The sequence below is a fragment of the Epinephelus fuscoguttatus genome, linkage group LG6 (assembly GCF_011397635.1).
Source record: "Epinephelus fuscoguttatus linkage group LG6, E.fuscoguttatus.final_Chr_v1".
Classification (NCBI taxonomy): Eukaryota; Metazoa; Chordata; class Actinopteri; order Perciformes; family Serranidae; genus Epinephelus; species Epinephelus fuscoguttatus.
In genome coordinates this window covers 38,496,141-38,565,638 of record NC_064757.1, presented here as the reverse complement: position 1 = coordinate 38,565,638, position 69,498 = coordinate 38,496,141, and the positions used below count along the sequence as shown (strand labels likewise).

The 69,498-nt window shown below is 41.8% G+C and overlaps 8 protein-coding genes and 2 pseudogenes across 11 annotated transcripts; 7 read left to right on the top strand and 3 right to left on the bottom strand.

Annotated features, from left to right (window-relative positions):
* Positions 1–2,529: 2,529 nt before the first annotated feature.
* Positions 2,530–5,187, top strand: LOC125890111 (zinc-binding protein A33-like). The gene has a single exon (XM_049578588.1). The coding sequence runs from the start codon at positions 2,647–2,649 to the stop codon at positions 4,045–4,047; it is 1,401 nt and encodes a 466-aa protein (XP_049434545.1). The 5' UTR covers positions 2,530–2,646; the 3' UTR covers positions 4,048–5,187.
* A 1,137-nt stretch (positions 5,188–6,324) lies between these two features.
* On the top strand, positions 6,325–9,937 carry LOC125890101 (zinc-binding protein A33-like; annotated as a pseudogene).
* A 2,021-nt stretch (positions 9,938–11,958) lies between these two features.
* On the top strand, positions 11,959–19,192 carry LOC125890103 (zinc-binding protein A33-like). The gene is made up of 2 exons (XM_049578579.1): positions 11,959–13,834; positions 18,445–19,192. Exon 1 carries the CDS (start codon positions 12,119–12,121, stop codon positions 13,541–13,543), a length of 1,425 nt encoding a protein of 474 aa, XP_049434536.1. The 5' UTR covers positions 11,959–12,118; the 3' UTR covers positions 13,544–13,834; positions 18,445–19,192.
* On the bottom strand, positions 14,806–16,114 carry LOC125889681 (UDP-glucuronosyltransferase 2B15-like; annotated as a pseudogene).
* On the top strand, positions 16,626–18,534 carry LOC125890106 (E3 ubiquitin-protein ligase TRIM35-like). The gene has a single exon (XM_049578583.1). It carries the CDS (start codon positions 16,732–16,734, stop codon positions 18,151–18,153), a length of 1,422 nt encoding a protein of 473 aa, XP_049434540.1. The 5' UTR covers positions 16,626–16,731; the 3' UTR covers positions 18,154–18,534.
* A 2,923-nt stretch (positions 19,193–22,115) lies between the features above and the next one.
* On the top strand, positions 22,116–23,955 carry LOC125890102 (nuclear factor 7, brain-like). Its single transcript, XM_049578577.1, has one exon. The coding sequence runs from the start codon at positions 22,224–22,226 to the stop codon at positions 23,649–23,651; it is 1,428 nt and encodes a 475-aa protein (XP_049434534.1). The 5' UTR covers positions 22,116–22,223; the 3' UTR covers positions 23,652–23,955.
* Positions 23,956–24,913: 958 nt separating this feature from the next.
* On the bottom strand, positions 24,914–27,684 carry LOC125889680 (UDP-glucuronosyltransferase 2B15-like). The gene is made up of 3 exons (XM_049577724.1): positions 27,656–27,684; positions 27,452–27,539; positions 24,914–25,532 (listed from the first exon to the last, which is right to left on the bottom strand). Exons 1-3 carry the CDS (start codon positions 27,682–27,684, stop codon positions 24,936–24,938), a joined length of 714 nt encoding a protein of 237 aa, XP_049433681.1. The 3' UTR covers positions 24,914–24,935.
* Positions 27,685–28,913: 1,229 nt separating this feature from the next.
* On the bottom strand, positions 28,914–33,692 carry LOC125890088 (UDP-glucuronosyltransferase 2A2-like). 2 transcript variants are annotated; one of them, XM_049578544.1, is made up of 4 exons: positions 33,602–33,692; positions 31,741–31,854; positions 30,777–30,816; positions 28,914–30,597 (listed from the first exon to the last, which is right to left on the bottom strand). In XM_049578544.1, exon 4 carries the CDS (start codon positions 30,582–30,584, stop codon positions 29,001–29,003), a length of 1,584 nt encoding a protein of 527 aa, XP_049434501.1. In that variant the 5' UTR covers positions 30,585–30,597; positions 30,777–30,816; positions 31,741–31,854; positions 33,602–33,692; the 3' UTR covers positions 28,914–29,000. The 2 variants fall into 2 exon arrangements, with proteins under 2 accessions (XP_049434501.1, XP_049434500.1); XM_049578543.1 differs by lacking the exon at positions 30,777–30,816.
* Positions 33,693–33,920: 228 nt separating this feature from the next.
* On the top strand, positions 33,921–45,088 carry LOC125890066 (uncharacterized). 2 transcript variants are annotated; one of them, XM_049578476.1, is made up of 11 exons: positions 33,921–34,232; positions 36,880–37,509; positions 37,603–37,639; positions 38,546–38,619; positions 38,924–39,004; positions 39,183–39,242; positions 39,335–39,424; positions 39,583–39,681; positions 40,699–42,586; positions 43,974–44,096; positions 44,319–45,088. In XM_049578476.1, exons 2-11 carry the CDS (start codon positions 36,940–36,942, stop codon positions 44,615–44,617), a joined length of 3,321 nt encoding a protein of 1,106 aa, XP_049434433.1. In that variant the 5' UTR covers positions 33,921–34,232; positions 36,880–36,939; the 3' UTR covers positions 44,618–45,088. The 2 variants fall into 2 exon arrangements, with proteins under 2 accessions (XP_049434433.1, XP_049434432.1); XM_049578475.1 differs by having other exon boundaries at positions 36,880–37,639.
* Positions 45,089–46,685: 1,597 nt separating this feature from the next.
* si:dkey-13n15.2 (protein transport protein Sec24C) lies at positions 46,686–64,350 on the top strand. 2 transcript variants are annotated; one of them, XR_007449500.1, is made up of 21 exons: positions 46,686–46,933; positions 47,317–47,970; positions 48,222–48,280; positions 48,404–48,457; positions 48,835–48,946; positions 49,441–49,568; positions 49,756–49,891; positions 50,031–50,140; positions 51,439–51,551; positions 51,716–51,907; positions 52,160–52,256; positions 54,052–54,156; positions 54,281–54,448; positions 54,970–55,066; positions 55,154–55,302; positions 55,457–55,595; positions 57,231–57,352; positions 57,661–57,840; positions 59,297–59,494; positions 60,155–60,315; positions 60,489–60,578. XR_007449500.1 is itself a non-coding variant. In XM_049578481.1 (21 exons), the coding sequence occupies exons 2-21, from the start codon at positions 47,364–47,366 to the stop codon at positions 61,576–61,578; spliced, it is 2,997 nt and encodes a 998-aa protein (XP_049434438.1). In that variant the 5' UTR covers positions 46,686–46,933; positions 47,317–47,363; the 3' UTR covers positions 61,579–64,350. The 2 variants fall into 2 exon arrangements, 1 of the variants encoding a protein (XP_049434438.1); XM_049578481.1 differs by lacking the exon at positions 60,155–60,315 and adding an exon at positions 61,438–64,350.
* The last annotated feature ends 5,148 nt before the right edge of the window (positions 64,351–69,498 follow it).

The window sequence follows — 69,498 nt, the reverse complement described above, 5'->3', positions numbered from 1 at the left end:
ATGTAAATGTGTGCAGGAATCTTTTCTACCAGTTTGGACTCACTGTAATTACAGCACCTTGCCAGGATTAAGCCGGGCAGAGCAATGATTGCGCTGTAACACAATGTTAAAAAGAAACTTCAAAGCAGATAAGAATCTTGTTGTTGTTGACCTTTAGTGATTAACGTTGATGCTCAGTTTCTGCTGAAGCAAATTGATTATTTGGACTAAAAACTGTGTGTATGGATAAAGTACTCATCTAATTATTGATTCAGTAAAAATGATTTCCAGTATGTACGTGTTGTAGATGTAGGTGTTGCAGGAAAATGCAGGCAATCCAGGAAAATGTGACATTAAACAGTCTTTTTTTTAATGTTGAGTTCATTTATGGAGACGTTTCTGCAGTTAAAACACTAAAATTGTGACTCACTTAGAACTCTGTTAACATTAATGAATGAATGAATGAATCATTTGGTTCAATAACAACTGACTGATTTAATAAATGAGCTTATCAGCTCAGTAATGATCTGCAAATGTTATTACCTCCAAGGAGGTTATGTTTTCGCTGGCGTTGGTCTGTTTGTTTGTCTGCAAAATAACTCAAAAAGTTATGAACGGATTTTGATGATATTTTCAGGAAAGGTGGATAATGGGACAAGGAACAGATGATACAATTTTGGTGGTGATCAGTTGAAGCAAAGTGGATAAAATAATAAAATAGCGCTAAATAGCACTGTGTATTCACCGAGTTTTACAATAGACTAATTCCATGACCAGACGTGCGCCACCGGTTGGCAGTGGCGAGTCGGCCTACTTGGGCTCTTTCTAAAGTTGAAATAAATGTTCTGTGTTGGAAAAAAATAAAGTGAAAGCACTGTGCAGCACATGTTTAGATATATACACAACATAGATGTACCAATGATGCAATCAATTAATAGCTGAGTGCATATAGTCACTAAGCACCTGGAGGAATCAGAGGCCAGTGCTAGACAATTTTTTGTTGATTTTATCTCTCAATTTAATACCTTGCAGTTACACATATTATTCAACACGTAAAATCAGCCCAGTGTCAATCCATGCATCATTACTTGGAATTAAGTGGTACTAGCTCACAACCATTAGTACTGAAGCGGCCCAGGGGTGTGTTAGCTCAAATGAAGCTCTAGTGAAAGTTCAGTCAGGAAGACAGAACATTTCACACTCAGTCTGTAACTTTCTTCCTCACCCCGTTATTCACCACCTTAACCTTGGGGGACACCCTGGGGGAGGGGAGCAGTGGGGGTTTCGCAGTTATTGATGAAGATGAACTGAAGTCTGTCAGAGAGTTATGATTTGAGTGCATTTTTCATGATGATACAGATCGGCATGTGCAATTTATAGATGCATGTATTTGTTGTATTTTACTGTCTTTGGATGTATGTATTGTTGTTTCTACTGTTGTTATACTTCAGACACTGTGAAGTCGAAGGCAAATTTTCTACTGGGACAATAATGTCTATCCTGTCCCATATACACACTCCATTTGTGTGTGGACATAAGCTCCATTTCTTTACCTCCACTAGGGGTAATAAAGCCCGTCCTTTTCTTGGAGGCTGTCCGTGTGTTCAACAGAAGTGAGTTTAACTCCACTGACCGCCTGTTCCTTCATTCACATATAAGAAGTATATCTTAATGTACTTGTCCCACACACACAAACACACATTTAAGGTTCTGGGGATTGAATCAACTGTAATGCTGTTGGTTACTCCTTAGAGCACCATTGATACATGATTTTCCCTGACAATAAATACTGACATTATGTAATACATTATTATGATCTTGCACAGTCTTTGGTACTTCTTACATGATTTCAGTAACAGCAGATACAGTATTTAGTTTTCTGTATTTTTCATAATTGTGAGGGGTTTTGCAATAAAAAATAAAGAAAGTGAAAAAAGGTACATCACTACATTTTTCTAATTATTTAGTACCACAAAGATTTGTGTGAGCCTTTTCCTTTGGAAAAAACAAAAGACCTTAAATTACAAGGGAGCACATATACCAATAAAACTTTGAATCCAAAGGTCAGTTAATAAAAAACCTGTCACACAAGGTGCTGCTGTAAACAGCAGATATCACGGGGCACTGAAGTAATAAAAGCTACGAAAATGTCTTTTCATGTACTCTGTATGAAAATGTTTAATGCACACACAGGCACATTCACATTAAATCATGAATAAGATTAACTTTCCAACAGTTTTTTTCTTCATTGTAAAATACATTTAAATTGTTATATATGAAACATCAGCTGCAAAATTGGTATAGAAGGTATAAAAGTATTCACCTTCTTGTCAGAGTGTCCAACTCTTTTTTTCTTGACACTGCTCAGATCATCACACAGATGAAGAGAGAGGGGTTAAAAAATTCTGAAGGTGCAGTTAAGTATCCTGCTCTACCTGCTACTCATAAAAACAGATAGCTGTGTTTATTACTGTCAATGATAAACTAATAAAAACAGGTTGGTGAAATGAAGTCAAAGTCTGACATTGCTGAACAGAACCACGCCGGCATTACACTCTGGGAGATCTCTATCAAACAGTGGACATTTGGGGGACATTAAGACACAAACTTAAGGGACATAAAATTTGGTGAGTCTTTCATTTAAAAACAATTTTGAAAAAAGAGAAAATGGCGGAGAAGTTTGCTCTTGTTGAAAGTTTCCTGAGCTGCCATGTGTGTTCAGAGACTTTCAGAGATCCTGTGTCTCTGAGCTGCAACCACAGCTTCTGTTCAAGCTGCCTGCAAAAATTCTGGGAACAAGCTAAAAACAAAAACTGTCCCATTTGTAAAAGAAAATCCTCAAAAGATGATCCAAATGTGAACTTTGCTGGGAGACAGAAAGCTGGATCATCTGAGACAGAAAAAGGAGAGAAGGAGGAGGAGGTGGTGTGTAGTAAACATCAAGAGGAGCCTAAATTATTCTGTAAGGATGAAGATAGAGCTGTGTGTCCTGTCTGTGAGTTTTCTCTCCACCAGAGTCACAAGGTGGTTCCTATAGAACAAGCAGTCAGTGAGCTGAAGAACCAGCTGAAATGTGACTTAAAGTCTCTGCAGGACAAGAGGGACAAATACAAACAAGTGGAGGAAACATACAATGAAGTGATTGAACACTCCAAGAAGCAGCTGTTGTCCACAGAGAGGCAGATCAGAGCAGAGTTCAACAAGCTCCAGCAGTTCCTGAAAGAGGAAGAGGAGTCCAGACTGGCAGCTCTGAGGGAGGAAGAGGAGCAGAAGAGGAAGACTATCAGCAGAGAGATGAAGATGATTGAGGAGCAGATCTCCTCTCTGTCACACAGTATCTGTGCTGTTGAAGAAGAGCTGCAGAAACACAAGGTGCCATTCCTCAGCAGTTATAAAGCCACTCAGAGCAGAGCCAGAGTCCAGTGCTCACTGTCAGATCCACAGCTGGTCTCAGGAGCGCTGATAGATGTGGCCAAACACCTGGGCAACCTGTCCTTCAGAGTCTGGGAGAAGATGAAGGACAAGGTCCACTTCAGTCCTGTCATTCTGGACCCAAACACTGCAAGTCCCCGTCTCTATCTGTCTGATGATCTGACCAGTGTGAGACGTGGAGACACAAACCAGCAGCTTCCTGACAATCCAGAGAGACACACTAAGTATGTCACTGTTCTGGGCTCTGAGGGCTTCAGCTCAGGGAAACACAGCTGGGAGGTGGAAGTGGGAGACCATCCTGACTGGAATGTGGGTTTGGTTAAAGAATCAGCTGACAGGAAGGGAGAGAGATATGCTACACCAAAATATGGAATCTGGTGTTTAAAGCATCGCAGTGGAAAATACTTTGATGGAGCTGGTAAGTCTGTCACAGTGAAGAAGAGTCTCCAGAGGATCAGAGTCCAGCTGGACTATGACAGGGGGGAGGTGTCCTTCTACATCCCTGAAGACATGACTCACATCTGCACTCACAGAGACACTTTCACTGAGAAACTCTTCCCATTTTTTGAAATTGGTCCGACTGGTGATGCTAAAACTGCTGATATCAAAATGTGTCACAGTGAGATTTCTCTGTGATGTTCAGACATGTTGGTGTTAGTGAAGACTTTACTCTGACTTCACTGTTTGTCTCCATGTCATTGGGATAATTAAGACAATACACAGTTAATCCAGAAAGATGTGTTTCTAATACCCAAACTGCATTACATTATCAGGTGATGAACTTTCATGCAGGTACAAATCAAGGCTGATTTTTGAATGATATATTCTTTAACATGGTCATCAGCATCTTGTTTTGAGTCAGACAACACTGTATAGTAGTATCAGTCATCAGCTTTAGTTTGAGATATTATTGGAGTCTTTTATGAGGTAAATCAGTTTTGGATCTGTTGTTTTATTCTGAGGAAACAAGTGGTTTCATTTCCTTTTATTTTAAGTCAGTCTTGAATTCTTCATACTGTATGTGATATTTTTGTAGTGTATACATGGTCAGAAACATGAATGATGAATGACAATGTCCAGTTTGTGATCAACATTAATGAAACACCAGCAGTACAATTCAGTTTAATATGTTTTCTGTATTGAATCAACTGTATCTTTATAAAATGTTCATCAGATGGATGCTGCTTCACATGATGTGTAATTAAATCACCAGCAGCTTTTATTCTGAATGATGTGTCTGAGGTTGTTTCCACTTACTTTACATACATCTGTCAAATAGTCATGTGACTAATTACAAGGAACAATAATCACAACCAGCTCACATGGACACATTTTACTTCCTGTAAACGTCACAAGATGGAGACAAAGTCCACATGTTGTTCACAGCCTGCTCATTTTGAACACTGAATGTTTGATTTCTGTCACTTATTTACATGCATATTATTGTTTGCTGCACAGGTTGATCAATAGTAGCAGCTCTTAGCAGTTTCTGATCAATATTTAAATACATACTCTTCACAAAAACCTCATTCTGTCTGTCAGACATACTGTATGTCCAGAGTATCTAAGAAATCCATCACTGCTGTGGCTCCTGATGTTGTTGTTGCTTCATCAGGCACCAGTTTAGTCAAATCACCTCAAAGACATTATTCAGAGTGTTTTTCTTTTGAGAGACCTGGCTGGTCATTTAGAGTCTAATTTGTTCAAACTTTCATGCAACTTGAGAATTGTGAACTTATTACATTCAGCCTTATCTTTGGACTATTTGACCGTAAAGGAAATAGGCAGCAGATTATGTTGAGTGCATTTATGGAGACGTTTTTGCAGTTAAACTACTATAATTGTGACTCAAAAATTGTCATTCAACACTGTCAAGAGTTCATTTAATTTAGTAATAATGACTGACTTTATGAATAAACTTCAACACAGTAATGATCTGTAAAATCGTCCTATGTCTGTCTTTTTAGCTCACTGATTTCTTGTCAGTCATGTTTCAGATGGATACGTGATGCCTGGTGGCTTCCATAATTTAACACATTTATATTTAAACTCCTCCTTTTCCAAGATGATCCATCCACCTGACAGGTGTGGCTCATCAAGATGCTGATTAAACAGCATCATTACCACACAGGTGAGACTTGGGATGGTGGTCACAGTAAAAGGCCAATCTAAAAGTTGCTGCAGGATTTCACATTGCTGCAAAAATGCATTTGCACAAGGACCTGTGTTTATCGATCCTTGCAACATGGGGCAGTGCATTATCATGCTGCAACATGAGGTGATGGCAGCGGATGAATGGAACAACAGTAGATCTCAGGGTCTTGTCATGGTATCTCTGTGCATTCAAACTGCCATCAATAAAATGCACCTGTGTTCATTGTCCTTACAGTCCATGGGCCAGGCCAGAATTTGGTTCCACCTGAGGCGGCAAAATGTCTTTGGTACCAGTTTGTTTGTAGGGTCCATATAAATACTTTGAAAAATAATAACTATTTCATATGAGCAGCTTTTATATTTGGTTTTGGGCAGTCATTGTTTTTACTCTTATTTCTTCACAGTATCCACAAATGAGGTTTGTGTGCAGTCTATTGTGAGATTTTAGGCACCAATATATGCAATAATTAAGTCTGAATCACACATAAAATTACAATTCTTTTATTTATTTAGAGAAACAAAAGATAAGAATTCAGAATTTTAAATTTATTTTATTTTGTTTTGTCTTGTCTTGGGGAAAAATGCTTAAACAAGAAAATTGTGTTGCTCCTATTAAACAGGAAAATATTGGACTCTGAAAACATCCTGACACCACCTGCTGGTGACTGAATGACATGGCCGCATTTCCTGCCGTTTATGATCCACCTCGTGTCAAAGGTGGGTGAAACTGAAAGTAGATTTTGACATTGCTGATCAGAGCTGAGACGCCATTACAGGGAGTGAGATCTCTGCTGGAAAACACACGGTTGGAGTTTATTAAGTGAAGAGACTAAAAGCTGGTGAGTTCTGCTGCTGAAAAATAAATTTACAAATGGCTGAGAAAACTGCTCTTGTTGAAAGTTTCCTGAGCTGCCATGTGTGTTCAGAGACTTTGAGAGATCCTGTGTCTCTGAGCCGCAACCACAGCTTCTGTTCAAGCTGCCTGCAGAAATTCTGGCAACAAGCTAAAAACAAAAACTCTCCCATTTGTAAAAGAAAATCCTCAAAAGAATTTTCAAATGTGAACCTTGCACTGAAGGAACTGGCTGACTCCTTTACTGGGAGACAGAAAGCTGGATCATCTGAGACAGAAAAAGGAGAGAAGAAGGAGGAGGTGGTGTGTAGTAAACATCAAGATGAGCCTAAATCATTCTGTAAGGATGAAGATAGAGCTGTGTGTCCTGTCTGTGAGTTTTCTCTCCACCAGAGTCACAAGGTGGTTCCTATAGAACAAGCAGTCAGTGAGCTGAAGGACCAGCTGAAATGTGACTTAAAGTCTCTGCAGGACAAGAGGGACAAATACAAACAAGTGGAGGAAACATACAATGAAGTGATTGAACACTCCAAGAAGCAGCTGTTGTCCACAGAGAGGCAGATCAGAGCAGAGTTCAACAAGCTCCAGCAGTTCCTGAAAGAGGAAGAGGAGTCCAGACTGGCAGCTCTGAGGAGGAAGAGGAGCAGAAGAGGAAGACTATCAGCAGAGAGATGAAGATGATTGAGGAGCAGATCTCCTCTCTGTCACACAGTATCTGTGCTGTTGAAGAAGAGCTGCAGAAACACAAGGTGCCATTCCTCAGCAGTTATAAAGCCACTCAGAGCAGAGCCAGAGTCCAGTGCTCACTGTCAGATCCACAGCTGGTCTCAGGAGCGCTGATAGATGTGGCCAAACACCTGGGCAACCTGTCCTTCAGAGTCTGGGAGAAGATGAAGGACAAGGTCCACTTCAGTCCTGTCATTCTGGACCCAAACACTGCATGCCCCTGTCTCTATCTGTCTGATGATCTGACCAGTGTGAGATGTGGAGACACAGAGCAGCAGCTTCCTGACAATCCAGAGAGACACACTAAGTATGTCACTGTTCTGGGCTCTGAGGGCTTCAGCTCAGGGAAACACAGCTGGGAGGTGGAGGTGGGAGACCACCCCAGCTGGGATGTTGGTTTGGCCAAAGAATCAGTTGACAGGAAGGGAGAGACATATGCTACACCAGAATATGGAATCTGGTGTTTTATGAATCGCAGTGGAGAATACACTGATGGAGCTGGTAAGACTGTCACAGTGAAGAAGAGTCTCCAGAGGATCAGAGTCCAGCTGGACTATGACAGGGGGGAGGTGTCCTTCTACGACCCTGAAGACATGACTCACATCTGCACTCACAGAGACACTTTCACTGAGAAACTCTTCCCATATTTCTGTGTCATACATGCTGGTGATGCTAAAACTGCTGATATCAAAATGTGTCACAGTGAGATTTCTCTGTGATGTTCAGACATGTTGGTGTTAGTGAAGATTTTACTTTACTCTCTGTCTCGATGTCATTGGGATAATTAAGAAAATACACAGTTAATCCAGAAAGATGTGTTTCTAATACCCAAACTGCATCACATACTACAGAGCAGGGCATACTCTGGACTTCGTTTTCTCACGTGGTTTAACTAACAAGAATGTTCGTCTGGAGGATTACCTTGTCAGTGACAATAAGTGTGTTCTTTTTGATGTTTCCTGTTACATGGATCTGCTACTCCCAAATCATGTCTCGTAGGCACATCATCAACCAAAATGCAGCTGAAAATTTCATAGTTTTATTTGACCCTGATGTGCTGTCAAACTGTCATGATTGGAGACCTTGGTCCAGCTTTTTAATAAACAGTGCTCCTCTATGTTGGATTCAGTGGCTCCTTTTAAATCTGAAACAATTTCCTCTGTTAAATCCTCGCCTTGGATTAATGAGTCTATCTGCAGTTTTAGGCGAAACTGTTTATGGAAAGCCACCAAACAAGAGGTCCATCAGTTGCATCTTATGGAACTTTTAATCAGTTTGAATGAAATGATAAGGGTTGCTCGGACTGCTTATTTTGCCAACATTATTTCATCTTACAAAGGAAATTCAAAAGTTTTGTTGGAGACTATAAACTCGATTGTCTCCCCTACCGCTTCAAAGGTGCCTGTTTTATCAGACACTGACTGCAATAATCTTCTTGACTGCTTTGTGGACGAAGTCAGTGATATCAGAGCAAACATTCCCCCTCATCAAACAGCCCTTCCATTGGTGTTCCCTGTGACACAACTCTGCGCTCTTTTTCTCCTGTTTCTTTAGAGGACGTCACTAAATTATTGCACAAAATTAAGCCCTCATCTGGCCCACTTGACATCCCTTTAATTCAATTGGTTCCACTATTGTAGACATGATTAATCTCTCCCTTTCAACTGGCTCTGTCCTTAGCCAGTTTAAACATGTGATAGTTCAGCCTTTGTTGGAAAAAAACAAATCTTGACTCCACCCACCCCATAAACTACTGGGCAATCTCAAAGCTGCCCTTTATATCTAAATTGCTGGAAAAAGTTATTGCCACTCATCTTACAGCTGTTTTAGAAACACATGATCTGTATGATTCTTTGCAATCAGGATTTCATAAACTGCATTCAACCGAAACGGCTCTTCTTAAAATAACTAATGATATTATGATGGCGGCAGATGATGGGAAATGCTCGCTGTTGGTGTTACTTGACCTCAGCTCTGCTTTTGATACCGTTGATCACAGTATTTTATTAAACAGGCTCAACCACTTAGTGGGTATATCTGGAACTGCCCTGGATTGGTTTTCTTCTTCCCTCACTGAAAGTTTTTCCTGTCTCTGTGGGTCAGTTCATGTCAGACACAGCTCCTCTGTCATGCGGTGTCCCACAGGGTTCTATTTTGGATCCCATGTTGTTTTCCTTGTACATACTGCCTCTTGATCAGATCCTCAGCCGTTATAGTGGTATTTCTTATCACTTTTATGCTGACGATATTCAGTTGTATTACTCTTTCAAACCTGAAGAGAGTGGCCAACTGTCCATTTTAAATGAATGTTTGGACGCTATCAAGATTTGGATGGCTGACAGTTGCCTCCAGTTAAACTCAAATAAGACGGAAGCTCCAATAATTGCTCCTGAAATTTCGATTCCGTCCACTAAACAGAAGTTAGGGTCTTTAAGTGTCTGTGTTCAACACAACCTTCATAACTTAGGTGTCATCCTTGACCAGTCTCTGTCTCTTGACAACCATGTCAGCCAGCTTGTTCGTTCATGTTTTCTCCAACTGAGGAACATTGCTAAATTAAGATCTGTTGTCATCAAGGGCGAGATGGAGATGATTATTCACGCTTTTATTTCTTCTCGTTTAGATTGTTGTAATGCTCTTTTTATCTGTTTGAATCAAACCTCGGTCAACCAGTTTGTGATCAACATTAATGAAACACCAGCAGTACAATTCAGTTTAATATGTTTTCTGTATTGAATCAACTGTATCTTTATAAAATGTTCATCAGATGGTTGCTGCTTCACATGATGTGTAATTAAATCACCAGCAGGTTTTATTCTGAATGATGTGTCTGAGGTTGTTTCCACTTACTTTACATACATCTGTCAAATAGTCATGTGACTAATTACAAGGAACAATAATCACAACCAGCTCACATGGACACATTTTACTTCCTGTAAACGTCACAAGATGGAGACAAAGTCCACATGTTTTTCACAGCCTGCTCATTTTGAACACTGAACATTTGATTTCTGTCACTTATTTACATGCATATTATTGTTTGCTGCACAGGTTGATCAATAGTAGCACCTCTTAGCAGTTTATGATCAATATTTAAATACAGACTCTTCACAAAAACCTCATTCTGTCTGTCAGACATACTGTATGTCTGGTAATTTAGAGTTTAGTTTGTTTAAACTTTCATTGACCTTGAGAAAGAAGAACAAAATAATGACAACAAAATTATTATTATAGCTTTATCTTTGGACTTCAGGACTCAGACTCAGAGATACTTTTGTCATCTTTGAAGCACCAACTAGCCACTTCACAGCCAACTTGGTATTTTAAAGGGACAATTCATATTGTACGTCTTACCTGCTGCTAGCTCATCTACCACCACTGAGCGACCAAATGTTACAGCTCAGCAGAGGAGGACGCTATTAATGTTTACGTCTCAGGCTGCATTAGCACAAGGGTCTCGTCAGTGAGTAGATGCACACTCTCTCCTGCGCAGTGATACAGTTGGCGGGTGTAGTTCGGTAGAAAGAAAATAGTTCCTCCATGAAACTGCTCACAACAAGGTCGTTGGATTATCTTGAGTAACTGGATCATGATTTCTGGAAAGAGACATTGCTGTTGAGTTTTTCAGATGGTGTTTTTTAGCACCACAAGTGGAGTGCTATCCAGTCCCATTATATTAGACAGAAGGTAGACATCTCTACGGCTGATAACAACACTCTGCAACTCACACCAAAACAATCTAGACTGATAAATAGCACTACAGGTAAGAGGGAAAATATGTAGTCTTGATTTTTTGGGTGAACTGTCCCTTTAAAATAAAAATGAGGAAACACAGATCAGCTTAATCAATAAAAATCTGTTTGGAAATGAAACGATGAGCAGATTACGCTGAGTGCATTTTCTCAGCTGCAGTTAAATCCCTAAAATTGTCACTCAATTTTTATTCCGTTAACATTAAAAACTAACACGTGTTAATTTAGCTTGATAATAATAATGATTGATTTTATGAATAAACTTGTTACAGCTCAGTAAAGATCTGCACAACTGTTTTTTGTAGCCATAAACTAAACTGATTACTTGTGTCAGACAGATGTGTGATCAGTGCAGTCCACTTACTGCCTGTTAAATGTTTGTGCGTAAATGTTTAAAGGTAAAAATGTATTTTTCCAGAAATATAACTGAATATACTTCCTGGTGAATTTTACATGCTTTGCGTAGTTTTCAGTATTTACAGTAGTTTTAAGGTGTTTCCTCATGAAAATAAAGTGAAAAAGTTGTCGGTCTTCAGGACAGTTACTGGAATAGATGTGTGTGACCCCCATACAGAGACACAAACAACTGAAATCACAAGAAAGTACATGTACCCCAAGACTTTGATGTCAAAGTTCAGGCAGTGAGAAAAAGCCTTTTGATATTTAGTCCAGCTGCATGAAATGAACACAGTCATGCAGACATATGAGCAAAAAATATTTCCTGTCACAGTGGCTGAAAAATAAAAATGTTGTAAAAATGATTTAGTGTCAGCTTTGAAATATTTAGTCCTCCTCAGACTGACATACTGTCATCATATTTTGTGAACATTTCTGTTCAGTTTATAGTGAAACAAAACATGTGAAGTCTTTTCAAACATATTTTCTCTTTTATTTCATTTTTTAATTTGCCATAAAAACAACTGCCTATACAGGGAAATTGTGTTGTTCATTCTTAATCAGGAGGAAAATGCTTCACTCTGAAAACATCCTGAGACCATCTGCTTGTGACTGATGACATGGCAGCATTTCCTGCTGTTAAGAAATTGACTCTGCGTCAGATGTGAGTGAAAATGAAAGCAGATATTGTCGTTGTTGAACAGAGCTGAGACGCCATTACAGGGAGTGAGATCTCTGCTGGAAAACACACAGTTGGAGTTTATTAAGTGGAGAAGTGAAGAGACTAAAAGCTGGTGAGTCCTGCTATTACAATATTAATTTACAAATGGCTGAGAGAGCTGTTCTTGAAAGTTACCTGAGCTGCCATGTGTGTTCAGAGACTTTCAGAGATCCTGTGTCTCTGAGCTGCAACCACAGCTTCTGTTCAAGCTGCCTGCAGAAATTCTGGGAACAAGCTAAAAACAAAAACTGTCCCATTTGTAAAACAAAGTCCTTGACAGATGAGCCAGCATTAAATTTTACACTGAAGGAACTGGCTGACTCCTTTGCTGGGAGACAGAAGAATGATTCACCTGAGACAGAAAAAGAAAAGGAGAAAGAGGAGGTGGTGTGTGATAAACATCCTGACGTCTCTTATTGGTTTTGTGAGGATGAAGATAGAGCTGTGTGTCCTGTCTGTGAGTTTCCTCTCCACCAGAGTCACAAGGTGGTTCCTATAGAACAAGCAGTCAGTGAGCTGAAGGACCAGCTGAAATGTGACTTAAAGTCTCTGCAGGACAAGAGGGACAAATACAAACAAGTGGAGGAAACATACAATGAAGTGATTGAACACTCCAAGAAGCAGCTGTTGTCCACAGAGAGGCAGATCAGAGCAGAGTTCAACAAGCTCCAGCAGTTCCTGAAAGAGGAAGAGGAGTCCAGGCTGGCAGCTCTGAGGAGGGAAGAGGAGCAGAAGAGGAAGACTATCAGAAGAGAGATGAAGATGATTGAGGAGCAGATCTCCTCTCTGTCACACAGTATCTGTGCTGTTGAAGAAGAGCTGCAGAAACACGAGGTGCCATTCCTCAGCAGTTATAAAGCCACTCAGAGCAGAGCCAGAGTCCAGTGCTCACTGTCAGATCCACAGCTGGTCTCAGGAGCGCTGATAGATGTGGCCAAACACCTGGGCAACCTGTCCTTCAGAGTCTGGGAGAAGATGAAGGACAAGGTCCACTTCAGTCCTGTCATTCTGGACCCAAACACTGCAAACCCCTGGTTCTATCTGTCTGATGATCTGACCAGTGTGAGACGTGGAGACACAGAGCAGCAGCTTCCTGACAATCCAGAGAGAAACACTTACTATGTAAATGTTCTGGGCTCTGAGGGCTTCAGCTCAGGGAAACACAGCTGGGAGGTGGAGGTGGGAGACCATCCTCACTGGATTGTGGGTTTTGCCAAAGAGTCAGTTGACAGGAAGGGAGAGAACGATAGTACACCAGAGGATGGTATCTGGTGTTTAGTCTACTACAGTGGAAAATACTTTGATGGAGCTGGTGAGTCTGTCACAGTGAAGAAGAGTCTTCAGAGGATCAGAGTCCAGCTGGACTATGACAGGGGGGAGGTGTCCTTCTACGACCCTGAAGACATGACTCACATCTGCACTCACAGAGACACTTTCACTGAGAAACTCTTCCCATGGTTCAGTCTTGGATCAGCTGGTGATGCTAAAACTGCTGATATCAAAATGTGTCACAGTGAGATTTCTCTGTGATGTTCAGACATGTTGGTGTTAGTGAAGACTTTACTCTGACTTCACTGTTTGTCTCCATGTCATTGGGATAATTAAGACAATACACAGTTAATCCAGAAAGATGTGTTTCTAATACCCAAACTGCATTACATTATCAGGTGATGAACTTTCATGCAGGTACAAATCAAGGCTGATTTTTGAATGATATATTCTTTAACATGGTCATCAGCATCTTGTTTTGAGTCAGACAACACTGTATAGTAGTATCAGTCATCAGCTTTAGTTTGAGATATTATTGGAGTCTTTTATGAGGTAAATCAGTTTTGGATCTGTTATTTTATTCTGAGGAAACAAGTGGTTTCATTTCATTTTATTTTAAGTCAGTCTTGAATTCTTCATACTGTATGTGATATTTTTGTAGTGTATACATGGTCAGAAACATGAATGATGAATGACAATGTCCAGTTTGTGATCAACATTAATGAAACACCAGCAGTACAATTCACTTTAATATGTTTTCTGTATTGAATCAACTGTATCTTTATAAAATGTTCATCAGATGGATGCTGCTTCACATGATGTGTAATTAAATCACCAGCAGCTTTTATTCTGAATGATGTGTCTGAGGTTGTTTCCACTTACTTTACATACATCTGTCAAATAGTCATGTGACTAATTACAAGGAACAATAACCACAACCAGCTCACATGGACACATTTTACTTCCTGTAAACGTCACAAGATGGAGACAAAGTCCACATGTTGTTCACAGCCTGCTCATTTTGAACACTGAATGTTTGATTTCAGTCACTTATTTACATGCATATTATTGTTTGCTGCACAGGTTGATCAGTAGTAGCACCTCTTAGCAGTTTATGATCAATATTTAAATACATACTCTTCACAAAAACCTCATTCTGTCTGTCAGACATACTGTATGTCCAGAGTATCTAAGAAATCCATCACTGCTGTGGCTCCTGATGTTGTTGTTGCTTCATCAGGCACCAGTTTAGTCAAATCACCTCAAAGACATTATTCAGACTGAATTATATCTCAGACATGAGTCTTTTCAGCTCCACAGAGGTGACATTTATTTTGTGCTGCTGTACCATCATCATTAAAACTCTGTTGTACAAGATACAGATTTACACTGAATTTAAACACGTTTCATTTTATACAACTTTCTTTTTCATTCTTCCTTCTCTGCTTCTCTGACTGATTCATATTCTGCTGGTGTCACAGAAAAACTCAACTGCTCAATAAGACACATAACAGAAGTACAAACAGGGCAACATGAGTCTCTGTGTTAGTCCAGTTTTTCTTTCCTCCCACCAAACACTTTACAACACAAACATTTCACTGTTAAAATACAAAGCAGTGACATCATCATGACCGACACTAGCAACAGTGCGATCACATCAGTGGAGTGGTACTGAATCCAGGACATCTTGTAGGAGTGGGTCTTTAAGTGAGCAGCTCCCTTGTGTCTCATGACAAACTGGATCCAGAACATGGCTCGGTCCAGAGGCTTCATGGGCTGGTCTCTGTGCAGCCTGGAGAGCTCCTGCATCTTCTCCCTGTAGGACCTCATAAAGCACCGCCTTCACCGCCTCCAGGAAGTTGTCTGTGTTCAGCGTGCCAATGTCCAGCACTTTGGCAACGCCCCTGGCTGTCATCCTGAACAGGTTATCATCCTGGTCAAACATCAGAGGAAGGCAGATGATGGGAACTCCATGGTAGATGGCCTCTTGAAGTCCATTGGTGCCTCCGTGGGCCACAAACACTCTGGTCTTTGGGTGTCCTAAGAGGTCATTTTGGGGCAGCCAGTCCAGCAGCAAGGTGTTGTTGCCCAGGGTGGACGGTCTCTTCCCAGTATGTCTCCAAATGACCTTCTGAGGTAACTGAGCAAAATCATGTCGGCTTCTTACAGTGGAAAGATGTTGTTCAGTAGATTAACAGTGTGTGCAGCTTTTGTCTCACAGTCAGCAGCAGATGTGCACTTTTAATAGTTGTGTGACTGACGAGCCTCACACTGACTGTTGTACAACATGTTGCTCAAAGGTCGTCATTCAGAAGTGACTTTCTCTCTGAACAGACTCATGAAACAGATCACTGTCACTGCAGCTCTGACACCTCACTGCATTTATTGAAACAAGTGACCAAACAGAGACATGTTAGTGAGAGTTTGAAGAACATTTCTTAATGGTTACAAGAGACGTGCTGTCATGTTGGAACAGGATTGAACTGAAAACTGACCATGTAGCTGTATATTTAATAAATCCCAAACATTGAATCAAACAGGATGAAATAAACACAGTCACACTGATGTGTTAGCAGAACATGTTTCCTGTTAAGTGTTCCTGTTGGCTGGAAAACAACAATGTTGTTAAAGTGGTTCAGTGTCAGTCAGCCTCTCCTTGTTTCATGTTGAAGGTGTTTTTATGAGCTGTAAATGTTAAATAATTTGTGAAGTGGATACAAAACAAAAAACATGTTTAGACAATTGCTTTTTATTTTTGTTTGAATACATTTGCATGTGCAATTAATTTATACTGCACTGAATAAAGACTGCAATATTTACCTCTGAAAACATCCTGACACCGGGCGGCACGGTGGTGTGGTGGTTGGCACTCTCGCCTCACAGCAAGAGGGTTGCCGGTGTGATCCCGGGCGTGGAAGCCCTTCTGTGTGGAGTTTGCATGTTCTCCCCGTGTCAGCGTGGGTTCTCTCCGGGCACTCCGGCTTCCTCCCACAGTCCAAAGACATGCAGATTGGGGACTAGGTTAATTGGTAACTCTAAATTGTCCGTAGGTGTGAATGTGAGCGTGAATGGTTGTCTGTCTCTATGTGTCAGCCCTGCGATAGTCTGGCGACCTGTCCAGGGTGTACCCTGCCTCTCGCCCGATGTAGCTGGGATAGGCTCCAGCCCCCCCGCGACCCTCAAGAGGATGAAGCGGTTAGAAGATGAATGAATGAATGAACATCCTGACACCATCTGCTGGTGACTGAATGACATGGCTGCATTTCCTGCTGTTAATAATTCACCTTGTGACACAAGTGATGAAACTGAAAGTAGATTTTCACATTACTGATCAGAGCTGAGACGCCATTACAGGGAGTGAGATCTCTGCTGGAAAACACACAGTTGGAGTTTATTAAGTGAAGAGACTAAAAGCTGGTGAGTCCTGCTACTGAAAAATACATTTACAAATGGCTGAGAGAGCTCTCTTTGAAAGTTTCCTGAGCTGCCATGTGTGTTCAGAGACTTTCAGAGATCCTGTGTCTCTGAGCTGCAACCACAGCTTCTGTTCAAGCTGCCTGCAGAAATTCTGGGAACAAGCTAAAAACAAAAACTGTCCCATTTGTAAAAGAAAATCCTCAAAGGCTCATCCCTCAGTGAACTTTGCACTGAAGGAACTGGCTGACTCCTTTGCTGGGAGACAGAAAGCTGGATCATCTGAGACAGAAAAAGGAGAGAAGAAGGAGGTGGTGTGTAGTAAACATCAAGAGGAGCCTAGATTGTTCTGTATGGATGAAGATAGAGCTGTGTGTCCTGTCTGTGAGTTTTCTCTCCACCACGGTCACAAGGTGGTTCCTATAGAACAAGCAGTCAGTGAGCTGAAGGACCAGCTGAAATGTGACTTAAAGTCTCTGCAGGACAAGAGGGACAAATACAAACAAGTGGAGGAAACATACAATGAAGTGATTGAACACTCCAAGAAGCAGCTGTTGTCCACAGAGAGGCAGATCAGAGCAGAGTTCAACAAGCTCCAGCAGTTCCTGAAAGAGGAAGAGGAGTCCAGACTGGCAGCTCTGAGGGAGGAAGAGGAGCAGAAGAGGAAGACTCTCAGCAGAGAGATGAAGATGATTGGGGAGCAGATCTCCTCTCTGTCACACAGTATCTGTGCTGTTGAAGAAGAGCTGCAGAAACACGAGGTGCCATTCCTCAGCAGTTATAAAGCCACTCAGAGCAGAGCCAGAGTCCAGTGCTCACTGTCAGATCCACAGCTGGTCTCAGGAGCGCTGATAGATGTGGCCAAACACCTGGGCAACCTGTCCTTCAGAGTCTGGGAGAAGATGAAGGACAAGGTCCACTTCAGTCCTGTCATTCTGGACCCAAACACTGCAAGTCCCTGGCTCTATCTGTCTGATGATCTGACCAGTGTGAGAAATGGAGACGCAGAGCAGCAGCTTCCTGACAATCCAGAGAGACACACTTACTATGTAAATGTTCTGGGCTCTGAGGGCTTCAGCTCAGGGAAACACAGCTGGGAGGTGGAGGTGGGAGACCATCCTGTCTGGAATATTGGTTTGGCTAAAGAGTCAGCTGACAGGAAGGGAAAGACATCTGCTATACCAGAATATGGAATCTGGTGTTTAACACATGGTGATGGAGAATACATTGATGTTGTTGGTAAGACTGTCACAGTGAAGAAGAGTCTCCAGAGGATCAGAGTCCAGCTGGACTATGACAGGGGGGAGGTGTCCTTCTACGACCCTGAAGACATGACTCACATCTGCACTCACAGAGACACTTTCACTGAGAAACTCTTCCCATATTTCTTTATTGGATCAGCTGGTGATGCTAAAACTGCTGATATCAAAATGTGTCACACTGAGATTTCTCTGTGATGTTCAGACATGTTGGTGTTAGTGAAGACTTTACTCTGACTTCACTGTTTGTCTCCATGTCATTGGGATAATTAAGACAATACACAGTTAATCCAGAAAGATGTGTTTCTAATACCCAAACTGCATTACATTATCAGGTGATGAACTTTCATGCAGGTACAAATCAAGGCTGATTTTTGAATGATATATTCTTTAACATGGTCATCAGCATCTTGTTTTGAGTCAGATAACACTGTATAGTAGTATCAGTCATCAACTTTATTTTGAGATATTATTGGAGTCTTTTATGAGGTAAATCAGTTTTGGATCTGTTGTTTTATTCTGAGGAAACAAGTGGTTTCATTTCATTTTATTTTAAGTCAGTCTTTAATTCTTCATACTGTATGTGATATTTTTGTAGTGTATACATGGTGATTGTTTTTGCAGTTAAACTACTATAATTGTAACTCAAAAATTGTCATTCAACACTGTCAAGAGTTCATTTAATTTAGTAATAATGATTGACTTTATGAATAAATGTGAGTAAAAGTTTAAATAATATATCTGTCGATACAGTATAGCTGAAAGTATATGTATACGTATTCTTTCAGCTGTTGTATATAAGGTGCTGTTAAGTAGATGAACTTTAATGTCAGTGGTTGCTTCTTTTAGCATCATTATTACCTGAATATCTCTGATAACAATAATTATGTTTTATTGTCACTTTGTATGTCTCACTTCTGTTATTCCCCCTTCCCCAGGCCTCTTCATTGCCATTCTCTACCTTTCCACCATATGCCCTCAGACCCTCCCACCAATCCCAGTCACCTGACTCTCATTCACCTGCTCACCTGTTTCCACTTTCAGCCATCTAAACCTGAACCCCTGAACCTGATCCTGTGACATAGGCCTATATATTATTATGATCTGGCACCATCCTGGTAAATCTTATATACCCTCAGTAAGATCAGATACAGTATTTAGTGTTCAGTATTTACAGAAGTTGTGAGGGGTTTTACAATAAAAACTAAATGAAAGAGTTGCTGATTTTCAGGACTATTACAGCAATTGATTTGTATTTAAGAAGTGTTTATACTGTGAGGTCGTTTCATCTATAACAATGCATATTTTACAAATTAATAAGATGTTTGATGTCTAAAATCTTGATCATAAAAGTAACTACAGCTGTCATATTAAATGTAGTGGAGTAACAAGTACAATATTTCCCTCTGAAATGCAGTAGAACTGTGAACTTGCATAAAATACAAACACTCAAGTACCTCAGATTTGTACTAAAATAAGTGCACTTAGTCACACTGTATTCCTCCATTGTGTGCATCCTACATGAGTTGTGAGACATGTGTGGTATGTTGAGGCTTATTATCAGAATCAGACTCAGCTTTATTGGCTAAGTGTGTGTGCACATACAAGGAATTTGACTGCGGTAAACTTTGCTCTCAATGTACCAGTATTGACATTAAGTACTCAGAATTAGACAAAGAAAGTGGAGGTAGAACTAAAATAGACTAAATTCAAAATTAAATTAAGTTAAGTAATATGTACAAGCCCTAAATATACATGACATACACAAGTCTGAGAGGTAAATGGAGCTATTGTATGTTGTCAAGCACTGAGAAATAGAGCAAGCATGCAAGTGTTGTTTGACCTGCCACTCTGTGACTGTCAGGAGTTCATCAGAGCGACAGCCAGGGGGAAGAAAGTGTCTTTGTGACGGGTAGTTTTGGCCAACAGTGCCCTGTAGTGCCTACCGGAGGGGAGGAATTTAAACAGCTTGTGTCTGGGGTGTGAGGGGTCTGCAGAGATGTTCTGTTTCCTGACCCTTGACCAGTACAGATCCTGGATGGAGGGAAGACTGTGTGTTGCAGTCTGTTCCTGTCCAGTTTGGTGGCAGATCCAAACCTGACGGCGATGGACGTGCAAAGAACAGACTGGATTATATGGTGTAGAAAGTGATCAGCAGTTCCTGAGGGAGGTTGAGCTCCCTCTATGTGGGAGGTCCACCTCAGGTCCCTGGAGACTGTGGTACCTAGAAACCTGAAGGTGTCCACAGTAGACACTGTGCTGTAGAGGATGGTGAGGCGGGGCAGTGTCAGGGGGGGCTTCTCCTGAAGTCCACTGTCATCTCCATAGTCTTGAGCAGGTTCAGCTCCAGGTGGTTCTGACAGCACCAGAGGACCAGCTGCTCCACCTCCTGTCTGTATGAAGACTCATCACAATCCAGGATTAGACCGATGACAGTGGTGTTGTCTGCAAACTTCAGGAGTTTCACAGAAGGGTCCCCTGATGAGAACTTGTGTTTCTGTGCAATAACCTGCAATGCAGAACATCAGGAGAACAGAAGGGAATCCTTTGAGTTGATTTCAAGGTTTTTAGGAGAAACATCTTGACCTCCAGGTGATGCTCAATTTCTGAAGCAAATCAATTATAGTGACTACAAAGTGTGTGTGGACAAAGTAGTCATCTAAGTATTGATTCACATGAGAACTGTGAATATTACACTGAGCTCTACCTTTGGACACAGACACACAGATATTCCTGTAATCTTTGACGCAACCAGAAATTTGGTCCAAAACAAAAAAGCAAAACTTAGGAAACACTGAGGGCGGCTAACTCAATAACCAATTTGACCGTGGCAGCAGATTTTAATGGGTGTGTTTAGGGAGACGTTTCTGCAACAATGTATTCTGACAGGCGTTTATGATTGTGTGTCTGTCATATTTCAGGCAGACGTGATGTCTGATTGCTTTCATATTGTATTTTAAACATCTGTCACAACACAGTATGACCCAATTTCAGTATTTATTTTAAAGATGTCAGACGTCTGGTAAACACTGACAACAGACACAGTATTAAAGTTTAGTATTAACGGTAGTTTTGATTGGTTTTACAATGAAAATAAAGAAAATAGAAAAAAAAACAAAAATTTTCATAGTTCTCGATCTTCAAGACAATTCCTACAATAAATTTGTGTGATCCTGTGCAGACTATTCTCCCAGCTTTATAGAAAACAAAAGACCTGAAATCACATGGAAGTATCTGTACTATAAAACTTTGGTCTTTGTTTGACAGGCGTTTATTGCAGGACCTTTAAACTCAAAGAAAGTGAGAGCTGTTATCAGTAATAAACAGGGGCACTGAACAAATAAATGTTCCTTAGAATCTCTTTACATATAGATACACTGTACGTAGAGGAAACATACACATAATGTCATGAAGAAGTTTAATCTTAAAAGAGTTTTACATCACTGGTCTTTTTATTTTCAGTGTTTCCAAACATTTCTTTTCCTTCACTGTGTCACAGAATGTTTGTGTTGTTATGCTTTGAAAAAGAGGATCAGTTTTGGAGGGATATTAATCTTCACCTCTCTGTCAGTGTTACAGAAGAGATTTTTCACACTGCACAGACGGAAACACTTAAGTTAGATTAAGTTAAGTTAAATAATAGCTTCAGATCATGAAGGTGAGGTTGCAGAGTATCAGGTTCTACCTGCTGGTAATAAAAACAGGTTACTGTTTTTATTGCTGTAAATGATTAACTCATGAAATAGATTGGTGAAATCAATAGCAAAGTCTGACATTGTTGATATCTCAGTGCTCAGTCGAAGGATTTTATGCCACGAGTTGAAGAGTGATTCGATCTGGTGAGTCTTGCCTTATTTGGATAACACCTCAAATGGCTGAGAAAACAGCTCTTGTTGAAAGTTTCCTGAGCTGCCATGTGTGTTCAGAAACAAAAAAAAACACATTTAGACAATTGCTTTTTATTTTTGTTTGAATACATTTGCATGTGCAATTAATTTATACTGCACTGAATAAAGACTGCAATATTTACCTCTGAAAACATCCTGACACCATCTGCTGGTGACTGAATGACATGGCTGCATTTCCTGCTGTTAATAATTCACCTTGTGACACAAGTGATAAAACTGAAAGTAGATTTTGACATTACTGATCAGAGCTGAGACGCCATTACAGGGAGTGAGATCTCTGCTGGAAAACACACAGTTGGAGTTCATTAAGTGAAGAGACTAAAAGCTGGTGAGTCCTGCTACTGAAAAATACATTTACAAATGGCTGAGAAAACTGCTCTTGTTGAAAGTTTCCTGAGCTGCCATGTGTGTTCAGAGACTTTCAGAGATCCTGTGTCTCTGAGCTGCAACCACAGCTTCTGTTCAAGCTGCCTGCAGAAATTCTGGCAACAAGCTAAAAACAAAAACTGTCCCATTTGTAAAAGAAAATCCTCAAAGGCTGATCCATTAGTGAACTTTACACTGAAGGAACTGGCTGACTCCTTTGCTGGGAGACAGAAAGCTGGATCATCTGAGACAGAAAAAGGAGAGAAGAAGGAGGAGGTGGTGTGTAGTAAACATCAAGATGAGACTAAGTTGTTCTGTAAGGATGAAGATAGAGCTGTGTGTCCTGTCTGTGAGTTTTCTCTCCACCACGGTCACAAGGTGGTTCCTATAGAACAAGCAGTCAGTGAGCTGAAGGACCAGCTGAAATGTGACTTAAAGTCTCTGCAGGACAAGTTGGACAAATGCAAACAAGTGGAGGAAACATACAATGAAGTGATTCAACACTCCTATAAGCAGCTGTTGTCCACAGAGAGGCAGATCAGAGCAGAGTTCAACAAGCTCCAGCAGTTCCTGAGAGAGGAAGAGGAGTCCAGACTGGCAGCTCTGAGGGAGGAAGAGGAGCAGAAGAGGAAGACTATCAGCAGAGAGATGAAGATGATTGAGGAGCAGATCTCCTCTCTGTCACACAGTATCTGTGCTGTTGAAGAAGAGCTGCAGAAACACAAGGTGCCATTCCTCAGCAGTTATAAAGCCACTCAGAGCAGAGCCAGAGTCCAGTGCTCACTGTCAGATCCACAGCTGGTCTCAGGAGCGCTGATAGATGTGGCCAAACACCTGGGCAACCTGTCCTTCAGAGTCTGGGAGAAGATGAAGGACAAGGTCCACTTCAGTCCTGTCATTCTGGACCCAAACACTGCAGCCTACAGTCTCTATCTGTCTGATGATCTGACCAGTGTGAGACATGGAGACACAGAGCAGCAGCTTCCTGACAATCCAGAGAGACACACTGAGTATGCAGATGTTCTGGGCTCTGAGGGCTTCAGCTCAGGGAAACACAGCTGGGAGGTGGAGGTGGGAGACCATCCTGACTGGTTTGTGGGTTTGGCTAAAGAGTCAGTTGACAGGAAGGGAGAGATAGATAGTACACCAGAAGATGGAATCTGGGTTTTAAGGTCCTACAGTGGAAAATACACTAATGGAGCTGGTGAGACTGTCACAGTGAAGAAGAGTCTCCAGAGGATCAGAGTCCAGCTGGACTATGACAGGGGGGAGGTGTCCTTCTACAACCCTGAAGACATGACTCACATCTGCACTCACAGAGACACTTTCACTGAGAAACTCTTCCCATTTTTCAGTCTTGGATCAGCTGGTGATGCTAAAACTGCTGATATCAAAATGTGTCACAGTGAGATTTCTCTGTGATGTTCAGACATGTTGGTGTTAGTGAAGACTTTACTCTGACTTCACTGTTTGTCTCCATGTCATTGGGATAATTAAGACAATACACAGTTAATCCAGAAAGATGTGTTTCTAATACCCAAACTGCATTACATTATCAGGTGATGAACTTTCATGCAGGTACAAATCAAGGCTGATTTTTGAATGATATATTCTTTAACATGGTCATCAGCATCTTGTTTTGAGTCAGACAACACTGTATAGTAGTATCAGTCATCAGCTTTAGTTTGAGATATTATTGAAGTCTTTTATGAGGTAAATCAGTTTTGGATCTGTTATTTTATTCTGAGGAAACAAGTGGTTTCATTTCCTTTTATTTTAAGTCAGTCTTTAATTCTTCATACTGTATGTGATATTTTTGTAGTGTATACATGGTCAGAAACATGAATGATGAATGACAATGTCCAGTTTGTGATCAACATTAATGAAACACCAGCAGTACAATTCACTTTAATATGTTTTCTGTATTGAATCAACTGTATCTTTATAAAATGTTCATCAGATGGATGCTGCTTCACATGATGTGTAATTAAATCACCAGCAGCTTTTATTCTGAATGATGTGTCTGAGGTTGTTTCCACTTACTTTACATACATCTGTCAAATAGTCATGTGACTAATTACAAGGAACAATAATCACAACCAGCTCACATGGACACATTTTACTTCCTGTAAACGTCACAAGATGGAGACAAAGTCCACATGTTGTTCACAGCCTGCTCATTTTGAACACTGGACATCTGATTTCTGTCACTTATTTATATGCATGTTATTGTTTGCTGCACAGGTTGATCAGTAGTAGCACCTCTTAGCAGTTTCTGATCAATATTTAAATACATACTCTTCACAAAAACCTCATTCTGTCTGTCAGACATACTGTATGTCCAGAGTATCTGAGAAATCCATCACTGCTGTGGCTCCTGATGTTGTTGTTGCTTCATCAGGCACCAGTTTAGTCAAATCACCTCAAAGACATTATTCAGACTGAATTATATCTCAGACATGAGTCTTTTCAGCTCCAAAGAGATGACATTTATTTTGTGCTGCTGTACCATCATCATTAAAACTCTGTTGTACAAGATACAGATTTACACTGAATTTAAACACGTTTCATTTTATACAACTTTCTTTTTCATTCTTCCTTCTCTGCTTCTCTGACTGATTCATATTCTGCTGGTGTCACAGAAAAACTCAACTGCTCAATAAGACACATAACAGAAGTACAAACAGGGCAACATGAGTCTCTGTGTTAGTCCAGTTTTTCTTTCCTCCCACCAAACACTTTACAACACAAACATTTCACTGTTAAAATACAAAGCAGTGACATCATCATGACCGACACTAGCAACAGTGCGATCACATCAGTGGAGTGGTACTGAATCCAGGACATCTTGTAGGAGTGGGTCTTTAAGTGAGCAGCTCCCTTGTGTCTCATGACAAACTGGATCCAGAACATGGCTCGGTCCAGAGGCTTCATGGGCTGGTCTCTGTGCAGCCTGGAGAGCTCCTGCATCTTCTCCCTGTAGGACGCCTCATAAAGCACCGCCTTCACCGCCTCCAGGAAGTTGTCTGTGTTCAGCGTGCCAATGTCCAGCACTTTGGCAACGCCCCTGGCTGTCATCCTGAACAGGTTATCATCCTGGTCAAACATCAGAGGAAGGCAGATGATGGGAACTCCATGGTAGATGGCCTCTTGAAGTCCATTGGTGCCTCCGTGGGCCACAAACACTCTGGTCTTTGGGTGTCCTAAGAGGTCATTTTGGGGCAGCCAGTCCAGCAGCAAGGTGTTGTTGCCCAGGGTGGACGGTCTCTTCCCAGTATGTCTCCAAATGACCTTCTGAGGTAACTGAGCAAAATCATGTCGGCTTCTTACAGTGGAAAGATGTTGTTCAGTAGTGTGCAGCTTTGTCTCACAGTCAGCAGCAGATGTGCACTTTTAATAGTTGTGTGACTGAGCCTCACACTGACTGTTGTACAACATGTTGCTCAAAGGTCGTCATTCAGAAGTGACTTTCTCTCTGAACAGACTCATGAAACAGATCACTGTCACTGCAGCTCTGACACCTCACTGCATTTATTGAAACAAGTGACCAAACAGAGACATGTTAGTGAGAGTTTGAAGAACGTTTCTTAATGGTCACAAGAGACGTGCTGTCATGTTGGAACAGGACTGAACTGAAAACTGACCATGTAGCTGTATATTTAATAAATCCCAAACACTGAATCAAACAGGATGAAATAAACACAGTCACACTGATGTGTTAGCAGAACATGTTTCCTGTTAAGTGTTCCTGGTGGCTGAAAAACAACAATGTTGTTAAAGTGGTTCAGTGTCAGTCAGCCTCTCCTTGTTTCATGTTGAAGGTGTTTTTATGAGCTGTAAATGTTAAATAATTTGTTAAGTGGATACAAAACAAAAAACATGTTTAGACAATTGCTTTTTATTTTTGTTTGAATACATTTGCATGTCCACCACCCGCAGAGGGATCCAGAAGGGTTCGGTGCAATGTGGATTGGGCAGCAGACCGAGGCGGGGGCCTTGGCGGTCCGATCCTCGGTTACAGAAGTTGGCTCTTGGGACATGGAATGTCACCTCTCTGGCGGGGAAGGAGCCGGAGCTTGTGGAAGAGGTTGAGCGCTACTGGCTAGATATAGTCGGCCTCACCTCGACACATAGTTCCGGCTCTGGAACCCTAGTCCTTGAGAGGGGTTGGACTCTCTCCCTCGATGGAGTTGCTCCGGGTGAGAGGCGGAGGGCCGGGGTGGGCTTCCTGATAGCCCCCAGACTCTCTGCCTGTACGTTGGGGTTTACCCCGCTAGACGAAAGGGTTGCTTCCCTGTGCCTTCGGGTCGGGGAACGGGTCCTGACTGTTGTCTGTGCTTATGCACCGAACAACAGGTCAGAGTACCCACCCTTTTTGAGTCCCTGGGACGGGTGCTGGACAGTGCCCCGACCGGGGACTCCATTGTTCTGCTGGGGGACTTCAACGCTCACGTGGGCAATGACAGCAGGACCTGGAGGGGCGTGATTGGGAGGAACGGCCTGCCTGATCTGAACCCAAGTGGTGTTCAGTTATTGGACTTCTGTGTGGGTCGCAGTTTGGCCATAACTAACACCATGTTCAAACATAAGGATGTCCATCGGTGCACGTGGCACCAGGACAGCCTAGGTCGCAGGTCAGTGATCGACTTTGTAGTCGTATCATTTGACCTGCGGCCAGATGTTCTGGACACTCGGGTGAAGAGAGGAGCAGAGCTGTCAACTGATCACCACCTGGTGGTGAGTTGGATCAGATGGTGGGGGAAGACGCCGCGCAGACCTGGCAGGCCCAAACGAACAGTGAGGGTCTGCTGGGAACGCCTGGCGGAAGAACCTGTCCAGATGATCTTCAACTCCCACCTCCGGGAGAGCTTCGACCGCGTCCCGAGGGCAGAGGGGGACATTGAGTCCGAATGGGCCTTGTTCCGCTCTGCCATTGTCGAGGCGGTGGTTGTGAGCTGTGGCCGCAAGGCCGCTGGGGCCAGTCGCGGCGGTAATCCCCGAACCCGCTGGTGGACACCAGAGGTGAGGGGAGCCATCAGGCTGAAGAAGGAGGCCTACAGGGCAGGGTTGGTCTGTGGGTCTCCGGAAGCAGCTGACGGGTACCGGCGGGCCAAGCGGAGCGCAGCAGCGGCAGTCGTTGAGGCAAAAACTTGGGCGTGGGAGGAGTTCGGTGAGGCCATGGAGGAAGACTATCGATCGGCTCCAAAGAGGTTCTGGCAAACCGTCCGGCGCCTCAGGGGGTGAAGAAGAGTCTCCAGAGGATCAGAGTCCAGCTGGACTATGACAGGGGGGAGGTGTCCTTCTACAACCCTGAAGACATGACTCACATCTGCACTCACAGAGACACTTTCACTGAGAAACTCTTCCCATTTTTTGAAATTGGTCCGACTGGTGATGCTAAAACTGCTGATATCAAAATGTGTCACAGTGAGATTTCTCTGTGATGTTCAGACATGTTGGTGTTAGTGAAGACTTTACTCTGACTTCACTGTTTGTCTCCATGTCATTGGGATAATTAAGACAATACACAGTTAATCCAGAAAAATGTATTCGGTATTCAAATTGCATTACATCACCAGGTAATTAACTTTTATACATATACATTTATATATATTATAACTTATTTGCCTGGTTATCAACATCTTGTTTTTAATCAGATCACAATATAAAATACACTGTGTCCATTATACCCAGTACTTTGTTTCAAGTTGTTTGACTCTTTCTTTAATCGTCATCAGACAAATTTAATTTTTCAGATTTCTGGAACTTCTGATGAGATATTTCCATGTTGATCATGTTTTATTTTCAGTTTTGTACAGTTTACACAGAGTCTCAGTGACTCAAAACATATTCTGGCTCTGACTGATGGTTATTATTTTATTCTTCAGCATAACTGATTTGTTGTAAATACCTGTCTCCACTGTATGAAATGAATTGTGTGTAAATATTTTCTTTATCTTCATTTATCTTTTTCATGAAACCCATTGTAAAAACATGTAGACATAAATCATTGTTTTAATCTGAAACTTGTTTTTGATTTATTTCTATTTTGTTTAGCCAAAATCTCAAGATGATAACTTGATGGTAATTGTTTTTAAAAGAAATAGATGTAGAGTATAAATTATGTTAAAATGAAGTGTAATCCACAAGAAAATGTGCCACCTCTTGCTGAAACTGTATCATATTGTCGGAAGACAAACTTTCAATCCAGAGCCAGATCCAAAGCTTTGAAATATTTTGGTTATCAGCATCTTGTTTTGAGGCATTATGTACACAATATGTGACCACATGGACACATTTTACTTCCTGTAAACGTCACAAGATGGAGACAAAGTCCACATGTTGTTCACAGCCTGCTCATTTTGAACACTGGACATCTGATTTCTGTCACTTATTTATATGCATGTTATTGTTTGCTGCACAGGTTGATCAATAGTAGCACCTCTTAGCAGTTTCTGATCAATATTTAAATACATACTCTTCACAAAAACCTCATTCTGTCTGTCAGACATACTGTATGTCCAGAGTATCTGAGAAATCCATCACTGCTGTGGCTCCTGATGTTGTTGTTGCTTCATCAGGCACCAGTTTAGTCAAATCACCTCAAAGACATTATTCAAACTGAATTATATGTCAGACATGAGTCTTTTCAGCTCCACAGAGGTGACATTTATTTTTTGCTGCTGTACCATCATCATTAAAACTCTGTTGTACAAGATACAGATTTACACTGAATTTAAACTTGAGTTTGAGGCAACATGAGTCTCTGTGTTAGTCCAGTTTTTCTTTCCTCCCACCAAACACTTTACAACACAAACATTTCACTGTTAAAATACAAAGCAGTGACATCATCATGACCGACACTAGCAACAGTGCGATCACATCAATGGAGTGGTACTGAATCCAGGACATCTTGTAGGAGTGGGTCTTTAAGTGAGCAGCTCCCTTGTGTCTCATGACAAACTGGATCCAGAACATGGCTCGGTCCAGAGGCTTCATGGGCTGGTCTCTGTGCAGCCTGGAGAGCTCCTGCATCTTCTCCCTGTAGGACGCCTCATAAAGCACCGCCTTCACCGCCTCCAGGAAGTTGTCTGTGTTCAGCGTGCCAATGTCCAGCACTTTGGCAACGCCCCTGGCTGTCATCCTGAACAGGTTATCATCCTGGTCAAACATCAGAGGAAGGCCGACGATGGGAACTCCATGGTAGATGGCCTCTTGAAGTCCATTGGTGCCTCCGTGGGCCACAAACACTCTGGTCTTTGGGTGTCCTAAGAGGTCGTTCTGGGGCAGCCAGTCCAGCAGCAAGGTGTTGTTGCCCAGGGTGGACGGTCTCTTCCCAGTATGTCTCCAAATGACCTTCTGAGGTAACTGAGCAAAAGCAGCAGCCACATGTTCTGCTATATCCTCAGGAAGAGTCCCCACCAAGGTCCCCAAGCTCATAATAATGACTCCATGGTCTGCAGAGTTCTGGACAAAGTCCTCCAGATGTTGAGGAAGTGGTTTCGAGGGTTTGCACTGAAACCCGCCCATGTAGACAACATTGGGCATGGTGGGACGAGGGAACTCAAAGGTAAAGTCAGTTCTCATCAACCAAATATCTGCTGCCTGAACAAGGTCATTATACTGGACGTCAGAACCAAAATGACGGTGGACAAACGTTGTGTAGAGAGGCTCTTGGATTATCAGCTGGTTATTAAGCACTATTAAGGCATACAAAATATTTTTCAACTTTTGCCAAAAAGTCATCTTATCACTCACTTCAGCACCTGGTATGGGAACATATGAGAGCGGTGAGGGGGCAACTGTGTAATGTCCGTCAGCAATAATCGTCCATCGTACATTGAAGACCAGAGGCAGACCCAACCGATGAGCCAGAAGAACCCCTCCACCGAAGCAGGGGTCAGTCAGAACAACATTGTACTTGGCCTCTTGGAAGAACTGCATCACTTCAGCATCCTCAAATATCTCTTGCATTTTATCAACCACAGATTTGTGAGTATGATGCATCACTGTCAAAAACTCCTCTCCAGCTTTAAGAAAAGCTGCAGTTGAATTATGGAAGTCACGCCGGAGCTGCACCATTTTTGTTGCTAACTGAGTCATGTTTTTCTCGTCGAATCCAATACTGATATCGAGGGTGACTGACTGGTAGTAATGAGACTCTGCTGTGATGTACCAGCTGGTTTTGGACCGGATTACTGTGATGTTGTGACCTCTGGAGTGGAGCTCTTGGATGAGGACCTTCATGTTGACCCAGTGGCTTCCATCCACAGGGAAGACGAGGACTTTCCCTCCATCAGCACTGGGAAGAGAGCAGAGCAGTGCTGCCAGTGTCACCAGTCTCAACTGGGTCATCTCTGAGGTGAAACTGGAAACATGAAATTGGATTGTGGGTCAGAATAGACAGTAAAGCATGCTGCAATGCATACTGCAAAATCGGTGCAGTAGAACATCCTGGTATTTTTGACATACTATGTATTGGGCCATACAGTACTACTTTCTGGCATTCTAATATTTTATGAGACAAACCATGTTAAAGGAACCCACTTCTATATGTGCATGTACCTCAGCAACTCTTGCATTTCCTCTGCAGAGAGATCCAACAATAAAACATCAGTGTGGGCTTCTGTACATGTTGGGACACATGCAGTCTGAAGGGCTGAAGTGTTAAAGGGATAGTTCAGACTTTTTGAAGTGTGGTTGTGTGGGGTACTTATGCATAGTCAGTGTATTATGTACAGTAGACGTCAATCGAAATCCCCCAAGTTTGGAGAAGCATGCTGGAGTTCGACACAGAAGCAACTACTGCTGTGGAGGGGTCAGCAATAAAAGGTATTTTAGCCAGCTGAACAAAAGTCCAAGCAGTCCACCTAAAAAAAAAATTAATAGTGATTTAAGCGTGCGCTTTATTTGAAATATTTTCACGTCTTTTCCTTGCCATTAGATAGCCCTTGACAATAGGGAACAAAAGGCGTTATATTACCCTCTTGAAGGCCAGACACCATTTAGAAAACATGTTTGTGTTAGACTATTGCGTTTGAAAGGGTTAGTTCAGATTCACAAAAATGACACAATAAGACAAACTAACTAACTGACCGAGGCAGTGTTAGACCACCAGCTTTGGTGTTCAGAGATGTTAAAACATTCCTTTTCTAATTGGAGAGTGGAGGCTTTGACGAGAGCATCGATGGGGAACTGAAGCTGTAAATGGCTTCCACGTTGGAAGGGCTGTCTGCAGCAATGTAAAACTGTGAAAATATTCTCAGTATGATGTACAGTTAAACTGTTCTTGGCTTTTTTTAAGTGGGACTGTTTTAAATGGCTTTAGTTTTGTTGGTGACCCCCATCCACACAAGTACACTGACTATGGATAAGTACCTCATACATACCACTTAAAAGGTTTTAAACTATCCCTTTAAATGCTCATCAACAAACTCAGTTTACATTTTCTTGTTAATAAAGTTCAGTGACAACATCTTGATTCAGTGACAATAGTTCATGTTGTACTTACAGTGGCCAGGTGTTGTTCAGTACACTGACAGCGTTTGTCTCAGAGCTGGCAGCAGATCAGCACTTTTGGCTGCTGTGTGACTGCCGAGCCTTATGCTGACTGTTGTGCAACACGCTGGTCAAAGGCAAAGTTCACACAGTTGTTTAGAGGTCATTTTATCAGAGCAGAAGGAAGCTGCGACATTTCAGTGCATTTACAGTTTGACATATGACTTTGAATGATATTTCCTGATGGTTGTGAGAGACATGCTGCCAGGATGCAGAAGCTGCACGAAATCAAATAACTCAAAAGACTTTACAGTTTTCACCTCTTATTCCTCTGTGGGAGATAGATGTTAATCATGTGTTGTAACGTTTATAGAAAAAAAAGATACTAAACGACTTCTGTGCATGTCTACTTCTGATATTTTATCACTGTTTTTGTCTCTGTTAGTTTTATGCTTTGTGTGCACTCCAGGAAGAGAAACTGCTACAAGAATGAATTATTTTCAGGGGTTTTATTGTGTCCTAGGTTTTACAAGCTGAAACCACAAGTTATTATTATAAGATATTTTTATTCATTAACAGTTTTAGGCTAAAGACATTCCACTCTCTTATTTTAATAGATCCACCTCAGTACTATCTTTGCATTGTCATATCGATAAAATTGAAACCACGTTTAGACACTGACAGAACATTTATGTCCATCCAGTCATTTTCATTATGCAGGGCCAGGTCGCAGGGACAGCAAGCTGAGCAAGGAACATCCCTCTCCCCAACAGTGCTTTCCAGCTCCTCCTGAGGGGTTCCCAGGTTCGATGATAAATATAAATCCTCCAGCATGCTGTGTGTCTGCCCTGTGGCCTCCTGCCAGTTGGACATGCCTGGAAAACCTCTCATAGGAGGCACCAACGAGGCATCCTTGTCAGATATCCAAACAACCCGGTGGTGGTCCTACTCCTAGCTTCCTCCGGACGTTCCCAGTTCACCCTCACGACGTTGTCTCTGCTGAGTTAACTCACATGTAGAATGATTTAGTCCTCCTTTGCATCTTTTGTTTAGGGAAATGGCCTCTTTAACCCTTTGAAACCTGGAGCAACATCAGTTTTCTTCTGCTTTATTTCAGATGCCTTTCTTTAACCTTTGAACCCTGAATAAGTTATTTCTTTCAAAAATGTGGGGAAAAGGGCAAAGAGCAACTTGGTAAGAAATGTCCCACAAATTGCAAACAAATGAAAGATTTAGAAAATCATTATTATTATTTATTTATTTTTTTTTAAAGGGGGAAAGGAAAAATCTGTAGAATAATTATGTTTATAATTATTGTTATGACATATTTACAATTATGGCACATAATTTTTAAGCACTTTTTCCAGGTCATTTTCTTGTTTGTTCTCTTTTTACCAATTTCTTGCAGATTTCATTGTCATTTCCTCTTTCATTGCTCATTGCCTTCTGCCCATGTTTTTGAAAGAGATCAATCCAATTTGCTCTTGTATTAAAGGGTTAAATGTGCATGTAATACCTATTCATGTCAGTGATAAATTCATTCCTCTGTTCATTTTAATTGTAATCATTCTGGACTTTAACAGGACGTGTTTCAGCAAGATTTCTGCTCATGTTTAAAACTTTCTGCACATTCAAAACATATCCAACAAATCTTTCTTGAGAATAAAGTTGCAGTATTTTAAGAATAAGATTAAATATTACGAGTATAAACCCCTAATCTAAATAAAATCAAGTCATAATGTTGGAGCTCTACAGTTTGCACAGGTAATATGGTGGTCGTATCCCCCTTATAGCGTCTGACAAACACATTTATGTAACGCAGCTGCTGATTGGGTAACACCTTTGACACACATAAGAAACGAAAGAAAACGTACCTCAAAACATAAACCCGCTGCACACCTTTTCGAAGAAACGTCGTTTAATCAAAGTGGATATAATAAACTTACAACCAACTTTAAACTTTTGCAGTTTCCTTGCGTTTAACCCGGAAACCGTAGCAAACGATGCACACCGTTTTCAGATTTCAGATTATTGCAATCTGTTTTTCTTCCACCTCTGGTGGCATTGTTCTTTTTTTAAATATAAAAATTCAGCAATATATTTTCAAAAAGTTTTTCAATCACTTCCGCCAGTTGAATAGCTATTCTGTAAACATGGCGCTTTTATTCTGAAAAACTAACCGGAAGTCGTATGTTAGCATCCGCTGGGCAGAGCTTTGAGATAAACAAACAAACGGCTGTTGCTTCCGATAATACGCCACACGTGCTCAGACATTTTACGTGACAGATAGATGTATTTTATGCAGATAGACATTTTTTCAGCGTAGTAAATTCTTCGTCGTTGTCAGACCTTCGTTTGACTCCGGAATTTAACTACCAATCATGCTAACAGCTAGCTAGTGTAGCTAGCTAAAGAACTGAAGAAATGGGACAGCACGCTGCAAAGCTAACTTACATTCGGTTGACATAACTACAACGATTTTGTTACAGCTGCTTATTCCCCACTGTGAGTATACATGTGAAGTTATTTTGTGCATGTAACGAGATCCTATTCATAAATAATTCTGTAAAGTTTGACTTTGGGTGATGTAGCTACAATGGTCGGTTCACCCAATTAACATTAACGTTATTTAAAAACAAATTTCTTTGCTAATCCTCAACCTCACTTAATCTACGCGAGTTGTCTAAAACAACATGTAAGGGGGCTACGTAATTTGTCTCATGTAAGATTAACTAGCGAACAGAACATTGCAGAAAGAGATTTTGTGGGTGATTTTTTTTCCTGATGTGATTATGGGTAATGCTATCTTAAAATATGGAACATAAAACATAAAACCACTGTGCATAACTTGGTACTTCAAGAGTTAATTAACTAAAATTAGATCATGAGCGTTTTGTCAATTAGTTAAACTGACCTGTCAACAGCAAACTAACCTCTCATTGACAAACAGAGTGAAAAATTGAATTTCCCCTTTGGGATTAATATAGTATATAAAAAAAAAAATACAAAGTGGGAAGAGTGCAACAAAAAGTGTACGTTTAAAAGTCTAAGTACAATAACAGTAAGGTATAAATAAGGTGCAGATCCAAAAGTCCATACCCACTGAGTGCACAGCTGTCCACGAACAGTTTCACATGGTGTGTGTTTGGGATACAGGTCATAGGAAATTGCAGATTAAATAGTCAACTGAACCCATTAAGAAGAACAATGTATTCAGACAGAGTGTTTGTGAATTTGATAGTACCATTGCTTTATTGAAAGTGCAGTAGCACCATTGCCAATAGTGGGATAGTTAGTGGGCTAAAACTGTACATTAGTAGTTGAGGTAGCACGTTGAAAGTGTTTATATGTTGTACTTAAAAGTGGGGAACTTAGTCATACCAAAAATTAGAAAAAAAACAAACATTGGTCCACAGGGGGAGCCACAGCAATCTGTCACATTTTAGCCATTTTTAAGCATTGTTCTGTTGTTATAGCGCCACCCAGTTGCCAATTAGAGTTAAATTTCTCCAGTCACCTTGAGGCGTCCTGTTCTACATATCTACCAAGTTTAGTAAAAATCCATATGGCGGTTAGGCCTAGATAAGAAATGAGCTCTCTAGCGCCCCCATTTTGTTTGATGGGGTCAATAATGGAGGGGTCCCCTCAGATTATGTGTGGTCATATGCCTACAAAGTTGCGTGGTGATGGGTGAAACCCTTGAGATGTTCTACACCTTTATGTGATGAGCCACGCCCTCCGCAATATTCATTGCCTTATAGAAGCTCAGTTTTAGTAAGTTTTCCAATTTTTGCCAAGAGGGAACTTTAGATATTGGTCCCTAGATTATGTTCACCCAGTTTATGCAGATCGCTCAAACTTCCTAGAAAGAGATCCATTTGAAGTGTTTTTCAAAAAATTCAAAATGGCAGAAAATCTATATAAGCGGAAGTTATGGGTTCTTGAGGCAAATGTGTTCCTCATGAGGAGAGGCATCTCTGTGCAAAGTTTCATGTCTCTACAACATACGGGGCATGAGATATGCCCATTCAAAGTTTGACATTTCAATCAGTTGCTATAGCGCCCCCCTTTGGCCAATTGATGTAATATTGCTTCATTGGCATCCTCCCATGACCCTCTACCACTGTGCCAAATTTCACATGGATTGACCAAGTCAGTGAGGAGCAAAACGTGGAACACACACACAGACAGAGTTTTCGTCGTTATATAGTAAGATACACACAATGCCATATGGATCAAAAGATAATCAAGTTAAGGGTTGGGTAAATTTCTTAATGTCCCATTATTGTACAAAATGTCCTGTAAGCTATTTGTGATTCAGTTTTGTCAGTTGTTATTACTACTTTGCGTGGATGTTTGCTTTTCCCTGTGCAGAGTTTGACACTAAATATCTGGTGTCATATTCATCTGCAGAAGCACTCAGGTTTCTCTGTTCAATTAACATCTGGGTTGAAGACATGTATGTGCTTACAAGCATGATTTTAAAGGTCTCGCGACTAGTTTGAAAGCTAATTGTAGTCCAGTATGAAACTTACACAAGTGTGTGGCGTGAAAACTTTACACATCCAGTGCATATACACTTGGAGTGACTTTGGAAGTAAAGTAAATTTGTGTATTTAGATATTATCGTCATTTTAAGACGTTTAAACTGGGTAATTGAATTTAAAAAGCTGTGGTAGTGGATTATTTTTATGTTTGTTAAAATATATGTTGAGTGGAATATCTTAGCATTTTCAGGTAATTTGCATCCTGTATATATGTGACTTTTACCGAACATTACTCCATCTGAAACAATTCGTTGATCATTTGATTAGTTCATTTACATTAAAATAATCTGGTGATATACAGTTTACAGACCAAACTGTTAATTGATTAATCACAAAAATGATCAGCAGATTAATTGCAGCCCAAAATAGTACAGTAGCTACTGATTAAATGAATAAACTAAATTCATTTGTTGCTTAGTTGTGCTGCGGTGTTATTGGAGTCCTGACAATCACTGGTGAAATGTAACCTATTTCACATTCTCTCACCTCAGCAACCTCAATGTGAAGACATTACCTTACACAGTGAGCATGACGTCAGGACAGTGAAAGCAGATTTATAGTTGTGACTCTGATGATCACGTGTGCATGTTGTTTTGCTCTGCTAGGAACTGTCTCAAAGGAAACAAAAGACCGCAAGCAACAAACATTGATGGTTATGGAGAATTATGGATAACCTGACAGCAAGTAAGAACCACCTGCCTTGTCAGTCGTGGGCAGGACAGAATGGCTGGTCCACTGCCTCAACTCAAGGAGCACTTCTCAACCCACTGCCCAACTCTCAGCATCTCAGCCTGGGCTCGTCATCTGACCAGAGACCCTCCTACGACCACATGCAAGAGTCCAATCAGAGCTGTTTGAACGACCTCAGCGCCTTATCATCCAGAAACAACACTCATCACTCTGCTCTGTACAAAGCCTCTCACATGAGCAGCAATCAGGTGTCCACCACGCTCTTTGGTGATACTGCCATCCCATCTGCCTCTCACATTATATCCTTTGCCCAGCAAAGCCCTCACACTTCATCATTGCTGCTAACTTCAAACCAAGGAAAAAACATCCCCCCACCATCTCTACCCCAAACAGACCCTGCTCCACAGCCTTGTAGGCCCCAACATGTACCGCTTGTCTCGCCCAACAACCCTTACAAGGCGTCATTTCAACCTCCATTAACCAATCAGGGTTTACCAAACGGACTTCAAGATCTGCCCATTAGTCTGCCATCATGTGGACAACGTGTAAGTACATCTCAAGCTACTTTTGAAGGAGGGAATGTGGAGTTAGCTGGTGTTGCTGGATACACTCATAGCCATGCCTCATCCACTCCTCAGGAGCAGCGTCAGTGGATGCCTTCATCACACTGCAGGGGTAAGCTTTACTGTAAATATACGCTGATCATTTTGTTTTGTATTGGTGGATGAAAAGCCTGCTCAGTGTGGTTGAACTTCTTGAGTTTGATTTATATTGACTTTCTGTCAGTGGAGTCAGGTGGCTGTGATGGGGGGCAGCAACAAAACATATTTTAGCATTTTAGTATTTGACTTTCCAAACTGAACTAATGTGACGTCCACATTAGCGTTAGGGTTTAAATGTAACAACAAATGTAGAAAACTGCATCAGGTCACTTGTGAAGGGCTTGGAAAAGAAACATTTTGATGATATACATACCTTGACCAAAATTTAAATTTGCTGATTTTAAAACAGAAGGAACACCACTGAAAATCTACAAAATTATGTAAAAACCTCAAAAACAAATAAGGATGGAGCCACCTATAAGTTAGGTGTAGCTAACAGGTAGAACTATCGGACAAACACCAACACCTCATCATTCAAAAAACAAAAATACACAATACAGAAAAGTCAATTGGTTGAAGGCTAAGTGTGTAGAATTTAGGAACATCTATTTGCAGAAATGGTAACCTATATGATATTCACAATTGACCCTTTGCTAAGCCCCGCCCCTTTGTGATGGTCCGACAAGCTGTCAGAGTAAGCATGGAGCCCACACTGTAACTAACTGCACTCCCTGAAGAAATATTATCATATTTTTGGGAAACTGAAAGAGTGATTACAGAGAGAAGCAGACAGAGGGGTCTACAGTCTGTGTTTGAAGGATATATCCAGGATGTCAAACTGACTCAGCAGCAACAACAGGTTAAAAAGACAAAGATATAGTTCTACAATCTCACCACTAAATGCCACTAAATCCTTTCACACTGAACCTTCGCCGCCAACCTTCTCTCATATTGTCTAACTTGCTTGTGTTTCCCTCAGGTGCCGTCAGTAAGTCTGTCCCTGATGCAGCTGCTCATCCTAACAAAGAGCCAGAGGGGAACATCAGTTCACTGGTGAGGAAATTAAGAGCACACCATCACATACAGAAATGTTGTATGGTATTTTTTAAAAAGATATCTTTACAAATAAAACTAAGATGTTGTAAATGTTTTTACATGTTTGATGACATCTAGTCATTTGTTCGAGCAGAAGTTGATTGTACCCGCTGTAAGTCACTTTGAACAACAGCATCTACCAAATGAATGTAACCCATTTGGTATAAGTGATAATGTCGACACTTCCAGTAGAGTTACAAAGCTGTGGGGTTTCATAGGAGGCCACATACACCTTAATTTTTTAATTTTCTTCTGCTCTCAGGCCAGCAGGGAGGGTCAACGTTTGCTGCTTTTACAACACCGTGCACAACTACTTAAACAAGTGGCAGAGTTGGATAAAATTGTAAGTGTGTTAAGGCAGTTTTTTATGTCAAGAGTGTCAACATTTCTTTAGATAGTTGTTACCTATTACACCTGTAAAATATGTATTACTTTTAACTGCAAATGGCTTAAATTCCTGTTAAGAATAGAGATTATTACACAGTTACACCCTATTGACTTCACTTTGTCCTCCAATGAAGCTGGAAACACTGCATCCAGGTGACAGCAGTAATGGGCAGTCTCAACACACAGCTGTTCAGGTACGTTCAGTTGTTTTTTTTAAATGCTGCAGTTTGATTGAATTTATACAAATGAAAAATATAATTTCACGTTTTTGTTCCTTCACTTTTAGTCTCATCCATCAATGGCTGATTCAGCTCAGTGTGAACAAACTAAGACAAGTGATGCACAGCAGGGTCGGCTTTCTGCAGAAAAGTCAAAGGTAGCTCCTCATCAAATTGTTTTCCATGCTCACATAACTGATCCTTTACTTTGTACATTTTCGGCTATTCATAAATGACAGTCAAGGTTCAACCCTGTGACTGTCATTTATTTATTTTTACTCCATGTCTTTTTTCACTGTATGTTTTGTTTTTTCAGTCACATCTTTCAGCGAATTGTTCATCGTCTGTATCATATGATGAACACAGTGAGGCCTGTGATAGGCCAGAGGATCCAATGTCAGCAAAAGAATCACTGGTAGATACCTGCATTTTTTTATTTCATTTAATCATGAACAAAAAGTACAGGTTGGCTTTTAGGATTACTATTATCATCTTTTCAGAACAGTTTTACATTTCCTTGTGATATATTAAGGCATAGCCCACGCCCACAGTTACAGTTATGTAGTATGCACTATGACCATTAGTCTGATGAAAAAACTTTATGGCATGCCACGGTGAATGGAGAATCCAAAAAAGGTGAATATTCTCCATGGTTTAAAGTCAATGTGGAAAGCATTTAACAACAGCAAAACTCTATCAAAACATCTGTTTACAAACTTTCACACAACTTCTGCAGTATAATCCAGTTCTCATTCATCCAGTTGTATGCTCAGTGCTTTCTAAACACATGCATTTTTGCTAAACCAGCATGATTTAAAACACATCAGTACAGACCGTCTCATGCACGGCCAAGTAGCATGCCTGGGCAAACATGTGCAATGGAATTCTGCTCAAATACAGCTCATACACATGCATGTAATCAGTCACTCTTAGGGTGCACTACTTGTAGACCGAAGTATTTTAATTCATATAGTTTTAGCGCATGCATGTGTAAGGGAAGCACTGAGCTTACAGTTGGATGAATGAGACCTGTATAATACTGCACAAGTTGTGTGAAAGTTTGTAAACAGATGTTTTGATAGAGTTTTGCTGCTGTTAAATGCTTTCCACATTGACTTTAAACCATGGAGAATATTCATCTTTTTTGGATTCTCCGTTCACTGTGGCATGCCAGAACGTTTTTTCCTGAATTTAATGTTACACTCAGTGAGTAATTAATATACAAATTGTCATTTTAAGGGTGAAGTATTCTTTTAAATGCATCTTTTTTTTTTTAAAGCGGTGCTAAATTATTATTAAGATATTTGTGTCTTCGTTTTGAAATATTAAATGTTAGATCGATGATTTCTGCAATCACAGATTGTTAGACCTTATTTCCTCATATAATTGTCTTTCATCTTCATGTTCTTCTATTTATTTATTTTTTTTGTAGAAAAAAGAAAATGCCTCAGCGGAGTCGGAGTATGACAGTGATCCTGATTACTTGCCCTACAGTGATCGTGACTTCTCTGATTTTCTGTCTGACCATGATAGAGGCTCTTCAGATGAATCCAGTCACAGCAGGACTTCGACCCCTACAGACAAAAGACCGTCTGTGCCAGAAAAAAAGAGGGCTAAATTAGGAAGTTCTTTGTTGAAGGACAAAAGTGTCATTCCTCCAAAACAGATCCGTGCAACTAAACCAAAGAAGAGGTCCTCTGAAGCTGTAGTGTTGCCAAGTTCAAATTCCAAAGGAAGACGTGTTTATGACAGGAGGAATTACTGTTTGTTTTGCGCTAAGCCAGTATGCAAAATGGCACGACATCTTGAGAGGATCCACAGTGACAAAACAGAAGTTGCAGCCGCTTTTCAGTATCCCCAAAGTTCCAGAGAGAGACAAAAGATATGGAACAGACTAATTAATCAAGGAAACTTTGCTCATAATAAAGATGTCATGGAATCTGGGAAGGGCCAACTTGTTGCCCGAAAAAGGCCGAGAAAGAGTCATAAAGCCGAAGACTTTCTTCATTGTCTTTACTGTCGAGGTCTTTTTGTGAGGAAAGCTCTGTCCAGACACATGAAGTCGTGCCCGGAGAAAGTGGAGAATGAAGATGAATCAGAGGTAAGAAGAAGCCGTATTGCATCGCAGTGTGTGCTGGAAACTTTAGGAGACCTTGGGATAAGTGAAGGTTTTAAGAGCGTCCTGTCCCAGATGATATACGATGATGCGACACGAGCTGTCATGGAGGATGGTGTTATCTTGCAGTATGGTGAGTTCATGTTTGATCAGTACGGATCTGATCCAAAGAAACATGAATACATAAGACAAAACATTCGTCAGATAGCGAGACTTGTTCTCGAAGCTCAAAAGATAACCCCTCTGGAGAAACTGGAAGACTTCTTTCTCCCTTCAAACTTCCCACATGTGGTGTCTGCAGTGAACGTTCTGGCAGGCTACAATGCGGAAAACAAAACGTACAGTGTTCCTTCACTTGCCATCAAGCTGGGCTACCACCTACAGAAGACCTGTAGTATTGTCGAAGGTAATGCAGTGAAGTGCAATAATGCAAGTTTGGCAGAGTCTGCCCGCAACTTCCTCTCTGTTTACCAGCAAAATTGGAACAAGCTCATTTCTGGAGGTGCATTAACATCACTCAGAGAAGCAAAATTGAACAAGGAAAAGAAGGTGCCATTCGCTCAAGATGTAAAGCGTCTGAATTTTCACATGGCGAATGTTCATCTTCTGGCTGATGAAAAACTCAGAGACAGCCCTTCTGCAGAAAACTATGCTGCTCTGGCGAAGGTCGTGCTTGCTCAGACAATACTTTTCAACAGGAGAAGTGCCTTAGAGGTAGCGTCGATGCAGCTAACGGCTTTTATGTCACGGAAGAAGTCAAACTTGCACGACGGCATGGACGTATCCGTCTCAGATTTGGAAAAAACCATGTGTGGGTTCTTCACTAGAGTTGACATACGGGGAAAGTGTGGGAGAAAGGTCCCTGTCTTACTGAAACCATCATTCGTGTCAGCTTTGGAGCTTCTCGTAAATGTGCGGGACACGTGTGGAGTACCCAGTAAGAACCCCTATCTGTTTGGCCGACCACACGCGCTGTCTTTCTACAGATGGTCAGAATGCATCCAAACGTATGTCAAAGCATGTGGAGCTAAAAACCCTGAAGCGCTGAAATCCTCAAAGGTCCCCAAGCATTACGCAACAATGCTACAGCTGATGAACCTGGATGACAATGAGGCCGACCAAATTTTAGGGCCTAATAATCAAGTCCGAAACCTGCGACAGGACAGCAGCACGCAGCAGAATGATGTTGAAATGGAATCTGATGGTAAGAATCTTTTTTTCCTTGTTATACAGTTTACAAGTGTAAATGCCAAAATGCCAAAGCCAGGGTTTTACATCATTTAGGAATAAATTAAGTTTAGTGTGAACAGCCATCATACTGTAAATCACAAAAGAATGTGATTTTAACCGGTATTTCGGCAGCTATACAGCTTCAAAAACACACTATGCAGAATTTTCCTAAAAAAAAATGATGTATAGACTCGTGCAAAAGTGATCCCTCTCAGTCTTAACTTATGACCCACTAGAAGTGTGTGGCGCAGTCTTTGCAGAGACTCTGCCCTTTGCCTGTATTTTCTTTATTTCTTCTAATTTTTTCAGTGTTTTGGATGTCTCTGGACTTTGCGAGCAGGTGAGTTTGGGACTTCGTATAAAGATAGCAACCAGATGCCAGACTGTAAGCAGTACGCATTAAAGAGGAAGCTGCAGAAATCACAGACACTGTGCTGAAAAAAATGCAAATATAGTGAGGCTAATAGCCAAACGACCAAAACAACCCGAGTGGAATGCCACAAATCTAAAAATATTGAAAAAAAAAATGCTTGGGGGAGGTAGAATAGTTCATATTGCAATAAAAGTTGAATGCGACTAAGTGCAAAGGAAACAGATTCAGCAAATACAAGGTGGCCTGCAGTCATGACGTACTGTCATTGCATAGGCCACTGCTGCAAGCGCTCTTTTCTGGATGGCTTTTAACTCGCTAATTCACACACAGGACTGTTAGCAGAACTCCTCCAAGAGCACATAGCTTTTTCTGAGTTGTTTATGATGAAATAGAGTGGCTAACACCAAAATTGTGACAATTGCTCATTTTTGGAGAACTTGGCTTTCCCCCGCCTGGCTTAACACTGCTGCCTATGGCCATGTGTGAATCTGTCCTAAAACCACCCTAAACTTTCGTTTTCAAAGCCATGAAACTCACCGAGTGGTCAGTGGTGTTCGTTGATGTTCTGACATAAAAATCTGCATACCATTAATTTGGCACTTTATTTTTTATTTTGTGTTTTAATTTATGCCATTATTTAACTTCCATTACCTAAAGTCTTAGATTCTCTCTTGTTTCTTTTGTGTGTTTTTTAATACATATTAATTGAATTATTGGAGGGAGCTGGAGTCCCAAGGTTTTCAACGGTCATGACTGGTTTTGTAATCGTATTTATGACAATAAATAACAAGTAAGTGGGTAGATATTAGTGCTGTGACCTGTTTTTTATGTAATATGACACAAAATCTTGGCAAATTAACTTGTGTGGGGTGCTGTCCTGTGAGGCAGTTATTTCTCTGGCTTCTCTGCAGTAACGTGTAAGAAATGTGTGCATAGGTTGATGGGATATGTAAAAGAAGACTTGCTTTTTTTTTTGTCTTAAATGCAGAGAGAGGACAACAAGCTGCAACATGGGATCTCAGTGAGGATTCCGGTGCACGCTTTGGACTAGCAGATGTTTTGCATGAACAAGCACATGGAACAACGAGATCTGTCAAGTCAGACAACAAAGGTAGTAATGGCGATCATTAACAGACACTCTATCCTTTTCTTTTTTAATTGTGGGAAAGTTTGACTGAGATTTTCTTTGATAAGAAAAGGATCAGAGGGGGGTTGAGGCAAAGTATTTCCAAAGTATCTCCAAGAGTTTTTATTTATTGTCCACCCAATACAAAGAGTATGTCCGTGATGACAATAAGACTAGTCTTAGTCTCATTGCTCTTTTAACCTACAGGCTTCCAGAATCAGGGAAAACATAAATGGGAGGAAGCAGAGGTTTGTGCTGTTGAGAGACACTTGATGCGTTTGATTCAAGAACACAAGTTGCCTCAGAAAAACGACTGCGTTCAGTGTCTTGAGGCTGAGCCAGAAGCACTGAAGACCCGGACATGGAAAGGTGTGAAGGACTACGTCCGAAACAGGATCACTGCCCTAAAAAGGCAAAGCAGAACTTCCAAAGCTACATCCTCAAACAGGAACTGGTCTGGTCAAGTGGCACCACAGCAGAGTACTGGACATTTTCAGCAGTTATAGATGGGATATTTTGTCCATGACAAAGTCTGTTGAGTCAATTTTCTTATCCCTCACCATTCTCTGGTTCTCTCTGTCTTTCGGTTGTTCAGTCTCCATCTGCATCTCTTATGCAACATTGTGAACATTTACATCCATTATGATGACCAAGAACAGATTGATAATTGATCATTTTTGTGGTTTATGGTTTGCAGTCTTTTCTGCAGCTGCCATCACTCTTACTTTGTATGATTATAGCATATCTGTCACTGTGGTTTTGTTTCATTTTATGAAGTGAATTTGGACAGTGATGGCTCATGCATACTGACGAATAATGTGTCTAATTAGCTGATGGCCAATTAGTATGTTTTTGGAGTTGTAGGTTAAACTTCTGTGACCATGTTATCTGGTATACTGTATTTTGTTATTCTCTTTTGTATATTGACATACTGTGTTTTGTAGAACAACTTGCCACCAATAAAGTTCCAAGAATAATATTGTAGCAGTCTGAATTTTTAAAAAGAGTTACCGGTAGTTAACTCATGAAGTGTGAACACATGGTATTTCACTAATTGGTGCCACCCTATCAGGCCTACTGTATCTCTGACCCTGTAAGTATGAATGACAGTCATATAGGATAGGCAGTGGTGGTTCTGCCCCGGGGCCTCCTACTAGTGGATGGTGCCCACGAGGCATCCGGAAACCACCTCAACTGACTCCTTTCGACACCAAGGAGCAGCGGCTCGACTCTAAGCTCCCTCCTCCAGCTGTCCAAGCTCCTTACCCTATCGCTAAGGCTGAGCCAGCCCCAGTGCATCCTGGAGGTCACAGTGTGATGAAGCCAACAGGGCCACATCATCTGCAAAAAGCAGAGATGCAATCCCGAGGCCCCCCAAACCAGACCCCTTCCTCCCTCCAGCTGCGCCTGTCCATACATATCACAGAGAGGGATTACCTGGTGGAGGCCAACACCCACAGAGAACGTGTTTGACTTCATCTCTGATATGCAGAAGCAGCTCTCACTTTGGTCATACAAGGACCAGATGGCTCGTAGCAGCGATTCCGGTACCCTGTAATCCTGCAGTATACCCCACAAGACTCCCTGAGAGATGCGGTCATAAGCCGGCCTTCTCCAAGTCCACGAAACACACAGATGGGACGAGCAAACTCTGATGACCCCTCCAGCAGCCTTGCAAGAGTAAAGAGCTGGTCCACAGCCAGGACTAAAACCGCATTGCATTATTAACATGTCAGCAGCACTTTAATGTTACTGTAGCTCATTATAGTGGAGCTAATTTACCATCTTATATATTTATGTCAAAGTAAATGTACATTATGTGTTGGGTATTACTTTATAAACTCAGATTTTCTGTGTAAAATCTTAAACTAAAAAGTAACTATAGTTTTTAAATGGCCTAGCACCCCCATACTTAGCTGAACTAATCATTCCATACGTTCCAACACGTGCTCTCCGCTCATAGAATGGTAACTACCTCACAGTCCCCAAAGTTAACAAAAAATCAGCAGGCGGTAGAGCATTTTCCCACCGTGCCCCACTTCTGTGGAACCAGCTCCCCCAATCAGTAAGGGATGCAGAATCCATTGACACCTTTAAATCGAGACTAAAAACCTACTTATTTTCCCAAGCATATGGTACAACTTGATTTCACTTTTTTTTTTATTTTAATTTTTATAAATAATTGTGCTTGTTTGTAAATTGTATTTTTTATTTGTCATTTGTATTTTTCTAATGTATTTTTTTTTCAATGTGAACTGTAAAGTGTTTTGAGACCATGTTTATGGTGATTTTACACTTTGAATAAAGCTGAATTGAATTGAATTGAAATAACTAGTGGAGTAAAAGGTGCATCAAGTATTAATAATTATATTAAAAAATGTATTTGGATTGTCTTGATTGTATCCAACAACGCACACAGACAACAAATTAAATGTAATTTAATAAAGAAACCCAGTATAATTTGTTTTACTGCTGTGATTGTTAATAGCTTTTTAATTATTTTTCAATGCTGTTTATTTCTGGTATCGCAGACTTTTACTTTGAAAGGAAACCCGGAAATGCGTTGTCGTGATTTTGCTAACTTGATGCTAACATTGGAGCTGAGGCTCGGGTACACGAATACGCGCTGTTAAAGTTAACGCTAATCATGTGACGGTCTCTTGCCGTGGAATTTAATTTTGATATAATGTAAAAGAGGAGCAACACAATGGATTTGTAACCTCTGAAGCGCGTCGCTTCCGTCGCAGAGGAGGAAATGAAGATGCTAACGGTAACGAACAAGTGCCGCACGCGAAGCCCTCTGTTTCCGTTGATGTCTAAAGGTACCTAATGTTTTAATACTTATAACACTGTTTTCCTCAGGGTGGCTTTTTATTTCGCCCTGACCGTGTCGAGGCTTTCACATGCAGGAGAGCACTTCTGTGCTGTGGGATAATAGTGTTAGCTAACTACAGAATTAACCAATTCCACAAAACAAGCTAGTGATAGTAACATTTTGCTCTTATGATACTGCCTTTAGATGACGTTGTTTGTAGCTAGGTTAACTGTGACAAATGTTTATAAAGCAGGAGCGTTATTCTCACAAACAAAGCAACATTTTTCTTAATAATGGTTGCAAGGTGTCTACAGAAACCACAGCTAGTAACACATTTTGGCCTGTAACAGCTGAGAGTCGCATCACGACCCTGATGTTTTGCCTCGCTAGGTCCCGCCTCCAAGGAGAAACACACCAATCAGTGATGGTTATGGAGGATGATGGACGTCCCCACAGCCAATCAGAGCCAGACACCCTATCAGCCGTGGGCGGACCAGAACGGCTGGTTCCCAGCTTCACCTCAAGGACCCTCCTGCAACCCTGTGCCCGGCTTTCAGCATCTTAGCCTGAGCTCGCCTTCTGACCAGAGGCCCCTCTACAACCACCTGCAGGCGTCCAACCAGAGCCACGCTCCTCACAGCACGCCATATTCTAATTGTGCTGATCAGCAGCAGATCATTCCTGATGCTCATGTTTCATCCATGGTTGCAGCTGCAAGCCAAGGAAGAAATATACCTCCATGTTCTCTCCCTCTTACGATCGAAGGGATGCAGCCATGCAAGCTGCAACAAATGCCATTTTACCCCCCTCACAGCCCTCACCAAGCAATACCCCCCCCTTTCCAGCCCTCTTCCACACACCACAGTTTACCAAATGGGCCTCAGTCACCACATCAAAATCATCTACCCATTAGCTCGCCGTCATTTGGACAATGTGCAAACCAGAGTCAGCCGTGTATGCCTCAGGGATACACACACAATCATGCCTCTCCAACTTCTCCCATCCAACAGCAGCCTCAGTGGACGCTTGCAGCACATTCAAGAGGTAAAGTTTGTTTGTAATGTAGGAGGAGGTCATTCAAGTAAAATGACTTACAAAGTACTTTAAAGATGCGCAACATCAGTCAGTAAAGTTCAGAGAAGGAATAACAACTGCAGACCAGTGGCCACAGGTTAGCCAGATCATCCAGGGTCTTTCTTCTTTCATAAAAGTGTTGCAGTCTGAACAAAAACAGTCCACTCAGTTCAGAATACAATACTCTAGTCCCTTGTGTAACTCCTCTGGTTTCTCCTCAGGAGCCATAAACGAGTTTGTTCCCAATGCTGCTGCACCAGACAGGAACATCATGCCACAGGTGGGGAAATACAGTAACAGCATTGAAAATCTTTAATGTAGAAACTCTTGCTGACACAAATTACCACTTCATTACTTGATAAATCTTAAATCTTGAACAAGTTGTTAAATTTCCTCTCTGCAGTCTCCTAACTCTGAGTCTCGTTATGGCCTGGACCCAGAGCTCCTGCCCAGTGTTGTAAGTTTGTTCATTCTCTCTCGTCACATCTTTTCTTGACGGACTTCTGCAGCTCCTCTGACGATGAAATAGTATTTCCAGCGTCTTTCTAATTACTCTTGAGTGCAACACGCATTTGCAGAATCTTGAAGCATCGCATCATTTGAAAACATGAGCAAGTGTTGCAAGTAAAAGGTCCTAACATAATATATTTCTGTGATGCTCCACGACTCTTGGAGAATATTTTGGGCTTATAAGTAATTTCACACATGCCCATATATATAGGCTATAAATATATAAATATCGATATTTTATAATAGATCCTGCCTCCATTTAAATATAGTAAAATGTCACCACACTCTTGCTCATTGACAAGGTTACACCTCTTTCTGTCTCAGGTGAAGGTGATTGCAGAGGACAGAGCAGAGTGGGAGGGAAAGGTGTTCGTCTCAGAGCCTTTTTCCCGTCTTCCTCCTCTGGCAACTACTTCCTGTATCGTAGAGGACAGAGGTAAGCGCACACAACACTGTCTGTATCTGTGTCACAGAGATGTGCTCTGTTCAAATGTATTTTATCCAATACTATGGGTCCAGATGGCGCACGTCACATCACATCAACATCACTCACAGCGTAGGGTGTGACTGAAATTTATTTATTCCTTGCACAGTGAATGTTTTTGTACTGTTACAGATTCTTTGTAAACTTGTAACACACGCATATTTGATCCAAGAGAATGGAGCCTTGCTTTGTTAACATCAGGTGGATGAAAACAGTAATAATATTAGAGCTTTTGGTCAGACCGAAGAAAGGATTGTGACAACTCCTGTGTGCCTCCTGTCCTGTTTGTGTAAGAGGTTAAACAATTACGATTAAGTTCTGGATTACAAATGTAATATTCTAATGTGTTGATGTGTCTTTTTTTTTTTTTTTTAATTTTGTTGAGGTTCACCATACTCAAACCCAAACCTCATGTCATTCCTGACCTTGTCCCTGTTGAACTCAAGGTAACGCGAGTCCTTTAGCCATCCGCGCTGCCTCGTACTGTGTGCCCTGCGAAGGTCAGACTGCCCTGCTCAGCCGTCTGCCGCTGGGGGCTCTGCTCACCCCTCTGGCAAAACAAAATGCCGGAGAGGTCAGTGTTTAGCTTCTCTGCTTATTCTAGGTTAATATATTTATAGGGGAAAAGACAGAAATAAGAAATATCCACAGAGATGTTTGCATGGAAGTGAAGCCTTTTTTGTAATCCTACAGTTAATTCATGTGCCTTTGGAGGTACAAACATGTGTTAATGTGAATGTGTGTGTTTTTTTTGCGACCAGAAGCCCCTGCCAGTGTGCAAGGAGTCAGAGTGTGTTATGGGTTGTGGTTGCTGCGGAGCCTCTATGTGCCCGGTGATGGGCTGGCAGGACTGTGGACAGAGGTTTTACTGCCCCTTCTGTGGTAAACTCAGTGAAGGTAAGATTTAACATTGAACATCATGTCATGTTCATGTTCAAATTTCAAAACCATTTCAATGCGTTAAACTGCCACAACTTCCCTGAACGTAGTTTTCCAACATGCAGCAACAGTTTTTCCCTCCTCTCTTGTGTCTCAGTGCCGTGGCAACACTACCAGCCCACCAAAGGGGTGGAGGGGGTTCGGGTGGATAAAGACAAGAGGCCTGAACTCAGTATGGGGTCATACGAAATCCTCGATTCTCAGCAGGTTAGTTTCACCTGCTACAATTGTTAGTTTTATTTGCACGTTACTTTATACCTGCTCTTGAATGTGGACTTCGCTAAAGATATCTCCTGTATATCTGTATGTATACTGCAGTCTGGATACTTAATGTATGAGACACACTCCCTAGTAGTATTCAAAATATAAATATTGTGGGACCTCCCATTAGTGAGGATTTCTGAAAGCTGATATTATAAGTTAATTAATAGGACATTTGTCATGCAGTAGCACCAATTATTTGCTGATTCTAGCTTCTTAAATGTGACGATGTGTTGCTATACTATGTTTTGTATCTTTGGAAATTGAGTATTTTGGGGTTTAGGGGCTGGAAGTCGGACCAAAAAAAGGCAATTTGACAATTTCATTCAGGGCTCTGGGAACCTGTGCACTTTTCTAACATTTTGTGGACCAAATTATTTAATTAAGTAATTTTAAAGGCGTACTATGCAGGATCCTCCTAAAATAAACAATATATAGACTCCTTTCAGTCATCACTAATGACCCACTAGCAGTGTGTGGCTGTGTCTGTATCTGCAGAGAACCTGCCCTCTGCCTGTGTTTTCTTATTTTCCTCTCATCCAGGTTTGTTGGGACATCTATGGGTGTCAACCTTTGGGTAGTAGTGTGTAGCCCGTAGCCAATAGCAGCTCAAGGAAGGGACAACGTAGCAACAAGTTTGCACTGCTGTCTGCATTTCTATCTTCTGCTCTGTGGATGTGAGCTGAAGGTCTGGGTGTCTGTTTGATTTAGGGCAAGGTTGAGCCACCGATACACGCACACACACAGAGCAGAGAAGCAAAGTGGACAGGATGAAGCATGAGGTTTAGAACATAAGCACCATGAAACAATCTGATTTACTGCTGTGTTCGCCAATCGACACTCCCCCCCTTCATTCATTCTCTAACGCGCTTGACCACCACTGCACTGTCAGTCTCGTTGAGCCAAGTAGGAGAAGCGGTCAAGTTTAAATGTTGCATTTGCAAACAGCAAGCAACAAACCTTGCTTAGTAAGCCTTTGAAAAATAATCAATGTATTACACTTGCAGCCATAATTTCTTGTAAAGAAGGACAAGTATGTAACGGGGGAAGAACAGTGGAAGAATGAAATCTTAAGTATTAGAAAAATTCTGTGGAAGGTCATTACATAACTGTATTGTCGCACTATAAAAATGCCTTATAGATTAAAATATTTACATTCCTGTTGTCCTTCAAAGACCTTTGGTTGTGTCAGAATTTTACCGGGAAAGTTGTGTGTGTGTGTAAACTGCTGTACTTTATCTCAGGGTGAACCTGCTGCCCTGCTTCTAGCCATAGATGTGTCTGCCTCAGCACTGAGAGGAGGACATTTGGAGTTCGCAACACAACAAATACTCACTCTGCTCACCTCTCTGAAGAGGTAAAACATGCTCACACACTTAACTATTAATGCACACACACACTTTTTCACAGCCTGCTCAGTTGTAACCTTAAGCAGGTTTGGAAATAATGGGAAAATGGGGACAATGGTCTTTAATCTGGATTCCAGCCAGCTGTCTTTAAAGTGTCATCTTATCTGTGAAGGGAGGATGGTGATGCCTTGTCGGACGTCCGCATTGGTTTGATGACGTACGACAGCAGGATCCACCTGTACGACCTCAGCCCCGCCCTGTCCCGCCCGCACATGCTGGTCATTACGGAGACAGAAGACCTGCAGCTTCCTGTGAGGGAGGGGCTTCTGGTGTCCCTCAAAGACTGTATAGACAGTATCGACAGGTAACACACGTGTTGACTGACCGTTTCGTCAGATGTATTTTGCAGAGTCTGTTTGCTGAACTGAAATAGTAGAAGCACTATCTTGTACACATGATTCTGCTCAGTTTCATACATCACTCTTATAAGGAGTTCTTCCTCCTGCACTGTTGATTGGCATCTTTTGCGTTTTTTGCTACTTTGCTGCAAATTATTTAATCACTCTGGTATTCTTGAGTGTAAAGTGATACGTGTCTGTTGTGTGTGTGTGTCTAGTGTGTTGCAGCTCATTCCTCAGTTTAGTCCGGAGTGTGATGACTGTAGTGGTGTTCCCATGGAGCTGCCTGTCAAAGCAGGGCTAGCCGTACTGCAGGTCAGTAATCACTGCACAGTCTCTGATGGGTTGTCTTTAAAGTTTATTCAAAGTCTCTCCTGTATTTATTCTGGCTGCACAAGGAGGAAAAAATATCAAGCTGTCAGTGACTACATTTACGTACACATTAATATTCCACAATTATTCCAAATATGACAATATTCTGCATGTGATACAAGTCATACAGACAGCATATTGAATGAAGCATTTTCTGATTAAGACGTATGTCATATGCCGGTATTTGTCAGGATTTAGGTGCATGCTTTGGACATGTATACAGCGTGTTTGGAATATGCATCTCAACTGAGCTTTCTACCGCAGTTTGTGACACACATGACTTCGTGCCTGTCTGCCGTCAGCTCTGTGTGTCGTCATGAATGTGATGCACACAAAACAGCTAGCCAAAGGTTTGCAAGGCTGTGGGGTAGAGATGCATGCCCAAAAGAAAGCTCACATTTCTGGCCAGGAGAGGAAACACAACTGCTTTTTAAACATTATAAAAGACTTTAATATCAACAGGTTTTTGGATAGGTAAGGTAAGGTAAAACTTAAATGTCCCCGAGGGGCAATTTGAGATACAGACAGTAGTCATAAGTAAAACAAAACAGACAGTACAATACATAACACACAGAATTCAGTATCACACACTGTCAGGAGTAAATCATGTACATAAATGATCACTGCTGGTTAAGATAAGCGATAGCAGACGGGACAAAGGTCGATCTGTAGCGCTTAGTGCTACATTTCGGGAGGCAAAACCTCGCGCCTGATGGAAGCATCTGAAATCAACATGGAGGGGATGTTGAGAGTCTGAAACAACAGACCGACCTTTAGAGGTGACCCTCTCTTTATATAGATGCTGGAGGTTATTAAAGGGATAGTGCACCCAAAATGAAAATTCAGCCATTATCTACTCACCCATATGCCGAGGGAGGCTCAGGTGAAGTTTTAGAGTCCTCACAACACTTACGGAGATCCCAGGGGAGAGTGGGTAGCAGCACAACTCCACCTAATGCAGGCTTACGGCACCCCAGATTCAAACGTCCAAAAACACATAATTGAAACCACAAAGTATCTCCATACTGCTCGTGCGTAGTGATCCAAGTGTCCTGAAGCCCCGACATAAAAAGTTGTTTGGAAAAATGTCATGTGAACTCTGTTTTTAGCCTCATTGTAGCCTGTAGCTCTAACTGCCTCTCTGTGTACCGCGCTCACGTGTGTGCGCTTGCGCGAGACCATGACACATGGGCTACCGCGTTCATGTGTGTTGACGTGCTTTCGCTGGTCTTGCGTTTGAATCTGGGGTGCCTTAAGCCTCCATTAGGTGGAGTTGTGTTGCTACCCCCTCTCCCCTGGGATCTCTGCAAGTGCTGTGAGGACTCTAAAACTTCACCTGAGCCTCCGTCGGCATATGGGTGAGTAGATAATGGCTGAATTTCCATTTGTGGGTGCACTATCCCTTTAAACATAATACCAGTGATCTTACAAGCGGCTCCAGCTGTTCCACTTCTACATATTTTGATGTGATAAAGGACACATTAGAGCATTGGAGTATGCACAGTTGCATGCAAATATTAGTGTAATATTAATTTTCATTAGCCATGTAAGCAGCTTAGTAGGAATATTGTCCTTTTCAGGATAAATGCAAAATCCAGAATATTTTGTGCATGTAAACGTAGCCAGTAAATAGAGGCAGGGATGTTATGTTACCACTTTAACAGCATCCCCCTCTCAACAACTTCATTTTACGTGACATGATACGATGTGAGGAGTTTATTTTTTTGTTTGTTTCCAGGCCCTGAGTTGTCCTGGCAAGCTGCTGATCTTCCATACGGCCCCACTGATAGAAATGAGACACACAAACTCATCCTCAGGGTTCTTTGGCTCCAACAAACCAAAGGTACACACTTATCACTTTGACACACACACAGCTGTCTTCCTGTACGGGTGGGACGATAAAGCAACAGCAGCTTCGCGGTTGTATGGTCGCATTAATTCCCTCTCCTTTTGTTTTTTTTTTCCAGTCCATCTTTCAGCCGTCAGATCTTGCCCTCTCATTGGCCAAGGAGTGCGTCCGTCAGGGGTGCAGCGTTCACCTGTTTGTCCTCTCCCAGCAGGACATGGGCGGGGCTTGGCCGGGGCACATACCATATCTAACAGGTGGAGCTCTGCACACCTACGGCCACCTCCAGGTATATCAACAGCTACTCTTATTGTAGCACTGGAAATAGCACAAAATTAACTACGTAAAGAAGAAATCCTAAAGTTCAACAGCTGATTCGCTTTGTGGTCTTTTGTTTAAAGGAATAGTCCGATAGCAGATGATTGCTGCTATTTCTGTCCGCTAAGTTTAAGGTTACAGCCTGTGACTGATTAGCTCAGCACATAGTATAAAAACAATTTTGTGTTGTTGTTTTTAAAGGTAAACATGAACCTCAGATTCACTCTGCTCAATTTTCACCTCGCTTTATTTTAGTAGCTTTCTCTTAGATGCAGGCTGGTCTGGCACCTGGCCGCTACCTTTTAATTAAGTCCCAACCTCACCTGTGTGCTGTGTTCAGGATCGCCCACACACAGGAAGATAAAATACAGACAAAGGGCAGAGTCTATGAGATAAATACACTTCCACACTTTTCTTGTGGGTCATAAGTGATGATTGAGATGGAGGTCGCTAGTATTTCATTGTCTGGTATCTCTTTGACTCCCTCTACAGGGAGAACTGGACAGAGAGCGTTTCAGCACTGACCTGAAGGGGATTGTAGAGACAGACACAGGCTACAAAGCTGAGCTCAGGATTTTTGTCAGCAAAGGTAAGAGATTTTTTTGTGGTGATCATGCAGGCAGCATCCTTTAAAAACAACATATGTGATTTCACTACTTGTACGTGTCCTCACCAGATTTGCGTGTGTCCGGCTGTTATGGACTTTTCATCCCTGGGCCAAGCCCCAGTCAGGTCGCCATGGCAACTCTTGACTGGAGGACAACACTGGCTGTGGAGCTCGCACACACCAGAGCTCTGGACGAGACGAGAGGTGTGGCCATACAGGTGGGTTTATGTTCATGAGCAGCAGAAACAGACTGAATTTACACACCTCACACTTTTTTTTTCATGTCATCCAAATCCAAGTTGGGTTTTATTTGAATTGGTGCTCATTTTCTAATACTCTTTACTTTCCTCTTTCTCCTCCTTCGTTCGTCAGGCTGTTTTGTCTTACAGCACCCAGAAAGGAGAAAGGAGGACCAGGGTTCACACTCTGACCCTGCGATGCTCTCGTCACCTACAGGATGCTTTCCGGCAGTACCAGGCCCAAACACTGCTCACCTTCTACTGCAAAAAAAGTAAGGATCTTGTGCCGTAGATTAATACATCATTTACCAGAGCTGGTAGATCAAACAAATGTTATTTTCAGTTACCATTTTGGACCTCCCAAGGATTTCGAAAACGAGATCATCGAGATAAAACAGTTATTGCACTGCATTCTGTTTCACAGTGATGCTCTCGTTTGTCTTGTGTAATCCAGAAAATCCGCTGTATAGAAATAAATTCATGATTTTGAAAATCAATGACTCAGTATTGACCAAAATAATTGTCATTATGATTTTTGCCATAATCAAACAGCCCTATTATTTATGCATGATATCGTAAGAAATATATAAATATATGCAATGCTAATTAATGTTAGCACCGTTTGTTGCAAATAAATTGATATCGATTTGATCGATAAGTTGGGAAAAATAATGTGAAAGCTTGGAAAATTAGACTTCATGATAATGAGAACAGGACAGAAAACTAATCTACACTGTACTTTCTGTAACATTATCAGAGATTATTATGTTATATATGCAGTTTGCAAAGTATCATCATTATGAAACTGAGGTGAGACATCCAGCCCTATTACACATCTATCTGTCAGTGTCAAATTAATATTGATGTCTCAATTATGTGATCTGTAAACAAATGAGTCCATGATCAACATGATTTATAAATTTCTTCATACATAGGATATTGTTATAAATTGAGACTACGGCATTTTAAGAAGATTTTTCACAATCTAAAGCCAGTTTTGGGTTATGAAACACTCCTGCAGATTGCCCTCTAAATCTGAATTGTAAATTTAGTATTTAATGCAATGTATGCACAGTGTTGAATGCAGAAATTTTAGAAGCCATTAGAAGCTCCCTGCCTACCTTATGATGTCATCTTGGTGTCATCAGCCTTGGTGTTATCTTTGACTGTGACTTGAACCCCAAGTGAGAAACATCACCAAACATTCCTTTTCTTCATCTTAGAAACATCACACGTGTGCGCCCTCTTTTGTCTAAAGAAGACACTGAAAAACCTGTTCATGCTTTGATCTCCAGCAGACTTGACTACTGTGATGTCTTATTTTCAGGCCAAGAGTACTCACCCGTTTATTTTAGAATAAATTTTAAAATTATGCTTTTAGTATTTAAATCTCTTACGGACTGACTCCTGACTATTTGTCTGATATATTCGTCAAATACATTCCCTCCAGATCCCTAAGATCCTCCACTTCTAGTCTACTAAATGTCCCCCAGAGCAGAACTAAAAAGTACGGTGATGCTGCATTCTGTGTCGTCAGTCCTCATCTCTGCAACAGCCTTCCAGAGGACGTCAGACTCTCTGATTCAGTAGACCGCTTCAAACAAAATCTTAAAATCTTTTTAGACTTTTTTTAAGATTTTTGTAGCTTTTATTTAATTCATTGTTATCAAACATAATTCATATGTTCTATGTGTGTGTGTGTGTGTGTGTGTGTGTGTATGAATAACTCATATTTATCTTATTCTGTCTTTAATGTGTATATTCTCATTCTATTGCAGTATGAACTGTGCTGTCATTATTGTGTTATTATTATTTGTTTGCAGTAATTCGGAAATTATGGGGATTGATTTTAAAATGTCACATAGATTAATGACAACATTAATTTGTGTTTTGGTGTTTCTGTCTAGTTTACTGTGCAGTGTTGGAGCGCCCTCTGCAGGAGCTGAGGGAGGAACTGCAGACGGAGGTAACTGAGGCGCTGGCGTCCTACCGCAAGCACTGCTGCTCTGCTTCAGTGTCTGCTGGACAGGTAAAATATATGTCTCCCAGAAGTGTGAAGTTTTCTTTTTACTCTTAAAAACAAAAATGCACTGTTGTCTAAAAGGTGTAAATGTCCAATGTTGAATAATAGGACTTTAGTCTTTTGAGGCCAGCACCTCTATTCTTTATTACTTTACCTCAGGCATCATAATTTTCTTGATACATCCTTCACTCCAAACCTGACTACAGCATAAGACATGACAGTAAATCTTTTTGACCAAATGTACTGTGTGTGTGTGTGTGTGTGTGTGTGTGTGTGTGTGTGTGTGTGTGTGTGTGTTTGTGTGTGTCCTGCAGCTGGTCCTCCCTCAGTACCTGCGTGCACTTCCTGTTTACATCAACAGTCTGAGGAAGAGCGAGGTACTGCTACCGGGCCTGAGGAGCTCCGTCCACCAGCGGCTGCAGCAGCGCTGCCAGGTGCTCAGCATGGACACCTGCAGCACCTCCACACACTTCTACCCTCTGCTGCTGCCTCTGGTCAGTACCATCAACACGTGGTAGTTGAGAAAAAAAAAAAGAAGTATTTCCGACTCTACACTCTTTGGGTCTCATTCATGAAACGTGAGCAGAATAAATGTGTGTGTTAACTGTTCGCAGATGGAAATTTACCCGTATTTTGGCATCCATCAGTATGTTAGTAGCTCTGATCTTTTCGGAGGTACTAACTAATCTACACCTGCTGACTGCTAGTAGTGCTTGTTTAGACAAGTTATTGCACATGAATGTTGCTTGTCATCATTAGAAATTACAGTTTTATTTCGTGTTGTGCTCTGTTATGCTCACAATTCGTAGATATCTTTCAAACAAGTAAGTTAAACATGACAATAGATTAGAAATATAACACGATTAGTTGGATTTAAGCTTCAGATGAGGGTTCTTAAAATGTGATTGAGTTATTTAAATCAACTTAATAGAAAACTGGAAAACGCTGTTCCCTGAATAATGAAAGAACAAACCAACGCGCTCCTCCTCTGCACTCTTTACGCACCGCAGCACCAAACTGCATGTCATTTTTGTTTAGTTTAATTATCAGAGGCGCGACGTGGTGAGATGTAAACATTCTTTCAAATTAAGTTTTGGTTATGAGACTTGTGGATGTGGGAAAGCAATTCGGCGTCTGTCTCCGCTCACACTGGGCAGCTGGTGAACCCAAATCTGGCAGAGAGTTGGAGGAGGACGGTGTGGTTTTACGTCAGACTATCTTGCTTGTTTTTAACCATAACACTTGGTTATTTCCTACAGTAGACTGCCTGCATTAAGATGTTTGACTAGTGGTTTAATTTTACAACGGTGACAAACAATGCTGAGGCTGAGGGCAAAGTGACAGAGAGATCTCGCCGATGAGCCAAGCAATGCGCTTGTCTGCATCAGAGTGCTCTTTCTGTGTCTTTGTTTGCTCCATGTTCACAGAGCGACAGGATACACCCGTCCATGGTAATTATCACCTCCATATATGGTGGTCACTGGCTATTCATGGACGGGGACGTATGCTAATTGCTGACTAGTGTTGGCGTGCTGTTAATTTACGATTGATTGGCATTCATGAACATACACATATGCCTGCGATCTAATCCGAGTTTTCCACAGCCTTCATGACTCCAGTGTAGGTTTTTAGTACTGAGGTTCTTTATGTGCAAATCTACTCACAGATTTACTAACATTTCATGAGTGAGACCTTTTGCATCCGTGGTGGCGGGCATACGAAAATGCTGATGTACAATTAAGTAATTTGGGCAACAGTCCAAAGAGAGAGGATTTAGTTTAGTGTTTCATGAAGCAAAGCATTAGTCTTTCCTTTCAGTTTAAAAACATCTGCTGATATTACCAGAGGATGACTGACACTTCATTGACATCACAATCCTGGCATCACTTTGGTTTTGCCTCTGTAGCTTCGGCACACATCAGTTCCTTTTCCCTCATTTGTCTCCTGCAGCCGCTGTCACTTGACAGCTCCAGCTCTCCAAACCCAGAGGAGGCGCTGCGCTGCTGTGCTGCCAGCCTGGAGCCCAGAGGTCTGTATCTGGTTCATGCACCCCTCGCCCTGCTGCTCTGGGTGGGCACTCAAGTCCCAGCATGCACCCTGGTCGAGCTCTTCAACACCAGCTGCTTCTCCTCCCTGCCCTCTGGAGAGGTAAGAGATGAGGGAGATGTAACGCTGCAACTCCAGCAGATAAAATGACTTCTTTACTATTTTAATGGTGTAAAAACATTTTTTTAACGAGCAATTTAAGTCACAGAAAATGTAAAAATGAAAAATAATGCTGCAGGTTTCAGTCATTCAGTAATAAAAGCATACCTTCTCAAATCAGAAGATGCTTGTGGCAAGATTAAGAAGCACATAAAACTGTTAAGTGTCAGCTATAAACAGTATTTTATGAAGTGTAGAGTAATGTTAAAAGAAAGTTATTAAGAAGGGGAGAGCGAGCAGTCTGGAATCGGTCAGACAGTGATGATATGACAACTAGCCATAGCAATGGTCCTAAGTGTCCACCATAACAGACAGATATTGCAGTATCAGCCATCAGGATGTTGCAATGGTGTGATCACAACAACACAAATTCAGCAATTCTCTGTTAATTCTGTGCAACATTCAACTTCCTCTCTCTGTTTATCATGAGACTATAGCTGCAAAAATTGAGCTCCGAGTCTGGGACATAATCAGACACATACACACAGTGACGCGCTAAATCTTAGCATCACACGGCTAACATTACCCGACGGCTACTACAGATTTAACGACAGGGTCGAGCCATTTCTGTCTCAGTGTGAGATTGTTGGGGTTGTTTAACAGCTTGGTGTTGGACGTTAGCCGCTGCTGCAGTGTTAGCTCATGCTAACTGGGCAGAGAGCGCAGGAGCAGAGCAGTTCATGGAGATGGTTCTTCAGCGCTGGATTGAACGGCAGTAATGTGGCAGCTCCTGGGTATTGCAACATGTGTGTCTCAGTCCATAGGTATTTATATCTGTGTGCATCTCTCTCTTTAGCTTTTTTGTGGATTCTTATTTCATACATTGTTGTTTTGCTTAAAGCAGTGTTGTCAGTAGGGGAATTTCAATATCGCCCAGCCCTCATCCTGCAGCATTAAATCTGATGCTTTGTGTTTTCATGTCTATGTGTTTCTTCAGACCAAGCTGCCAGTTCTCGAAAACCCTCTGTCCATCAGTGTTCGATCCCTCATCAACACACTGAACTCCCTGGCACCCTGTGCACGCAAGGTGAGCTGCTGACCGTCTCGCTGTCGCTGAAGGCAGAGATTTTATATTTCAACAACGGCCTCATGAGTCGGCCAACACCTGTGACCTTAAATTACACAGTCGCTGTCTCAATATGTCAAGTCGATTAACGTCTCCTCTGTTGACAGCCTGGCGCTGCTCCTCATGCTGCTTTCATGTCATGTCAGATTTATAATAGATTTGAACTACGGAAACAGAAAAATTGTAAGCTGTGTCTTCTGCTTGGTGTCAAATGATGCTTATAACAACAAAGCCTGACTCAAAATAGAGTTTAAATTTTAATTATTTTACTTTGGCAGATATTTAAGGGATGACATTATCCTCTAGAATATTTCCAGTTGCTTCAGAAGATTGATCATCTGTGACCTGTTTTTCATTCTTTCCTTATGTATTGTACAAACAAACAAACCTTATTTCCATTGTCAAGACATTTTTAAAGTAACGTGTTTGGAAGGTACTTGACCGCATCAATAAGTCCCACCTCCAGGCAACCACTAGCATTACACTTTGTCCATTTTTTCCAATGGTTTGAGGACCGCAAGTTGCATCAGGTGGTGTGCATGTGTCTTTTCATAGAAAGTGAATGAATGTGATCTGTTAAAGTGCAGACCTGGTGTGAGGACTTTTTTGTTACCCTGTGTCATATTCAGGGCGTGCTGGCACAGAGTCATGACTTGACCTCCAAAAAAAACCCCAAAGCAGGACGTGTTACTTTTTCTTACACCATCCTTGACATCCGCACCGAAGTCTTACCAGGATGAATTACTCACAGCGGGTGTTGACTGATGTTACTGCAACTTGTAGCCACGCTAAAAAGACTGTGTCTGTTTTTCTGTCTCAGCTGTTGGTGGTGAAGCAGGGTGACACCTGCGAGGAGACCCTGCAGCGGCACCTGGTGGAGGACAAGAGTCCCAACGGAGGAGCGTCCTATGCAGACTTCCTCTACCATCTCCACGTCAACTCTGTGCGGCTTCTGCAGTGACTTCACACACACACACACACACACACACACACACACACATAGACACACACACACACACACACACACACACACACACACACACGACCTCTCTGGATGCATTATCTTCTGTAAAAGATTACACTGCAGCATATTTGCCTCCCAAAAAACAGGGATGGGAACAAAAGTATACCTAGACATTATAATGTGAAAATATCAAAGGCCTGTTGTCAGAGAATCAGACTGTGCATGAGGACGATTTCAAGAGATATTCATGTAAGGACTGCTGTGATACATGTGTGACGTGTGCTGTGTTGAATGTGATCCGTGCTGTTCTGAAAAAAATGTGTTTTATGATGTTAATTTATTCCTGTGTCGCCATGGCGGTTCTCTAATCTCTACCTGAGATTTGCGTGTATGTGTGTCTCTGTGTATGAGGGTGTGTGTGATGCCCACAGTATGTTCTGTGAGTGCATAATCTCCAATGAATAAATAAATAAATGAAGGCTTTAATTGAACCTTGATTGAGGTTTCCTCCAGTGTTGAGCTAAAGAGCGAAGGTTTCCCAGTGTTTCATGAGCATCAATGGAACTGTTCTCTAATTAATGATGGAGGAGTGAAGTTGGGTCTTCGACATCGTCCTGCAACGTTAGTTGAGTGTGTGACTCAGGAAGCCGATAAGGCAACTGTCTAATGAGTCCAAGTGGCTAATCAAACTAATTGGCAGCAATTATGTTGCTGCAAGGGTGGGAAGCCCTGAGACGGAGGGACAGTGGGCTGGAGAGTGGAAACACTGGCGTTATTTTTGTTTGTCTAGTTCGTATTTTGATGTCACCCGTTCACATTTTATTGGCCAAACCCGGAAATCATGACCCGGTTAGTTTAGGTAATCCACAGATCTTGTTGTGAGCAGTTTCATGTAGGAACTACTTTCTTTCTACAGAACTACACCTGCCAAACATATCACCATGCAGAAGGAAGCATACATCTACTGCTAACTCTGGCAGTGATCGAAGCATGACACTCGGGTGGATGCGCTAATTTTCGGCATTTTTCTGGCACAAAGCGATGACACGCTCAACGTTTCCCCTGGCTCAGAAAGGGGATTTGGTGGTGATGTCTGCGGCTTTTTGGGGGTATATATTTACAGATCATGCAAATCTATTAAGCGATGCCATATCTTCTCTATTAGACGAGAGAGGTCCAAATAATACAGTACATTCTTCCTAAACCAGAAACTACTAACCTTGATCACACCTGCTCCTTGAGAATCAGTTGCCCTGTTAGTCCCCTGCTCCTCTCTCACCTCCTCCTCCACTTGAGATCTCGCTTGTCACCAGGCTGGCAGTGAACGCACCAGCACCTGCGTTCTGAGCTGACGCGAAGCATGGGGCTCAACACGTCACTTTGATCTTTGATGAATCGAAGAACTTTATTATTGGTCTAACGTCGAGTCACCAGGCTCTTGTTATTGGTCCGAACTTGCACTGAGATTTGAATTTTTTTTATTATTTTTTTCCCTCCCTTCCCCGCTCCCACACCCCTCTTTGGTGGAGGGGATTTTCCATTAGCAGAGGGCTACAACGGCTTTTGCAACCACCAAAATATTTTCTATGCAGGAAAAACCTACAAATCCATGTCCGTCCAAGCAGACATGATAAGTAATAAGTAAGAAATATAAGAAAAGAGCAACTACTGTAACACGTTCCCCGGCCTCCATGCTGCTTTCTACTGTTCACTAACCTTTTTTGACAGAGCATTCATGATGTCAAATGTGACACTAGTTTAAAGAACAGAACAGCGTATTATCTGGTCTAATGGCAAATGGAAAGGACTGTATCGCTAGCCTGGTTCCAGACCATAGACCCCGTCCACTCAGCTGAGTAGGCTTGCATCTCTGGTCTGGCATACTGCAATGAATTTGTGATTTATCTCGTCCAAAAGATGGACAGACCAATGAACGCCGGGGGTGGGGGCGGGTCTAGCGATTAGCCAATCAGCACCACGCTGATGTCAAGCTGTCCACCAGTGGGTAACTGGTGAGGATAGCAACAATGGCGACCGCTACAGATCCTACAGACCACATTAACGATGCTATCGAGGTATTTCGCCACTACTCGCGTTAATGGAGGACCAAATTAAGGAAGCTGCTAAACTGGATTTAACGGCGATGCAGCTGGGCGTGCACGACGACGGAGACATTTTAAACGGGCAATGCTCGCTTGTTTTCGGCATCTCCGAGGCATGGATACTAATGACGTCAGATTCTGGGTGAGTCGTTGATCTCTACTGATTGGTTAGGGAAAAATCAAATTCCCTCCCCCTTGTAAATCGCCTTCAATGGAGGCAATGTCAGACTGAAGGTTCTGGGAGCTTCAGTCTGACACTCAGGCTACTGTATCGCCTATTTTAGTGGGTTTTCCCACATTTAAAAAAAACTGCATATTTGTATTAATTTGGTGGGCAAAGGGTGCAGTGTGTTAGCATACTAACATTTGCAAATCAGCACCCAAATTTACCCTTATCACCCACCTACAACGCAGTCTTGGGATCCCTCTCCAGACAACTTTACACCCATTCTCACCTGGACCCATCTAACCCTAAGGACACACATGATGGCCGGATGGATCAATGACACATGTGACTTAATGACTCTGAAACTCAGAGCTCATATGTGACCTCAACAACTCTGTAAGGGTTCACACCCACACAGGGTTTGAAGCCTGCGACTCTGTACCAGTCTCCAGAACTGAAGAAGCTTCTTGGATGAGAGGCGAAACGTCTTCAAGAAACGCAAGCAAGTCCAGTTGCCTACGATATAGCACTTAAGATTCTGGTCTTTATAATATCTGGCAACTAAAATCTTTTCAGACAGAAGTCCCTGAATGCTTGCCAGTAAAGATTCTCAGTCATCCAGGTCATGGTAATCGTAAGTGCTATATCGTAGGCAACTGGACTTGCTTGCGTTTCTTGAAGACGTTTCGCCTCTCATCCGAGACAGCAATGTCCTTTGAGGACAGCAATGTGCACATCTTGGCCAGGGAGGAAAGATGGGTTGAAAGAGGAGTAAAAGAAGCCATTTGCATCAAGCTGGAACGACCATCGTTAAACAGAGGGGGTGGCTACGACACTACTGATCCCCCACCTACAATGCAGTCTTGGAATCCCTCCCCACACGACTTCACACCCATTCACCCCTGGTCCCACCTGACCCTAACGACTCACATGGTGGCCAGGTGGGTCAACGACTCACATTGTGACCTTAATGAAACTAAGAGCTCAAGTGACCCCTACGACTCTATAGCCTGCAACTTCATACCAGTCATTTAGAACTGAAGAAGCTTCTTGGATGAGAGGCAAAATGTCTTCAAGAAACGCCAGTTTGCCTACGATATAGCACTTACGAGGTCCCTGAATCTTATTAGTGAGGTACCATGATCTAATGAGCATCAGTTTAGGGGCCCTTGACACAAAAAAGGTTAAGAACCACTACTACAGAGTGTTGATATTAGATTTAACCATCAGTTTTTAATCTGGGAAGTCGGATGAATGAGTGCAGAAACTGTTTCTGAGATAATCAAGTTGACTAAAGTGAATCATCCCTAATTACATTAGAGTTTATTTCAACCCTCAGTCTCATTCTTACTCTTAGAGTCCTTGGACTCTGCCAAACGCTGACCACACAGCATTTAGTTTTGGATTGAATCACCTTCTTATCTTCCCAAATTTGCAGTTTTCCTCAAAGTTAAAATCCATGAAGACATGAGCTTCCATTGCTGTGACCAGCTGAACGGCCTCATGATGTCTTGTGTCCAGTTTTGAATCCAGCACTCTGAAGAAAGAGACCAACCGTGAACACTGAAATGGATTCTCATTGTGTTTTCCTTCCAATAACCTGCTAACCGCTTCGTAAACAGTGCGTGCTTTTTATTGGCAGCGTGTAGGCTGTCCTGCTTCGATGAATTTATGTCTGTGGGCACTTTGGATACAGGCCAGTTAGATTCTGGTGGGATTATACTGACTGGGAGGACGTGGACTGCTGGAGCAGAAGTTAAACTGCGAGAACTACATGTTTGACACTTTACCTTAAACAAAGAGATTGTTTTTTCTTTTTCACCAGGTCAGGCTGATGTACTGTACTGATGACCGTAGCTAATCGTGTCCTCTGTGATGCTGTTGTAAATCTGGGTGGTTTGGTGACACGCAGGGCAGTTTTCATTCTCTGATTACACATATTTAACACAAGAAAATATTTTGACAGTTTCTGACCAAAATAATAAATATGAAAATACTATTAAAGTGATTTATACCTTATTTTGGCATTTAAAAAGTACAGAGAAGGCTATGAAACAACATTTAGACAATTATGTGAGAAATTAAATGAGGTTTAATGTTGAAGCAATCCCATGCTATCTTACCATGTAAAGCCCACGTGGTCAAAGCTTTCACTGCTCTCCTGGCTTCTAAATTGGAAGCAACACACTCCCCCATCCCTTTCTCACTGGGTTAGAAAAAATCAAACACACACTCAATGGATCTTCTCAAACCTTTATTAAGATATGGAGTCCCTTTTGGGACTTTCCTGATTTCCCATAGGAACCCCTCGATAAAAATTAAGTAAGTAAATGTTGCATGACAGCAGAGTGCAGTCCCCTCCCCACCCACACACTCTGTTTTTTTGTTGTTTGTTTTTAGGTGCTTGTTTAGTTTCCCTCCATTTACCTGAATGTATCTTGCAACCTGATTTCAGTATAATATATATATGATGAATGCATTTGTTTATAGTCTGGGGAGGAACGGTTGAATTTAAGTTTGTATCTTTTTTTTGTTTGTGGGATAAAAATACTGAAAATCAATAAAACATATTTACAAAAAAAGACAATAAAAGGTTAAATTTATTTTCACAAGATTTAGCATTTTTAAAATTTTTGCCCGGCCCCTGGGTGCAGTGTTGCACTATTACATATCATGTACACACAAAAAAAATGATAACATGCAACTGCATATTTATCATGCAACAAAAGCCAAATGCTCTGTAATAAGTTGAGTGAATGTTTATTGAGACATTTTACTGTTTTATCTGCAAAGCTATCCCCAAAGCCTGAAGCACATAATCTATTGTTATTATATATGAATTATATCTTTCTAAAATGAATGTCAGGGTTATTATAAATCCTTCTGCAACGCTTTGAGGATTAAACCGTGCAGCGCGTCGCATGGTCCAGCTTGTATTCAAACAAACACGTGCACTGACAACACGCATGGCGGCATGTTTTGAAGGCACAAACCAGCGCTCTCATATTTGCCCCTATTTGGAAATACGCACCGTGCAGGCGGGAGGTGTGTTCGATTACAGCCGGTGCCGCGCTGTGCCGTTACGCGCTTTGTCCACCAGAGGGCGGCAGAGAATGCCTCATCCAGCGCCGCTCAGCAGAGACGCTGCGACCAACTCGAGAGGACTGTGTCAAGTCAGCCGCATTTATCAGCATAAGACCGGAACACGGGTGATTCATGCCTTCAAAATAAAGTGCAATAACGTCACTAATAGGGGAAACAAACAGGAATTTTCAGTCAGAAAAGGCGGGTGAACTATGGAGCTTTAAAAACCAAAAACTGTATATAAAGTGACACTGAACATTCACATTTTGGCGTTGACCACCATAGTGAGCAGTCTCTCTGCAACGTGCAGGGCTGGTAAAACATTTATCTTTGCACATGAAGCTGCTTTCTAAAGTGTTTTTACCAGTTCAAATCGCCTGGTCCTTTTATTCTAGAGAGGAAGAGACCTCTGCGGATAATTTGGCTCCTGGTAAAAACCACCCAAATAATGAACTTGGATCTGTCACACAGATCTGCTGTAGTGTTGGTTTGGCTAACTTAAAGGTCCCATACTGCAGAAAGTTATATTTCCATGTCTTCTTTAGTATAAAGCAGGTATAGGTGCTATATGAATACTGTGAAATTATCAAAACACTCAGTCACAGAGAAATGCACACACAGAGTATTTCCAGAAAGTGTGTCTCTAAATGAACCATCAGGACTTCCTTGAAGTTGTGATGTCACAACTTTACATTTCAAACTTGAAACATAAACATTCAGAGGAGGTCCGTTTGGGTGTGTCCAGAAATACTCACTTTGAGTGCCGGACCAAACACAAAGCGCTGCTGGAGTGTGCCATGACCACCAAATTCCACCAGATGCGTGTTGGTTGCGTCTGCGCGCCGGAACGGCAGCGGAGCTGATACGTTTCAATTCTAGCCAATGTATGTGTTTCCACCGGCTGCGGCTGTGCTGCGTTCCGGCTCCGTCACAGCTGCGGCGCTCCAGAACCCTCCGCAACAAATACGCAGGGCTTCTATTTTTGCTGGACACTGGAGCACAACACAGCAGTTCAGTACAGAGCAGATCGTGCAGGGCAGGAAGTCGTGCACAGAAACAAAATAAAACATCCGGTTAATTTTCATAACAAACTACACAGTGTTCATGTTCATATTACCTGCACTACACCTTGAAAATGTCATAATGGACGGAGGCAGGCCTGAAGTCAACAGGTCAGAGGTTTTCAGACGTCATTTCACCCCGTTGACACCATGGATGAGGAGATACTGATCACGGAGGTGCAAAATGATGTCTCCTACTACTCCTCTGGATAGAAACAATAAAATGTTCTTGGTTTTATGGTTCTGTTATAGAAACGACATCTTTTTATATTGCATGATTATGCGTGAATTCACGACATCTCGTGGGCCCTCGTGACTCCTGCTGTCCGACGGAGCTGCACCACTCCGCACCACAAACGCAGCCGGTGGGTGTTGACGGACGGATATGCAGCGCAGCCGTTCCCCAATGGACACACATCCAGTGGAATTCCGGCGTTAGTTTAACCAGAGCACCACAGTCTCGGAGTGCCCAGAGCGCACTCTGGGCACTCAGTCTGGAGAGAGCATGGAACAGAGTGAATGTGTGATGAACTGAACTGTTTATTAATTAATATAGAAATAGAACACTCAGTGTATTCGAACAGCAGGGGTCTTATTTTCGTGTTTACGAATGCACCCTTTGTATTTTCGGTTGGAATGTTTTGTGGCGTATGTGAATGACATCAGCTGACCGGAGGTAAAAATGGAGCCAAGCTATTTCCTAGAAATGCAGATCCAATGAAACGGTCTACACAGTTAGTGAGTACCACTATGGTGCCATTTCTGTCATTCCATGGCTGCAATGACGGCGCAAAGACATCAAGATGTGGACGACCCAAAACCACTGACCAATCAGAACAGACTGGGCTTTTTTAGGAGGAGGGCTTAAAGAGGCAGGCACTAAAACAGAACGTTTCAGACAGAGGGTGGATACAGGCATAACCAGGCAGACACTATGAGAAAGATAATGCTTTTTTTAACATTAAAGCATGTAAACATGTTGTAGGAAAAATCCAAGATACAAGTATGAACCTGAACCTTATGTCTCCTTCTCTCGATTACACCGTCAGTTATTCATATTCCTCGTGTTTCTACGCTCTAGGCGCCTGCTGTCTTTGCCGCAGTGCTCTTAACTCCTCCCGTTGAAAAGCGCCCCACGTCATATCTTTTTTGTCATTTTTTCCCCCATAGTCTAATGGGATCATTTGAGAGGCGGGCCTTCTGTGGTGGTCACCACAACAAGTTTACGGTTGATGAACAATGAAGGAGAAACTGGTGGTAGCAGTTGCCGGATACCCAGAGCTATACAGCCCAACAGGAGACAGCAGGTTGTCAAACTGCCCCCGAGTCGCCCTAGAATATGCCTGGAAGCAGCCATCATGGATGCGAAGCTCCTGGACCAACTGGTGGTACCTCCCGTGACCCACCCTCTTTAAGGTCTCATGTACCCACACAGATCTCTGCTTATCTGCTGACAGCCTCTCACCATCAACCAGAGCTACTGTGAAATTTAAACAAACAAACA

What these genes read in the sequence shown, in the direction of transcription:
- LOC125890103 (XM_049578579.1), top strand. Translation starts at nt 12,119, where the DNA reads ATGGCTGAGAGAGCTGTTCTTGAAAGTTACCTGAGCTGCCATGTGTGT.
- LOC125890066 (XM_049578475.1), top strand. Translation starts at nt 36,940, where the DNA reads ATGGATAACCTGACAGCAAGTAAGAACCACCTGCCTTGTCAGTCGTGG. An exon ending in TTTCTGCAGAAAAGTCAAAG is followed by an intron (nt 39,425 to 39,582) that starts GTAGCTCCTCAT and finishes TTGTTTTTTCAG; the next exon opens with TCACATCTTTCAGCGAATTG. An exon ending in TGTCAGCAAAAGAATCACTG is followed by an intron (nt 39,682 to 40,698) that starts GTAGATACCTGC and finishes TTTTTTTTGTAG; the next exon opens with AAAAAAGAAAATGCCTCAGC.
- LOC125890106 (XM_049578583.1), top strand. Translation starts at nt 16,732, where the DNA reads ATGGCTGAGAGAGCTCTCTTTGAAAGTTTCCTGAGCTGCCATGTGTGT.
- LOC125890111 (XM_049578588.1), top strand. Translation starts at nt 2,647, where the DNA reads ATGGCGGAGAAGTTTGCTCTTGTTGAAAGTTTCCTGAGCTGCCATGTG.
- LOC125889680 (XM_049577724.1), bottom strand. Translation starts at nt 27,684, where the DNA reads ATGTCTGAACATCACAGAGAAATCTCACT. An exon ending in CATCACAGAGAAATCTCACT is followed by an intron (nt 27,540 to 27,655) that starts GTGACACATTTT and finishes TCATGTCTTCAG; the next exon opens with GGTTGTAGAAGGACACCTCC. An exon ending in ACCCCCTGAGGCGCCGGACG is followed by an intron (nt 25,533 to 27,451) that starts GTTTGCCAGAAC and finishes GATTTTGCTCAG; the next exon opens with TTACCTCAGAAGGTCATTTG.
- LOC125890102 (XM_049578577.1), top strand. Translation starts at nt 22,224, where the DNA reads ATGGCTGAGAAAACTGCTCTTGTTGAAAGTTTCCTGAGCTGCCATGTG.
- si:dkey-13n15.2 (XM_049578481.1), top strand. Translation starts at nt 47,364, where the DNA reads ATGATGGACGTCCCCACAGCCAATCAGAGCCAGACACCCTATCAGCCG. An exon ending in CAGAGCTCCTGCCCAGTGTT is followed by an intron (nt 48,458 to 48,834) that starts GTAAGTTTGTTC and finishes TTTCTGTCTCAG; the next exon opens with GTGAAGGTGATTGCAGAGGA. An exon ending in CAGGGCTAGCCGTACTGCAG is followed by an intron (nt 52,257 to 54,051) that starts GTCAGTAATCAC and finishes GTTTGTTTCCAG; the next exon opens with GCCCTGAGTTGTCCTGGCAA.
- LOC125890088 (XM_049578544.1), bottom strand. Translation starts at nt 30,584, where the DNA reads ATGACCCAGTTGAGACTGGTGACACTGGCAGCACTGCTCTGCTCTCTT.